Source organism: Chelonia mydas, chromosome 6, assembly GCF_015237465.2.
Source record: "Chelonia mydas isolate rCheMyd1 chromosome 6, rCheMyd1.pri.v2, whole genome shotgun sequence".
NCBI classification, from domain to species: domain Eukaryota; kingdom Metazoa; phylum Chordata; order Testudines; family Cheloniidae; genus Chelonia; species Chelonia mydas.
In genome coordinates this window covers 20,001,474-20,070,514 of record NC_051246.2, presented here as the reverse complement: position 1 = coordinate 20,070,514, position 69,041 = coordinate 20,001,474, and the positions used below count along the sequence as shown (strand labels likewise).

Genomic DNA, 69,041 nt, shown 5'->3' with positions numbered 1-69,041 from the left:
ATAGCAGTGATATCAGCAGGGGGTGGGGCTTCAGTCCCTCTCACTCTGTTTTTTCTCTGAGGGGGGTGGAGTCGCTGTTTTAAATTAAAAGTAATGAAAACAGGCTTTTTTAAAAAAAACATTAAGGAAGCAGAAGTGGATCTTCATGGACCAGGAATTTCATAAGGTTGCAAAGTGACCACGAAACAGCTTTACAAGTCTCTTTTACAGTTACTCAGGAGGAAGTTGCTGCTTGATAAGTCACGGAAGGGAGGAGGCGTTTCTGACACACTCCTGTGAGATTCTTTATTGCCATTGTCTTTCTGGGGCAAGCTCCTTTATTCCTCGAAGATTTGCTCCTCTTTGGGTGCAAGGCCCCCAGTGCTGGCTCACACACCGGCACCATTTGGGGCTTTGTGTTCTCATTGTGGTTTCAGTTACAATAAAAATGTATCACGTTTGCTGTCTGCGTTTGCAGCTCCCAGAAACTCCTGTCCCCGCTGAGAAGTGGAAACAGGACGTTCACCATTCATTTCAGCTGAGAAATAAGAAGAATGGTGACAAGGAATCCACGGGTCCCACTCCGCTTAGGATGGCCAGAGAATGGGGGGCTTCTGCCTGGTTGGACAGCAGGGCTCTGATCCTCAGCTGGGGTAAGTCAGCACAGCTCTGCTGACATCAATGGAGCCACCCACATTTACACCAGCTGAGGATCTGGCCAAGGGACTGTTTGTGTCCTGAAAGGGACAGAAGGGGTGGGAAGAACGCCAGGAGGTCGCCAGTACACGGGTCCCTACATGAGGGGCCTGGATTTGCTTGTATCAAACCTCCACATAGAGTGACTAAGGTAACAGATGATGTCTCTGCAGCAGTGGTTGAGATTGGTGATGTGGGTACGATGGCTCCTCTCTCTGCTTGGTCTCCTATTGCGTCCATGAGCCTGTGCTCGCACCTCCAGCCCAGACACACTCCCCAGGACACCTCCTTCAGGAACGGCTCTTATACACATGCCGTGTTCTCCCTTTTATCCAAAACCCTGTCGTCTGAACCGCTGCATGATCCCAATCCCTGCCTTGTCCCCCAGCCTGAGACACTCCCCCCTTGGCAGCATGTATCTCAGGCTAGGGGACAAGGAAGGGAGTCAGATAATGCAGAAGTAACAGAGCAGAGACCTTGCACCTGCAGGGATCAGGTGTCACCGGCCCTGTGGCATGCAGGGAATGGAGGGAACTATCACAAGAGTGAGTGAGCAGGGCCACGACGGCCTAGGCCTGCAGAGAGCTCCCTGCGCTGCCACAGGGCCATTGACACCTGATCCCTCCAGGTGCAGGGTGCAGAAGGGAGGCTACAGTCCATGGGGAGCAGCGCAGAGACGCTTGGCCAGGACTCTGCTCTGCCCTACCAGGACTGCAGCCTTCCCTGCACCTTGTGCCTGCAGGGATCAGATGTCACTGGGCCTGCCACAGAGCAGGGAGCCCTCTGCAGTCCCGCTGTCCTGGAATTGAGTGAGAGGGGCCATGCCCCTGCCTCTCAGTTATCCAAACTCCTGGGGATTCGAATAATATCTGTGTTATCGCCATTTGAGGCATGGAAATTAAGGCTGAAATTTTCAGGTGTCCACTCATTTTGGGAGCTCAACTTGGGTTACCTGGGGCCTGAATTTCCAGAGTATTTACCATTTTAAAGCACATTATATGTTCAAACCGTGGCTCCAATAGACGTCAGTTGCAGGTATAACACCAACAGACATCGGTGGGCAGGATCGAACCTGGGACCCTTGGTGTTTAGTGTATGAGCTTCTACTGCATGAGCTAAAAGCCACATGGCTGTTAGCTAAGACTGTAGCAGACTCATTAATCTCTAAGTGGTCTTGAGGGGACAAAGCATCACACCCATGAGGTGTGTGGGTTACACACTTCCCCTAGCTGAGGAAGCATGCACCGAGCTTCAGAGACTTCCCAGCTGAAATCCCGGACGAGCCCTGCCCCCCCCTTGTAACGCTGACAGACCCCAGTTGTTGGCAGACAGGATTGAACCTGGGACCTTATTGAGTGAGCCTCCACTGCATGAGCTAAAAGCCACATGGCCCTTAGGTAAGGCTGTAGCAGACTCATTAATTTCTAAGTGGTCTTGGTGCCACTTGAGGGGACAGAACACCACACCTAGAAGGTGTGTGGGTTACACAGTCATGAGCGCTCAGCGCTTCTGCAAATCTGGCCCCACATGTCTCACACGTTAGGCACCCAGAAAATGAGAAATACACAATTAGTGGCCAGTTGTGAACACTTTGGTTTAAGTGACTTGTCCAGCATCACATGGACATTCTGTGGCAGAGGCAGGGATAGAATCCAGTTCTCTGGGGCAACATTCACCTGCCTTTACTATGAAACCATCCTTTTCTCTTCCTGCAGTCCCCTGCCTCATCCACTATACACCTTTCAATTTCTGCAACAAATGAGGCAGGGGTCCTATAGGCAACAGCCTCCTTCACGACACAGCCCTGATTTGTTCCCAGAGCAGGTCCAAGCTATGCACTGAATGAGGTATGGTCTTGTGGAAAAACGCAGGATTTAATCATGTAATTAACTGCAGCATAATAATGCAGATACACAAGGAGCTTGATTCAAGATTGCACAGACAACCTTAATTTTGGCATTTAACTTTTGAGTGCTTGATTTTACAACTTTAATGTTCTTTTTAAATCATTTTTTTGGGATGAATTATATTTATAGGTGTGACAGTTCGGGACACCTGGGATGTCACCTGAGGTGTTTAAGATACAACTGAGCCTGGCTTCTCTGCCAGCCTGGGCCCCCTTTTACCTGGTCTTGCTGAGCCAGGCTCTCAAGCCTCCTCTGGAAAAGCTCACAGGCAGGGCCACAACCAGCTGCCGATACAGACACTAAGAACAGCTCTGGGAAGACTCAGCTTAAGGGATTTGCCACAACACACAGAAGATCACCCACCACCCCTTCGGGTACAAACCCAAAGTTATATGAAGTTTGCCTCCTTCCTCAATGTGAAGGAAGGTATGCACAGCCTCTTCCCCCGCTCCCCCGAGTTAGAAATTACGTAAATTGGGTTATATTATAAACCAGAAATAAGTTTATTAACTATGAAAAGTTGTATTTTAAGTGGTCAAAGAGGTAGCAAACAGAACAAAGCAGATTACTAAGAAAATAATACAAAGCACGCAATCTAAGTGAGATACACTAAAGAAACTTGTTACATGTAAGTTCTCATCCTAAATGTGGTTCTAATAATCTTCTTCACAGGCCAGACACCCTTCCAGCCCAGGCCCAGTTCCTTCCCCCAGTTTAGTTGTTTCCAGCAGTCATCTTGGGTGGGGTAGCTGGGGAGAACGGACAACCTGGATTACCTCACTCCCCACCCTTAAATAGGATTTTCATAAGGCAGGAGTTCTTTGTTTCCTAGTTTGACACACACACCCCCAGTTTCTCGTGGAAAAGTACACAATTCAAGATGGGTTCCAGGATCAGGTGACTTGGTCACATGTCTCTATAGGGCCCCTGTAGCCATTCTTCACAGGCTGACCCACACGTTCACAGGAAGACTAAGCTCTTTTACAGCCCATTGTCTCTTGCTGATGGGCCATCAGCACTGTCCGGCTTTTTCATTGTTGTACATGAAATGCCGGTAACAGGCTTCACCCAGCATAAACACATTGGTAATATAAATCTACAGTCCATGTTCCTAATTCCAGATACAGAAATGATACTTGCATACAAATAGGATAATCATATTCACTAAATCGTAACCTTTCCAATGACACCTTACATGAGCCATCTTGCATAAAGTATATCTCAGTTATGTCCGATTCATACATAAGCATATTTCCATAAAGCATATGGAATGCCACGTCACAATAGGTGCAGTTCAGATGGCAAGCAATTAACCCCCCAGAAAGGAGCGTAGCTACATTTCTGGAATGGCAGAGTAATAAGCAACTATCTAGGCAGCAACGTTAAATGTCTTAGATTTGGACGTCATGATGCACGAGAAGTAAGATTTTTGTCAGACTTTTGTGACTGCGACCAAATTATTGTACACATTTGGGGCCAATTCTGCCACCTCTTCTCATGTTGATTTCAGTGGGACTACGTGTGGGTAAGGTGACTCCAGGAGAGTAAAGGTGGGGGTGGGGGGGGTGGACTCCAGCCCTAACAAATTAAACAACGTTTTGGTGAACAACGATTTGTCCTCAAACCTCTAAAAACTTCCACTACATTGATAGACAAACGAAAGTAAATAAAGTCGGTCAGGTCCCTGAAAAGCCTCTCACAGAAAGTGACAAATGCTCAGCTAAATAAAAATGATCCCCCTGCACCTAATTACACCCATCTACCAGCTACAGACTTAGGGCACAGGGTCAGAAACAAAATCCATTTTTCTACCTGTAATCAGCTGCAGGTGCAATTTTGTGGGGGCAAATCATTGTAGGCACAACTGGTGTCAGGCCTGGAGCCATGTTGGACCCATGCTTACTCATGCAGAGAGATTCCTTTGCAGGATTGTGGACTTAGATGACTGATTAACTGATGGTGCCCCAAATCCGACAGACATCTAAATGCCATCACTGGAGCCCAGGATTATTTGCACACCCAAAACTCAGCCCCTGCTGCCTGACATGAAGGGATTTATAGTTGTGTCTCCCTCACAGCAGGAGAACGCCCTAGTCTATGGGATATTCTGATGTGGGCCTCAGGCTGTGTCCACACGGCCACTTTCAGCACTAAAACTAGTCATTCAGGGGTGTAAAAAACCAGCCCCGAGCAACAAAAGTTTTAACACTGAAAAGCACCAGTATAGACAGCGCTCCGGGCGATAAAACTATCACCGCTCATTCGGGGTGGGGTTTTATGTCGCCGGGAGAGCGCGACTACGCAGCCTACGTCACAGTACTGTGGCGGCCACGTTGTAATGTGGGCAGTGGAGACAGACCCTCTGTCTCTCCTGCTGAAGCTGTTCTGCTTTGTATAAATAGTCCCTGGGCCAGAGAGTGACAGTGAGAATGACTCGATAGCCTGGTATTTAGGGCACTCACCTGGCAGGACAGGGAAGGGAGAGGATTTATACACAGCACAGGGAGCAGGCTACGCCCCACATGGATGGAAACACATTTGGAGACACTGCACTGTAGTTACACACTGATCTACACTCTTTGCTTAAACAAAAAACAGCTAAACCTGATGTGCAGGGCCTGTATTTCCTGTAGGAGAGTAAGACAAGACTATTTAGGCAACACCATTAACTGAATCACAACAGACCTGAGTGTCAGGGATATAGATGAACCAGCAGTGAAAATTAGACCACAGCTAAATTGTTCTACTCATGAGGGGCCATGTACGGCCCACCCGTAATCATGTGGAGTTTAATCAGGGACTACTTGCAGAATAAGGAGAACTGACTGACTGTGAGTAAAGGTGGCAGAATGTAGCCCTGACAAGTTCTGGTGAACAGCGAAATCCCAAAAGACCTGCTGATACATGTACGGACAAAGGAAAGGAAAGCACGACCGAGCACCAAATGATGTCCAATGCCTTTCAGAATAAGAATTATCACCAGACAGCCAATGACATAAACCAGCTCGATACTCAGGGCCACACTTTTAAAACCAGACCCCCATTTGGTAACCGCAGCCAGTTGCAGATGTAAGTTTGTGGCTACACATCACTGCAGGCAAATCTGATGCCATTTGGAGCCCAAGCCTGCACAGGATCCTTGTGGGCAGAACTCTGAGGAATCTGCACCCACAGACAATGTGGGGATGACTCCTGCAAATGTGGGTGTAAATGAGGCATTTGCACAGCTGTCAGCTATTTGGCCCCCTGCTGGGATTCCCTCCTAGACCTTTCCCCATTCAGCTTATCCAGAACAGCTTGTCCAGTTCCAGGAGAATACCTCATCCAGTTCTCTGGGATCCAGAACATGCCGTTTGACTCTGGATTTTCATCAGTCAGGTTCCTTTATTTGGCATGCAGCAAAGCTACGCTGAGTTGATCAGACTCAAGCATAGGGGGTAGGGATAGGGCACTCCACACATTCAAACTTACACAGATATCCTCTTCCTTATTATACATTTACACATTGCATTGCATTTGCTACTCATTACACCACACATTTCTGGATTGGCTTGGTTACTTTGCAGGAACCAATCCCTATACAGCATGCTCTGTCCATGTGCTATTCACGTGGAACCTGATCTTTACATTCCAGGTTTATCTTGTCCATAGTCCCTAGCATCAAGGTGTTGCTACTTATCTTAGGTTATGTCCACACTTGCAGAGTTTTTGCACTGTCAGTTTCAATGGTGATAGCGAACCGGTGAAAGAAAAGCGCTGGTTTGTGTACTCACTTACTTCCACTGGCGTCAGAGAGTGGTTACATTTGCAGCACTTCCATGGCCGATGAGAACAGAACCCTGAGGGCAGCTATCCCACAATGCAGCTCTCTCCCTTTTGACAATAGGTCTTATGGGAAAGGGTGGGGTGATCGCGGGGCATCCTGGGTCCCTGCACAGTCTCCTCTCCCCAAACACTGATCAGCTCCAGTAGCTCAGCATTGCTCCAAGCTGGGGATCCTTTGCTTTGGAGCAGGCATTGTCACCTGGCCAGATAAGTGAGCACTTGCCAAGAAAACAGGAAGGGGGGTTTCAAAGTTCCCAGGGCTTTAGAGGGGGAGAGGTGGGTGTCTGTTTACCTGGCATCAGAGCAGCAGAGCTGCTAGCCAGAGTGGTCCCTAGGCACTGTGGGATATCCTTTGGGGGCTAAAAGCTCTGTAAACGGGAAGAACGTTTCACTTGCTAAGTGTAATCCCTGCCCATCTCTTGGCACTGAATTTACCTCATTTCCCCTCTCCTTGTCCAGTTAAAGAAAATACTGACACACACAAGAAACAGAGTTTTCTTAAACTTAAGAAAAGAAACGCCTAGGAAATGGCCAGGAATACACAGTTTCAGAAGCAAGATTGATTAACTCACTTTACAGAGAACAACAAGTTCTGTATTGAGCTAAAAAATACTCTGGTCTGGTTTATTTACCATCCTCACATATTTTGACCAAAATGTTCAAACATGGATGCTAAAAAGTTAGGATTTGTCCTACACCCTCTTCTGTAACAAGCCATGAGCACCCAGAGAAAAACAAAACACCCTCTTTCAGCTGGCCAACCTGTCATTTTCCCTGCACAGGATTTTGGAAGGGTTGACTCTAATAGATAAGAAACTGGGAATATGAAAAAATGTTCAGGAAACATCCATCAGGACTCCCCTAGCCCTAGAGAAAAGGAAGATTCTTGTGCATTAGCACAAACCATGGCAAGAAAAACAATCTTTAAAGTGCAACATTATTTCTTGATTCTGATCTTTATTGGACTCCAGCAAAGATGACGGAAATGTACATCCAGGATAAACAAATCTTGGCAATAGTTACGCAAAATGCAAACTTAACAGCTGTGGATTTGTACAAAACCCTTGTAAATATACAAATTATAGTGACAGCTACTGGAACAGAATGAAAATTCTCTTCTGGATCCAAGGATGGCCTCTTGAGTCTCCCCCCTGCACTGACAGTGAGGTGACAAGGCCCCTCCCTCCAACCCACATCTCTCCCTCCATTAGGCCCCAGCCCTCTCCCCCGCCCACAAACTAATGACACCCTCCAAAGTCAGAACAAGAGTGGAGCAAATCCACCTCCTGCTCCTGAGTCTCTCACTCTCAAGGTTCATGTCAGGTTATTGAATCGAATGAGGCCCTCTGTCAGTTCAGGCTCACACTTGTACATGGTTTTAGGGCTTTTGTTTCCCAGGCGTCCTGAAACAGGTAAAACCAGCCACTGACCCTTTCCCCAGCAAGCGAAGCTTCAAAGTCTGGGCATCTGCATAACCAGCCTTGGAATTTTGCTTTATTCATCCCCTAGTGACTCCAGATTCCCCAGGAAATCCAGTCAGCGAGCCAGGAACCCACAAATACATATAGCACGTATTGATACGACAGCCTATGAATAGGCCCATCTCACCTGGCCCATCTCAGTAGAAGTCTTTGAAGTTTTCGTGCTTCCAAGGTCTGGCTCATAAACATGTAGATAATATAAAGTCTCAAAGACATGCCTGTGTTCATCTGTCACAAGGCTCACCAGTCTAACTCCCAGGATTACCTCAACACTTAGAGATAGATTCAGTGTTTGCTATGCCCCAGGTCTCCGCTACAGGAGCTGATTTCAATGGTTAGCAGCTTTACTTCATTATTAAATTCCTCCAGCACTCTTTGGTGTAACCATCCAGGCCCGGTGACTGATTGCTATTTTTTTTAACTGTTTTATTCCAGCAATTCTACTTTTGACACATCAGTCTTCGACAGTGACTCATCTCCACTACCTGAAAAAGCATAGATATTGCCCCACTATCCTCTGTGGTGGTGATTGATACAAATAAATTACTTGTGTCCCAGTCCCGCAAACATTTAGGCTTTAGAAAAGCTTAGACTCTGTAGAATCTGAGCATATGAGGCAGCAACAAACATACATCTCATGGGCCAGGTGTTTGACATGCCAGCTTTAAAGGGAAAGCAATTCCCCCTTCAAATCTCTGGCACCACTGCAATTCCTTTCAGGGAGTCAAAACCTGTCTCAAGATTTGTAACTCCTTGGTACAGCCTTGCATTTCAGATACTTAAATATACATCAGCCAGAAAAGCCAATATGTAGCAATGCTTAACAGCAGATCGAGTCCAACCTCCCGAGAGTGCATCACAAAAATATTCCACACCATGTCTGAACTCCGAGACCTTAGTCTGCAGATGATGTATGACACTGAGATAGAAGACATTCCATCCTCCTTGTCTTTGTACCCGGGTTCTGATGGCTGGACGCTGCATTATGCACAATCGACAAACCAGGTTTTATCTTCTGCAAAACTTCCAATACTTTCGTTGTTTTTCCATTTATGTTGCTTTCAGAAAAGCTGTGAAAATAAAAAAAAAACCCAAAAAACTATCAACGTAGTCTCAAGTTTGTAAATATTTATCTACAACTTAACGGAAATGAAGTTTAACGGAGCCTTACAATTTTAACCACCGATGTCAGTCAGGTCAGTGCTACAAAGTTACAATAAGAAAAGACAACTTTAGAAAGTATAGAAATGCAGAATTAAGGTCCCCCGACACCACTAACCCTGCCTTCCTAACCCCTGCCATCCTGTGCACCCTCCATGTCAGGTAGATGTGTGTCTAACAGCCTCACAGAGTAACGTGTTAAATCTCAGACAGCGTGGCAGTTCAGTCAGGAATATCTCAAACCCCACGTTACTGTGGAGTTTTGTCTGCAGGCATCTTAAACCCCGACAACACACGTCATGCAGCTGAATGTACCCAACCGAACGGCGAGTGAGGAGGAGATGTAAGACATTCACTGCAGCGGGGAGCTGGATCACTGTGGAGAGTGAATGGTTGAAACGGTTGTCAAATATCCAGGGGCTGACAGGAGGAATTTCAATCAGGGAGCGGAGGGACTTGGAGAGACCTTTAGCGTGTATAAGAAGAAACAAGTCACTGCTTCACTTTTCCATTTAAGGCTCTTGACTTACTCCACAAACATGAATGAATTTAGCCTCACAACTCACCTGTGAGGTAACTTAAAGGTAACCCCACTTAACAGATGAGGTAACTGAAGCACTAAGAGATGACATTTTCCAAAGCCTGTGCAGCTAAATCTGGCAGGCTGGGCAGTTACAAGGGTTTCCTTTTTTGCTCCTCTGGAAGCTCAGTGTTATTTAACGTTAAGGGGGGACGTTAGTCATACATCGGGGTCTGGTAGGAGTATGGAACAAAGGGAGAGTGTGGCGGTTCAATGACAAGACGGAACACAGCTTTTAGCAAGCAAGTGGCTGGTCTCTGCTAACGGGCTTCTGCCTGTCAGCTTTCCACCTTCCCCTTTATTCTCTCTCTCCCCCCGCGCATTACATTCTCCAACAGATAAAAGGAATACACTGGCTTTGTTTAACATTCTTATTTACCAATTTCTATCTACCGCATTCCTTGCTCTCGGGCCTTGAGCCCAGTCCTGGGAGGCTTCCCACGGTTCATGTCATTTGGGCGAGATTCCAAGGTTGATGCCCTTGAAAGGAGCTGTGTGTGCACAGGTCCAGCACAACACTCCGGGTGTGCCCTGAATGTTGCCAAGCGTATGAACCTTGTATGAATCCTACATCCCCTCCTTTTTTGTTTATTTGTGCTCGGCCATCTCATGGTAGCCATCAATTTGCTTTTGCAAGCCAATTAACTCCCGGACAGAGTTATAACTCGTGGAGCCTGCCAGGGCGGGTCTCGACAAAGCCTTAACAAAAAGGAAATACATTGCACACAGCATCAGCAAAAAATAAGCTTAAAAAGGTAAAGTGTAATTGGCTGGGCCCCAATTAGCCATGCTAAAGTACTGGGAAGAGAGGTTCGAGTAAGCGGCGAGCATCATCTCATTCCCAGTTTCCTCAGGGTGATGACATACTGGAATAAGGCACGTACCTAACAATTCTTCAGCTGCTACAAAATCAAATAAACAAAAGTGGGTAACATTTGCTATTGAAGCCAATCTTTCCCATAGGTTATATGTCATTCAGGCCCGTAACGGAGGAGGCGCTCCTGAGTCAACCCCTCCAGGAAATAGCAGGCACAAAAGGCATACAATCAGTACAGAATTAGCAGTAATTTGGGCGAGAATTGCCACAAACAAAGTCTCAGGAGTCTCTGGCTATTGGTTTGCTGCCAGTCTTCATTGAGCCGCGGCGACCAATGCTTTCACTGCTCCGCATGTCACGGGCTGGCTTGGGACGCTACGTCTCCTCCGTCTCCTTCCCGCCGTTGTCGATCCGGGAGGCACCGCGTTCTCCTCCAAGGTCAGCTGAAACTCCGGTATGGGGTTCGACAGCCCCTGGTGCCACGCCATGCTGTTTCAGTGCCGGTCGCACACACCGGGCCGGAACCCACAACGGTCCTGCAGGGAGAGACACAGCAGCATATCCCCGACCCCAGGTGATTAAAGGTACTGGGCCCAACCATTGCAGATCGGGCAGCTGATGGTAATAGACACGCGGTCTTTCCAGTACCTCGGATTTGTGAAAATGCCGATCCGCGGGGGTCTGCTGATCTGCATTCAGCATTAAATTATTTAAAGTAAACAAAAGGATATGCATTTGTTGCTGAATGTCTCCTAAGGTTCGGAGATGCAGCTCCCCTTGTTTTAATTGTTTGTCGAGCAAGGTTTTTAGCGTGCGAATTGCACGTTCAACAATAGCTTGGCCTGTGGAATTATAAGGGATCCCGTGTTTGAGACGGACGTCCCATTGGGCACAAAAGGTGGAGAGGGCTGTGGAGCAATAGGCTGGGGCATTATCCATTTTTATCTGGCTCGGGCGACCCATAACTGCAAAACAGGCTAGCAAATGGTGAATAACTTTGGGAGTGGCTTCCCCACGCTGTGGGGTCGCCCAGAGGAATCCCGAATAAGTATTAACGGAGACATGTAAAAACGAATAGGGGCGGAATTGTGGCACGTGAGTGACATCCATTTGCCACAGCTGATTCGCTGGCGGTACCTCTGGGGTTAACAGCATAAGAAAAGGTAGGGGCAGCAGCGGCGCAGTGGGGGCAGGAACAAACAATAGAACGTGCATGATCAGCAGGAATAGAAAACTGTCGGGCCAAAACAGAGGCAGACTGATGAAAAAAGGCATGGCTTTCAATGGGGTCAGAAAAAAGGGAATTTACCTGACCACGTAACGCGCGATCAGCGCGCGCATTGCCCTCAGTGAGTAGCCCAGGCAGAGGGGTATGACTGCGAATATGAGCAACAAAATAAGGGAAATTATGAGTGGTGAGAAAATACTGTAAGGACAAAAACAGGTGAAGAAGGTCCGCATCGACCTGAGGGGTAATGAGGGCAAGGGGTAAATGATCAATTACCTGATAAACATAATGCGTGTCCACGATCAAATTAAAGGGACAATCAGCAAAAAGTTGAAAGGCCAAAATAACAGCAGCTAATTCCAAGGACTAGTGAAGCTCTCCAAGCGCTGTGCGTGCAAATATTGTTGTACAAGTGAATGAAGCGCTTTCAGCTTTTCTAGGGGGAGGGGCCACTGGTCAATCCATACGGGCTCTAAGGATTGCCATACCAATGGTAATGCGGATGGCAAGGTGGGTGAGGGAGGATTTTGGGCCATTATATATTAATATCGAGGGTGGTGTCCAGCTTTGTAAGTAAATCACGGCCCCAAATATTGAGGTGGACAGGGAGTACAAAAGGGCGGATCATAGCAAGGGCACGGCCTCCTGGTTTAGAAACCGTGACCCAAGACAAACTTTGGCGCCCGGGTTTGCTACCCCCGATCCCCCACAACTCTTTAGAAGGAACTGTTGGCCAACTGACCGGCCACTCCGGATCACGAATCACCATAACATCAGCTCCAGTGTCCACCAACCCTGTAAAAGGAACATTATTTAAAAGAAGTGTTAACTGAGGTTTCGAGGGGTGGACCGACATTGTTAGAGCAACAAGTGGAGAGGACGTGTTGTGAGATGGCGACTGAGCCAGCGTTGATCCAAAGCCGCCTCCGCCCCGGGTTCGATCCTCTGCGGCTGGCACCTGATAGGGGATTAAAATCAATTGCGCAATTGACCGTCCACGCGGGAGCGACTGCGGAAGATGGGTCCACACCTGAACCTTAATAACGCCGGTGTAATCGGTGTCAATGACCCCCTGGGATGACAAAAAAACCCTGTTTCCCAGCGTGTGAGCGAGGGAGAACCAGACCCACAAATCCGTCAGGGAGAGGTCCCGTCACCTGCGTAGGTCTGGCGCAGACCTCCCCCGGCAACTGAAAATCAGCATCCTCCTGCATAATCAAATCAAGCCCTGCACTTCCGGCAGTCGCCGCCCTCATGGAGTCTATGGATTGTAAGGCAGAGGAACAGTTGTCTGAGTGGGAAACACCCCCGTTTGGCCCTGGGTTCGGGGGGGACCCGTCGTGTGGTTTCCCGACCCACTACGACACTGATTAGCCCAGTGATAGCCCTTCCGACACTTGGGGCACTTCTTTGAGGGGTGGGCGGGCGCCGTCGATGAGCGGCACTCCCGCTGAAAGTGACCCTCCTTACCACAGTGGTAACAACGCTTCCCCTCCTTCCCGCTTTTCCGCAGGGCGGCGGCCAGAACCCCAGCTTTATGTGCTTGGGTTCCGATGTTTTGGCACGCCCGCAGCATGTCCGACAGCTCTAGAATTCCAGAGGCTTGTGCAGCCTGGAGAGCACGGCGGCAATCCTCGTTCGCATTTTCAACCGCCATTTTTAACAGGATCTCCTGAGCTGCCGCAGCGTTATCCACCTGTCGGAGGATAGCCTCCTGCAATCTGTTGGTAAAATCCATAAAGGACTCTGATGCACCCTGACGGATACTGGCAAAGCTTTTGGTAGGCTTGCCTGAATCCAGGACCTTCCGGAAAGCATGCTGGGCGCAGGTGGAAATAATGGGGAAGACGGCCTGAGGGAGTTGAGACTGCATCTGAACAGTAGCAAACTGGCCCTCCCCTGCCAATTGCTCATAAATGATACCTTGCTCTCTATATACCTGGGCTTGGCGTTCCGCCATCTGCTGATATTCACTAAGCCAAATAACATACTGACTGGGCGTCAGAATCATGCGCAACAGCGCCTTCCAATCTTCAGGGATCAGGGAGTACCCACTACCTAGCCCTTCAATGAGACCACGCACATGTGTGCTAGTGAGGCGGAACTCGCGAATCGCTTTCTTTACCTCTCTGATCACCGAGTAAGGCAAACTGACCCAGTTTGCAACCTGGTTGCCCTGGCCATCATCCTGCCAGGTCACAGGACAAACTGAGACCAGATCAGCCAGCTCCTCTGCTGTAATATCTGAGTGAGTCTTCGCTGCGTGAACCATTTGTTGCACCAGCGAAAGCCCCTGGGCAGACGCGGACGACCCCCCGGGGGGCCCCGGAGCATGGGGCCCCACGGGTGGAGGGTGATCACACACCGGCTCCGGTGGGGAAGGCCAGGGAGGCGGTGGTAATAGAGGCACTGGGGGCGAAACAGGGGGAGGGATGGTTGCAGGAGCGGACGGGGGTGGCGGGATCGGCAGCCCCTCTGTTGACGTGGGAGAGGGCCTTTCCGAGGCGACACACTGTGTTGCATCGCTAGGAGGGGGGATGGCTGCAGGAGCAGACGGGCGTGGCGAGATCACCAGCCTCGCGAGGGAGGGCCTGTCCGAGGCGACACGCTGTATCGCGTCGCGGCAGAGGTGCCAGGCATGTAAAGCCTGCACGGGCGCCCGAGGCTCTTTGTGCAATGTCTGGCCCAACCGCTCCCAGTCCGTTAGCTTAAGGGTTCCGGCTTCAGGGTACCACGGGCATTGGGCACTCACCTCCTGTAGCAGGAGAGTGAGTTCTCGAGTGGGGCAGTCATGCTGAGCCTTACGCAGCAAATACTGTAGCTCATTGCGGTGTTGCACTTGCAAAGCAGAGAGGGAGCTTCCCATACTTACCACAATGAAAAATACTCACCGGGATCCGCGAGGCGGATGAGTGACGCATCTGAAACCCTTGCCGGGCGAGGTGAGTGCTGAGGGCCCCACATTTGGGCGCCAGCTGTGGCGGTTCAATGACAAGATGGAACACAACTTTTAGCAAGCAAGCAGGCTGGTCTCTGCTAACGGGCTTCTGCCTGTCAGCTTTCCACCTTCCCCTTTATTCTCTCTCTCCCCCCGCGCATTACATTCTCCAACAGATAAAAGGAATACACTGGCTTTGTTTAACATTCTTATTTACCAATTTCTATCTACCGCATTCCTTGCTCTCGGGCCTTGAGCCCAGTCCTGGGAGACTTCCCACGGTTCATGTCATTTGGGCGAGATTCCAAGGTTGATGCCCTTGAAAGGAGCTGTGTGTGCACAGGTCCTGCACAACACTCCGGGTGTGCCCTGAATGTTGTCAAGCGCATGAACCTTGTATGAATCCTACAGGAGAGAACAGGGTGTGGTTAAGTGCACAGTGGCTCATTCTGAATTTTCAAAGCCCTAGTAGGGGTCCCATGTTCCCAGACAGGCGCTGTTCTCATCACAAGAGACATGGAACTAACTCACAAGGTGCAAGTTCACACCCTCAGCTCCTGGCCAGGCATTAGTCCTGACAAGATGCTCCACACCCGGAGACCCCCACTGTGCACCGATGACCCAGGCCCAAAACACACTTCACAATCATAGCTGCACAAGGAGTCAGGGCACTATGGAGAGCAGCTGTGGATGCATGGGGGAGAACTGGGGAGAATAAGGGGGAGAGGGGCCAGAGAGGAGCGACACACATCCCTGGGGTTGCAGGGATGCAAGGGGAGATGGACAGAGAGCGAGGAGGGGCCCTTAAGGAAAGTCTCTTCCCCAGGGGGCTGCTGGAGGGACAAGCAACACTGCAGTGAAGTAACTCATATAGCAGCCCCCATGGCTTTAACAAGGCCAGGGAAATGGGGGCTGTACGGGGAGAAAGGGAAGTAGAACACAGGACCTGAGAAGATCAAACAGTGGTTCCAAGTCCAGGACCACAAGAGGTTGCTGGGGAATGCAGCTGGGAGCACCTGGGGTGCTGTCTCTGGTCCTGTGTCCAGACGTGGGCCCTGGAGAGTTACAGACACCAGGGGTGGGGCAGACAGGGAAGCAGAGGAGGCCCCTGAAGCAGCCCACCATGCTGCCAGAAGTGACAGGAGCAGGAACAGGGGGAATCCAGCAGCAGTAGTACCAGAGGTGGAGAGTTGCAGGGGAGAGGTGCAGTCGCAGACACAAGTCAAAGTTTGCCCACAGTAGCAGCAGCAAAGTGGTGCCACATGTTACCAGTGGCTGGGGCAAGCTCACAACGTGGCTCTTGAGGGATTTCTCTCCAACAGCAGAAGCACGATATGGTGCATGTCTATCAGGAGGTCCTGGAAGCCCATCAGCAATCAGTAGAGGCAGACTGGGAGGTGCTGACCAAGGGCTTCCACCAACGAGTTGAGGGCTAGCACCTATTTCAGGACCATTCCCCATAATCAGTATTAAATGTAGAAATCTAATTTTATGTACCACACAGACAGCCAGGGGCACAAGCCAAAGCCTTCAAATGGCAGCTGGGAACCACCATGCACTCATGTGTTTCTACACAAAATCATTAAGGTTATCTGGGAAGCTACCTCAGGACTTCAAAGATGCCATTGTTACATTATACAAAACTGAAGGGAACAAATCTGACTGTGGTAATTGTCAGGGTATCTCCCTGCTATCGGTAGGTGGCAAAATCCTGGTCCACATTTTGCACAATTGGCTTTTCAGAACAGTATCAGAGAAGTTTCTATCAGAGACGCAATGTGAATTTAGACCAGGTCGGAGCACCACAGACATGATTTACTTTTGTGAGACAGATTCCAGAAAAATGCATTCAACAAAACATGGAACTGTATGCTGTCGTCATTGATCTTAAAATAACTTTGAAACTCAACAGAAATGGCCTCTGGACAATTCAAGAAAAAAGTTTGGCTGCCCCACCAAATTCACTATCATCATACGTCAATTCCATGAAGACATGACTGGTCAAGTGCCCTCAGATGGTGGCTTCTCTAAATCACTCCCCATATCTAATGGGATGAAACAAGGCTGCAAATTGGCACCAGCCCTTTTTGGTCTCTTTTTTGCAGCCATTCTGAATTATGCAACCAACAGCCTTCAAAAGGGCATCTACATAAGGGATAATCTCCAAAGGCTTACTGCAAAGACAAAAGTTCTTGAGAAACTCACACATGAAGCCCTTTTTGCAGATGAATGTGCTCTGTTTAATCAGAGTTAAACATGACCTACAACTTATCCCTGGTAGGTTGTCAGAGACCACTGTAGTAAAGAAAGCGCGCCTGGTGCAAGATCTGAGGCCTGAACCAGAGACTGTGAACGAAAGTCAGGCTATGAATTAAAGCAGATGCTTTACAAGTTCACTGTCCAGTACATGAACTTGGCAAAGTTCCTGCGAGCATTGCTAAAAGTACCAGGCACTAGATATTTATGTAAATACATTCCAGAAGGCCAGTACAAATACATCCCAATCTAGCAGAAAATAAGATGCTTTGATAGAATAATGAATAGGGATGTTTTGTTCAAAATATCAGAAATAAGAACATAAGAACAGCCATACTGGGTCAGATCAAAGATCCATCTAGCCCAGTATCCTGTCTTATGACAGTGGCCAGTGCCAGGTGCCCCAGAGGAAATGAACACATCAGAAAAGGGCAGATGAATAAACAGTGACAAGTTTTTAAAGTGCTTGTACACAAATGCTAGAAGTCTAAATAATAAGATGGATGAACTAGAGAGCCTCATGTTAAAGGAGGATATTGATATAATAGGCATCACAGAAACTTGGTGGAGTGAGGACAATCAACGGGACACAATTATTCCGGGGTACAAAATATATCAGAAGGACAGAACAGGTCGTGCGGTGGGGGAGTGGCACTATATGTGAAAGAAAATGTAGAATCAAATGAAGTAAAAATCTTAAATGAATCCACATGTTCCATAGAATCTCTATGGATAGTAATTCCATGCTCTAATAAGAATATAACAGTAGGGATCTATTATCGACCACCTGACCAGGACAGTAATAGCGATGATGAAATGCTAAGGGAGAGAGACTATCAAAATAAAGAACTCAATCATAGTGGGGGATTTCAATTATACCCATATTGACTGGGTACATGTCACCTCAGGACGAAATGCAGAGACAACATTTCTCGATACTTTAAATGACTGCTTCTTGGAGCAGCTGGTACAGGAACCCATAAGCGGAGAGGCAACTCTTGATCTAGTCCTGAGTGGAGCGCAGGATCTGGTCCACGAGGTAACTATAACAGGACCGCTTGGATATAGTGACCATAATATAACAACATTTAACATTCCTGTGGTGGGAAGAACACCTCAACAGCCCAACACTGTGGCATTTAATTTCAGAAAGGGGAACTATGCAAAAATGAGGAGGTTAGTTAGACAGAAATTAAAAGGTACAGTGACTAGAGTGAAATCCCGGCAAGCTGCACGGACACTTTTCAAAGACACCATAATAGAGGCTCAACTTAAATGTATACCCCAAATTAAAAAACACAGTAAAAGAACTAACGAAAGAGCCACCGCGGCTTAACAACCATGTAAAAGATGCAGTGAGAGATAAAAAGGCATCTTTTAAAAAGTGGAAGTCAAATCCTAGTGAAGTAAATAGAAAGGAGCATAAACACTGCCAAATTAAGTGTAAAAATGTAATAAGAAAAGCAAAAAAGGAGTTTGAAGAACAGCTAGCCAAAAAATCAAAAGGTAATAACAAAATGTTTTTTAAGTACATCAGAAGCAGGAAGCCTGCTAAACAACCAGTGGGGCCCCTGGACGACGGAGATACAAAAGGAGCACTTAAAGACAATAAAGTCATTGCGGAGAAACTAAATGAATTCTTTGCTTCAGTCTTTACGGCTGAGGATATTAGGGAGATTCCCAAACCTGAGCCGTCTTTTGTAGGTGACAAATCTGATGAACTGTCACAGATTGCAGTGTCACTAGAAGAGGTTTTGGAATTTATTGAGAAACTTAACAGTAACAAGTCACTGGGACCAGATGGCATTCACCCAAGAGTTCTGAAAGAATTCAAATGTGAAATTGCGGAACTATGGTTTGTAACCTGTCCTTTAAATCAGCTTCTGTACCCAATGACTGGAAGATAGCTAATGTAACGCCCATATTTTAAAAGGGCTCTAGAGGTGATCCCGGCAATTACAGACCGGTAAGTCTAACGTCAGTACCGGGCAAATTAGTTGAAACAATAGTAAAGAATAAAATTGTCAGACACACAGAAGAACACAAATTGTTGGGCAAAAGTCAACATGGGTTCTGTAAAGGGAGATCATGTCTTACTAATCTGTTAGAGTTCTTTGAAGGGGTCAACAAACATGTGGACAAGGGGGATCCCGTGGACATAGTGTACTTAGATTTCAAGAAAACTTTTGACAAAGTCCCTCACCAAAGGCTCTTATGTAAATTAAGTTGTCATGGGATAAGAGGGAAGATCCTTTCATGGATTGAGAACTGGTTAAAAGACAGGGCACAAAGGGTAGGAATAAATGGTAAACTTTCAGAATGGAGAGGGGTAACTAGTGGTGTTCCCCAACGGTCAGTCCTAGGACCAGTCCTATTCAACTTATTCATAAATGATCTGGAGAAAGAGGTAAACGGTGAGGTGGCAAAGTTTGCAGATGATATTAAACTGCTCCAGATAGTTAAGACCAAAGCAGACTGTGAAGAACTTCAAAAAGACCTAAAAAAACTAAGTGATTGGACAACAAAATGGCAAATGAAATTTAATGTGGATAAATATAAAGTAATGCACATTGGAAAAAATAACCCCAACTATACATACAATATGATGGGGGCTAATTTAGCTACAACTAATCAGGAAAAAAATCTTGGAGTCATCGTGGATAGTTCTCTGAAGATGTCCACGCAGTGTGCAGTGGCAGTAAAAAAAAAAAAGCAAACAAGATGTTAGGAATCATTAAAAAAGGGATAGAGAGTAAGACGGAGAATATCTTATTGCCGTTATATAAATCCATGGTAGGCCCACATCTTGAATACTGTGTACAGATGTGGTCCCCTCATCTCAAAAAAAGGTGTACTGGCATTAGAAAAGGTTCAGAGAAGGGCAATTAAAATGGTTAGGGGTTTGGAATGGGTCCCAAATGAGGAAAGATTAAAGAGGCTAGGACTTTTCAGCTTGGAAAAGAGGAGATGAGGGGGGATATGTTAGAGGTCTATAAAATCATGAGTGGTGTGGAGAAAGTGCATAAGGAAAAGTTATTTACTTGTTCCCATAATATAAGAACTAGGGGCCACCAAATGAAATGAATAGGCAGCAGGTTTAAAACAAATAAAAGGAAGTTCTTCTTCACACAGCGTACAGTCAACCTGTGGAACTCCTTGTCTGAGGAGGTTGTGAAGGCTAGGACTATAACAGGGGTTAAAAGAGAACTGGATAAATTCATGGAGGTTAAGTCCATTAATGGCTATTAGCCAGGATGGGTAAGGAATGGTGTCCCTAGCCTCTGTTTGTCAGAAGGTGGAGATGGATGGCACCCAGAGATCACTGATCATTACCTGTTAGGTTCACTCCCTCTGGGGCACCTGGCATTGGCCACTGTTGGTAGACAGGATACTGGGCTGGATGGACCTTTGGTCTGACCCAGTATGGCCATTCTTATGTTCTTATGTTAACAGAACAGATAATCATCAAGTGATCCATCCCCTGTCACCCATTCCCAGCTTCTGGCAAACAGAGGCTAGGGACACCATCCCTGAATAAGGCACAAGAGGAGGTGACAAACCAATGTCATGAAACATGTAAGGTGGTAGGTAAGTTGGGTCTCCCAGTTGTTTGTCTCAGTCTATAAATGTTGGGGTACCTCACCGTAACCCTTTGTGTGGCTAAGGGGGCAGCAGAGACTCTGAGTAACATTGAGGTCTGCTGAATTAGCAAGCTGCACTCTCTGCTAGTGCTGATAACATCGGAGCTCAAAGGACAGAAGCACTGAGCAGCTGTAACAGCTTAGCAGCCTTGACAGCGTCGAAGCAACAACATTCCACCCTTCAGCAACTAAACAGTTTAGACTCACCTTCATCCTGGAAAAAACTGAAGTTCTCTTTCAATCAGCTCCATCAACCACAACTATTGAGCGAAACATCACCATGGATGGTACAGAACTAACAAGCATTGATCACTTTACATGCTTGAGTAGCACCATCTCAAATTATGGTTCCCTGGATGTAGAAACACCAGATAGAATACAAAAGGCAAGCCAGGCCCTCAGAAGACTTTGCCATTGGATACTCAACCAGCACACCATCAGTCAACGGAACTGATTATGGATAATGCAGCAGTGATAGTGTCAAGGTTCCTTCCCCACTCTGAACTCTAGGGTACAGATGTGGGGACCTGCATGAAAACCTCCTAAGCTTACTTTTACAGCTTAGGTTAAAACTTCCCCAAGGTACAAATTAATTTTACCCTTTGCCCTTGGATTTCCACTGCCACCACCAAACTTTATCTGGGTTTACTGGGAAATGTAGTTTGGACACGTCTTTCCCCCACAAATCCTCCCAACCCTTGCGCCCCACTTCCTGGGGAAGGTTTGGTAAAAATCCTCACCAATTTGCATAGGTGACCACAGACCCAAACCCTTGGATCTTAGAACAATGAAAAAGCATTCAGTTTCCTTACAAGAAGACTTTTAATAGAAGTAAAGGAATCACCTCTGTAAAATCAGGATGGTAAATACCTTACAGGGTAATTAGATTCAGAACATAGAGAATCCCTCTAGGCAAAACCTTAAGTTACAAAAAAGACACACAGACAGGGATAGTCATTCTATTCAGCACAGCTCTTTTCTCAGCCATTTAAAGAAATCATAATCTAACACATACCTAGCTAGATTACTTACTAAAAGTTCTAAGACTCTATTCCTGTTCTGTCCCTGGCAAAAGCATCATACAGACAGACACAGACCCTTTGTTTTTCTCCCTCCTCCCAGCTTTTGAAAGTATCTTGTCTCCTCATTGGTCATTTTGGTCAGATGCCAGCGAGGTTACCTTTAGCTTCTTAAGCCTTTACAGGTGAGAGGATTTTTCCTCTGGCCAGGAGGGATTTTAAAGGCATTTACCCTTCCCTTTATATTTATGACAGATAGTATCCCTTTCATATAGATGTGAAACATGGACAGCTTACCACAGATACATTAAGCAACTTAAAAATTCCACATATGCTGTCTCCACTCCATTCAGAAAGTCAACAGGCAAGACAAAGTCTCAAACACTAACATCCTTGAAAGAGCAAAAAACACCAGCACTGAGGCAATGATCATCCAAGCTCAGCTTAGATGGATAGGTTGTGTTATCAGAATGGGCAACAACAGACTCCCAAAGAAAGTTCCCTATGGTGAGCTGAAACTCAGAAAGCTCCAGAGGGAGAGTCAAAGAAAATGTTTCAAAGACACCCTTGAGCAGAATCTGACCTTATGGCTTAAATATTGATAACTTTGAAGACACAGCCAAGGACAGACATGAATGGAGAGCTACTGTCAATAACGGTTGTGAACAGTTTGAGGAAGACAGACAAGAAAAACTGATTGAAAAAAAGGGCCAAGCATCATGCAAAGTCTTCCATGGGAGCCTGCGTGTTTGTGTGTGACATGTTTGTGGTCTTGCTCCTCATAGGGTCAGGCTATACAGCCACATGAGTACACATGCAATGCTGTGACATCATCATCAGATATGATGGATAGCCGTGCATGTGTTCCTAACAGATTTACCAGCGATTGACTGGTTTGGTGTTAGGAGGGAAATAACATTGCTACTATGTGCAGTTCACAATGGGGGACCAGAGGAGGATAATCCAATTGCGCCCTTGTATTATTTGGTGAATAGTTCAGAAATCCAGATAAATGTATTTTTTAATTATTTTGTAAAGGCTTCACTAGCCAAAAATTGACAAATCTGACATATTGGCTGAGAACATTTCAACTAGAGCAGGTTAGAAAATGTTTCCCTCCCTCCATTCCCTCACCCCCAAAATATTCACCTTTTAATTGCGGGGCGGGGGAACCCAAAACAAAAAATGTTTTGGTTTTCAGATAAAAGGTTTTGAGTGATCTGTTTTCTAAAGAAAGACTGAGAATTTGTGAGGAAAGCAGATATTTCTAAACTCAATTTTCTGTCAAATGACCTTTTGACAAAAGAATTTCTACTAGTTGTGCTGCTGTCTACTTGTCAACCAGGGAATTGCCCGCTGGGTTTTCCACAGGTGCTCGACTAAATTTTTTTTTTAAAAACCTCTTACTCTGTGATCAAGTAATGCCAGCCCCTGCAGCTTATCAAAAAACAGCATTTCCATCTTTTGGGAAATTCCACTATTTTGACATTTTTTTAGATCCTAAATTGAAGAGGTTGAAATATTGAAACTTTTCCCAAACAAAATGTTCAGAAGAAAAACTTGATTTAGGAATGTTTAAAGGTTTTGGTCCTACTTTTTCCATGTAAATGAAACATACCAACATCACTGCATCAAAACATTCTGTGTCAGCTCAGGCTGATATGATTGAATGTGCCTGCCAGAGCTGCTGCTGCGTCTCTTGGGATCCTCCTGCCTCCCTTCGCCCCGCTGGGGTGGGTGCCATGGCCTGACTGTCTCCCATGATGCACCACAGTCTCTTCCTGTGACTTAGCTCTGCAGTCCAGGCCCATCATGGGAGACGTATACTGGAAGGAGAACCAAGCCAATAAGTGAGAATGGGGGGATGAGGGACCCAAACTACAATTCCCATGGGGCACTGCAGCAGTTCAGACAGACAGAATGATTTATGTCAACCTGCCCTGAAATGAAATGTTTTAATTTGATTTTCCTATTAAAAAAAAAAGTCAAAAGAGCTTCGCAAAAATCAACATTTTCCATAGAAAATTGTAATATTGAAGAAACTGTAATTTTCTACCTAAAAAAATGTATCAGTGGGAAATTCCAGACCAGCTCTACTAACCGCTGTACAAACGCTTGGGGAGACACTATCCCTGCCCTGAAAATCACACACACATGGAGGGAGAATTCTCCCCCCTTCTACAGTCCCTGCACACTGCTGCAGCAGCATACAGGGCAGTAACATCTTCTTAGCTGGCAGGGCGGAAATTCCCCCACTGCTAGCATTGTGCCGGACAGTCACAGGCTGCTCTGTGCAAGCCCCGGTGTAGGAGATGGGAGGAGGAGGTGGGTTGCCTAAGTTACACTGTCAGCTGTTTCAGGCCCTGACCAGCCTGGAGTCAGAAGGGCGCAAAGGCAGCTTAATGCTACTTTGGCGCCCTCCTGTGTGTGTGCAGCGCCTCCTGGAGACACAGAACACGCTCCCATCCTCAGCCCGTACAGATCAGCCCAATTCACCTCATTGATTCATGAAGTCCACACCCGTCTCTAGGTGACTGGAAGCCCAGCACACACGGTGACGGATTCTTTTGATACAGAAACTTATTTCGTCTGTAATCACTTTCTTACTGTATTAGGTTTAGACTTGCGTGTTTTATTTTATTTGTTTGGTAATTTACTTTGTTCTGTCTGTTATTACTTAAATCCTACTTTTTGTATTTAATAAAATCACTTTTTATTTATCAATTAACCCAGAGTATGTATTAATACCTGGGGGGGGGGGAACAGCTGTGCATATCTCTCTATCAGTGTTATAGAGGGCGAACAATTTATGAGTTTATCCTGTATAAGCTTTATACAGGGTAAAACAGATTTATTTGGGGGTTGGACCCCATTGGGAACTGGGTAGCTGGGTGTTGGAGACAGGAACACTTCTTAAGCCATTTTCAGTTAAGCCTGCAGCTTTTAGGGGACGTGGTTCAGACCTGGGTCTGTGTTTGCAGCAGGCAAGCATGTCTGGCTCAAACAAAGCAAGGTTCTGGAGTCCCAAGCTGGCAGGGAAAATGGGCTTGGGGGTAGTCTCAGCATGTCAATTGGCAGTCCCAAGGGGGTTTCTGTGATCCAACCCGTCACAGCGTGACAAAGCATCACTCTTAATATGAGACATACATGGACCAGATTATAAAAAACGATATTCTGTGGTTAATATTTTCAATTCTTCACCCACAAAATGTAAAAAGTACAATCTCTTCTTCAAATTTAAGATTAGAAGGGATGATTGAGGCTGGTTATCCTAGAGGGAAAGAATCAACATTGCCTGGGCCAGCCTGTGCTTTCCCATCATTTCTACTGGATGCTTTTTAAAGTGGAATTTTAACTTTGAATTTTCATGTTGTCAAAAATTTGTGGGGGGGGGTGGTGTCTTTTTTGAAAGAAGAAGTTGCTGGTACATTTGCAGACTCTTAAATATGTCTTACCAATGTCTCTTTCCTTGCAATAAGAAGGAATTTTACATGAGATGTACACCAAATATTTTTCTAAATGTTTATTACATGTTTGCCAGTATTACAGTACATTTCACCAAGTTGCAGGACAAAACATAAGATCTCATCAGACTTTTTGTCTCCAGGATCTCAGCTGGAAATATTTTCCAAGAGAGAGACTGATATTATAAAAACGAGGAATAAACACCCCAAGACACCTCCACCCCCTCTCCTTGCCCATCACATTCACCACACCTGAAGCAACAAGACAAAGGAAGCATTTGTTGGATTCTTGGGAGAAGGGGTCCTGACCTAAGCAGTTTGGTCAGTGAGACTGCTGAAGCATGTGGTGAGAAGACTACTTTGAATCTAATGTAGCTTCTTAAGTAAGGTATCAGTAAACATTTTATCTCGATTTTTCTTGTAACCATTTCTGACTTTTATGTCTCATTACTCGTACTCATTTAAAATCTTATTTTATTGTTCTATCTAATCCAGTGTGTTTAAATTGAAGTGTTTGGGAAATTCTACTTGGAGTGGCAAGTTATGAGCATATTATTAAGTATTAAGTATTTATTAATTATTATTCTGCATTAATATTTCTGTGGGAACTTTAGAATTAATTCAACAGCTAAAGTGAATTTTAAGCTACTCCATGAATAGGGAGATTTCCTAATATGGATGCAGCTGAAAGAAATCTGAGCTAGCTATATTACTGCCATAATACAATGAACTTGTACAGTGAGGGGACTGCTTTGAGATTCAGAAATGTGCAGATCTGCAGCCTGCCCAGGTGCCTGAAGGATTCATTTCTGTCTTTCAAAAGGAGCAGAGACCTGAAAAGAGAAACGTGTCACAATTGTCACTTTTAAGAATAAAGAGTTTCAAATTTGGTGTTCGATTGCCACTGGTCAACAATAACTTGCTAATTCTGCAAAACCTGGGTGAAAATCGTTGTGCTGTGCGGGTTACACTCCCGACGCCAGTATGGCACAGCACCAAGGGTGGGCATGGCCCCATGATATCAGCACTTGTGCAACAAACAGACCCAGGAATTGAAGAGGAATTAGGTAACTCTTTATTTCTGTGTATAAGGTATGTCACAGTTTCAGAGACAACTGATTCTTTGATCCCCCTTCTGGTCTTCCTTGAGGGCGCCCACTTAAGTTTCAGGCTCCCAGCCCTCACCTCCCTCAGTCTTATGGGGTCCTAGTAAGCCCAAGTCTTTCCAACCCTTCTGCAAGGGTTGGTGCCCCCTCCTGCAAGGGTTGGTGCCCCCTCGGGCAGAAAGCCCTGTTCATTTGCTGGATCAAAAGAAGGAAAAAGAAGGCTGGATCAGTTCAGACTCAGCCTTTTGATGCCAAAAGCCCTTTCCTTGTCTGTTGGTCTCTGAAAAACCCTGTTGGTGTCAGTAGATTCAGACCTCCCCAGGGGTTGGGACCTCTCTGGATGTTTTTACAGCCTGAGTGATTCACCTCAATGACCCCCCGTACGCCCCACTGATTGTAGTTCCTGGAGCAGCTGAGATGACCCCTCCCCTTGGAGTTGCATACAATCCTTGGCCCACAGTGATACATAAACCATTCACAACCTTAATACAATATGGTCCCCAAAGATGCTGCATCCGGTTGCAATCTCTGTCACAGTGACGACTGATACTACTAAATGATTTTTTCCCAATCCTACAAACATTTAGGATTAAGGCCTTAATCCCTCTGCAATGTCCTTGTACTCTTGAATCATTCCCGTTACTCCCTGAAAGTCCAGGGGCTCACTAATTCCAGCACAGGCTTCCTGCTTTCCATGTACTGAAGGAGCGTCTCTCTTTGGCTAACTGCTCTTTAAAGTCTCTCGAAACCCTCCAAATGCCCATTGTTACATTCACCTGCCATATTTTATGTTCCTGCCCATTGGCTTCACTGGAGTTGGAAGTTGGCTTGTTTAGTTTGAATAACCTCTTGAATCTTGCCATTTAACCCTTCCTGCTTCCTTTCTGGTTTAGGGCTGTGCATGCCTTCTGCAGCTCTGTGGTATAGGTGAGTAACCTCCATGCTGAAGCTAAGGATTGTAATTCCCTCACTTTTGGTTGTAGGGTCTTTACTGTGAGCTTCCCCATTTTTAACAACCTCACTCCCTCCAAATTTCAGTGCCATCCAGATAGTTCTGGCAGAATCTCTCCCCTAAAGATGTTACACGCAATGTTGTGGTCACTGTTACTAGCTGAACCAACTTCTTTCTGTCAGCTAGGACTAAACTGAGAACAGCCTCTCCGCTCGTGTCTCCTGGAACTGGCATTTAAGGTTACAGAAATGTCCGGTCCCCTTGTGTTGTTTTTATGATTATATTACAATAGCACCTCGAGGCCTGAACCAGGCTGGAGCCTCACCATTCTCTCTGGGACTCTAAGCAAGGGACCAAGGGACTTGCCACATAAGCTTTGTAGCTCTCTGGCCATTTTAAGTTTAGCTAGGCAAAGAAGAAGCTTTCAGCAAGAGTTGCTTGAACTGAAAAACTGAGTCCTCAATGTACAGAGTAGAGATTCTGTTTCAGCATAGACCCCTGATGGCTTGGGGGAATTAACCCTTCGCCTCTCATTAACACCTATGATTTGTTAATCCTCTGTATGGCCTTTTATCAACCAGTGAAGCCAATATGTAGCAATGCTTAATAGCAGAACAAGTCCAACCTCCCGACAGTGCATCACAAAAATATTCCACATCATTTCTGAACTCCAAGACATTAGTCTACAGATGAATGTATGACACTTAGATAGAAGACATTCCATCCTCCTTGTCCTTGTACCTGGGCTCTGATGGCTGGATGCTACATTATGCACAATCGACAAACCAGGTTTTATCTTCTGCAAAACTTCCAATTCTTTGGTTGTTTTTTCATCTATGTGGATTTCTGACAAACTGTGAAAACAAAAAGGAACCATGACAAACAACTATCAACCTAAGGTCAAGCTTGTAAATATTTATCAACTTCTTAATGGAAATGAAGCTTAATAGAGCATTGCAATTTTAACCACAGATTAAGTCAGTGTTAAAGTTACAATAAGACAAGACATCTTTAGAAAGTATAGAAATGCAGAATTAAGGTCCTCCAACAACACTAACTCTGCCCTCCTAACCCCTGCCATCCTGTGCACCCTCCATGTCAGGTAGATGTGTGTCTAACAGCATCAGAGAGTAACGTGTTAAATCTGAGACAGCGTGGCAGTTCAACCAGGAATATCTCAAACCCCACGTTACTGTGGAGTTTTGTCTGCCGGCATCTTAAACCCCGTCCAACGCACGTCATGCAGCTGAATGTACCTAACCGACCGGCAAGGGCAGAGGAGATGTAAGACGTTCACTGCAGTAGGGAGCTGGATCATTGTGGAGAGTGAATGGTCAAAATGGTTGTCAAATATCCAGGGGCCGACAGGAGGAATTTCTAACAGGGAGTGGAGGGACTTGGAGGGACCTTTGGTGCTTATAGGAAAAATCAAACCACTGCTTCGCTTTTCTATTTACCATCTAGACTTACTGTACAAACATGAAAGAATTTAGCCCCCAGCACACCTGTGAGATAACCCCATTTAACAGATGAGGTAACTGAAGCACTAAGAGATGACATTTTCCAAAGCCTGTGCAGCCAAATCTGGCAGGCTGGGCAGCTACAAGGGTTTCCTTTTTGCTCCTCTGGAAGCTCAGAGTGTTATTTAGAAGAAGGGAGGGCGTTAGTCATACATCAGGGGTCTGGTGGGAGTATGGAACAAAAGGAGAAAACAGGGTGTGGTTAAGGGCACAGCGGCTCATTTCGAATTGTCAAAACCGTAGCACGGCTCCCATGGTCCCAGACACATGCTGTTTTCATCACTCCAGACATGGAACTAACTCACAAGGTGCAAGTTCACACCCTCACCTCCTGGCCAGGCGTTAGTCCTGACAAGATGCTCCACACCCGGAGACCCCCACTGCGCACTGATTATCAAGGCCCAAAACATACTAGACAATCACAGATGCACAAGGAGTCAAGACACTATGGAGAACGACACAGATAGAGCAACTGTGGATTCATGGAAGAGAATTGGGGAGAATGAGAGGGAGGGGAGCCAGAAAGGAGCCCATCAGCAAGTAGAGGAATATTGGGAGGTGCTGATTAAGGCCTTCCAGGAATGGTCTGTGGGCCAGCACCAATTTCAGGACCATTCCCCATAATCAGTATTAAATGTAGAAATGTAATTTTATGTACCACACAGACAGCCAGGGGAACAAGCCAAAGCCTTCAAATGGCAGCTGGGAACCACCATTCACTCATGTGTTTCTACACAAAATCATTAAGGTTATCTGGGAAGCTGAGGAAATTCCTCAGGACTTCAAAGGTGTCATAGTTACATGATGCAAAACTGAAGGGAACAAATCTGACTGTGGTAATTGTCAGGGTATCTCCCTGCTACCGGTAGGTGGCAAAATCCTAGTCCACATTTTGCTCAATTGGCTTGTCAAGATAGCATCGGAGAAGTTTCTACCAGAGACCCAATGTGAATTTAGATCAGGTCGGAGCACCACAGACACGAGTTACTTTTGTGAGACAGATTACAGAAAAATGCATTCAGCAAAACATGGAACTGTATGCAGTCATCACTGATCTTTAAAAACCGTGATCAGAAATGGCCTCTGGAAAATTCTAGAAAAGTTTGGCTGCCCCACCAAATTCATTAATATATGTCAATTCCATGAAGACATGACTGGTCAAATACTCTCTGATGGTGGCTTCTCTAAACCATTTCCCATATCTAATGGTGTGAAACAAGGCTGAATGCTGGCACCAGCCCTTTTTGGTCTCTCATTTGCAACCATTCTGAATTACGCAACTGACAACCTTCAAAAGGGCATCTACCCCAGGTACAGATTGAATGGAAAACTCTTCAATCTCCAGAGGCTTACTGCAAAGACAAAAGTTCTTGAGAAACTCATACATGTAGCTCTTTTTCCAGATGAATGTGCTCTATTTAATCAGAGTTAACCGTGACCTATAGCTTATCCCTGATGGGTTCTCAGAGGCAACTGTAATAGTCAGAGCGAGCCTGTGCAAGATCTGAGGCCTGAGCCAGAGGCTGTGAACCAGCGTCAGGCCATGTAGTAAAGTGATGCTTACGAGTTCACTTTCCGGTACATGAACTTGGCAAAGTTGCTGCTAGCATTGCCAAAACATAGGCCCTACTAAGAAGTGCTAGGCCCTAGATATTTACAAAATACATTCCAGAAGGCCACTACAAATACACCTAGCATAAGATAAGATGTTTTGACAGAATAATGAATAGGGATGTTTTGTCTGAGATATCAGGAATAAGGTACAAGGAGAGGTAACAAAAATGTGGTACGTAAGTTGTGTATCCCAGTTGTCTGTCTCAGTCTATAAATGTCCGGGTACCTCACTTTAATCCTTTATGTGGCCAAGGGGACAGCAGAGATTCCCACTGCTGACTCAGCTGCTCCTTGCCACAGGGCACTCATGTCTTAATGTACTTGTGCAAGTTGTTAGGACTGTGCCTTGAAGGCAATAAACCTGGCCAAGTGCCTTTGTCACCCAACCATGCCTGTGGTCCTTCTCTCTGAGTAACACTGAGGTCTGTTGAATTAGCAGGCTGCACTCTCTGCCAGTGCTGATAACATCGGGGCTCCAAGGACAGAAGCACTGAGCAGCTGAAACAGCTTGGCAGCCTTGACAGTGTCACAGCAACAACATTCCACCCTTCAGCACTTAACTACAAGAAACATCAGATAGAATACAAAAGGCAACCCAGGCCTTCAGAAGACTTCGCCATTGGATACTCAACCAGCACATCATCAAACAGTCAACAGAACTGATTATATACAATTAAGGGTATGATTCTGTTACAGGGGCCATGGATCCTGTGACTTTCCCAGACCCCTGTGACTTCTGCAGTGGCACAGCTGAAGCAGCTGTCATCCCCGGGGCCTGCTGGAGCAGCAGACTCAGGACTGAAGTGGTGGTGGGGGGGGATTGGGTCAGCAGGGCTGGAGCAGCTGTCACAGCCAGTCCCCAGGGCCACCGGAGCAGTGACCGGTCCCAGGTCCCCCATAGCAGCGGGCTGACGTGCAGTCCCCTGGAACAGCTGGCCATCGGCCAGCCCTGGGGCCCCCAGAAAAGCTGGCCGGTGGCTGGCCCTGGAGCCGCCAGAGCAGCAGCCCCCAATCGCTCCCCCGCAGCACTCCCACTGTTAGTCCCCCCCACCCCAGGGTATTTTTAGTAAAATTTGAGGGACAGGTTGCAGGCTTCTGTGAATTTTTGTTTATTGCCCATGACCTCTCCCTCACTTTTACTAAAAATACCCAAAACAGAATCTAAACCTTATATATAATGCAGCAGCGATAGTGTCTTTCATATGGATGTGAAACATGGACAGCTTACCTCAGACTTATTAAGCAACTTTAAAAATTCCACATGTGCTCTCTCCACTCCATTCAGAAGGTCAATGGCAAGACAAAGTCTCAATCATTAACATCCTTGAAAAAGCAAAAACCACCACTGGGGCAATGATCATCCAAGCTCAGCTTAGATGCACAGGTCATGTTATCATAACCGGCAATGACAGACTTCCAAAGAAAGTTCCCTATGGTGAGATGAAACTCAGAAAGCTCCGGAGGGAGAGTCAAAGAAAATGTTTCAAAGACACCCTTGAGCAGAATCTGACCTTATGGCTTAAATATTGATAACTTTGAAGACACAGCCAAGGACAGACATGAATGGAGAGCTTCTGTCAATAACGGTTGTGAACAGTTTGAGGAAGACAGACAAGAAAAACTGACGGAAAAAAAGGGCCAAGCATCATGCAAAGTCTTCCATGGGAGCCTGCGTGTTTGTGTGTGACTTGTTTGCAGTCTTGTTCCTCATAGGTCAGGCTATACAGCCACAAGAGAACACATGTAATGCTGTGACATCATCATCAGATATGACAGCCAGCCATACATGAGTTCCTCATAGATTTAGCAACGATTGACTGGTTCGGTGTTAGGACAGAAATAGCATTGCTACTGTGCGCAGTACTCATTGGAGGGGTTGGGGGAAGGGTAACCCAATTGCGGCCTTGTATTATTTGGTGAATAGTTTAGAACTCCAGAGAAAAAGGGTTTTTTTTAATTGTTTTGTGAAGGGTTCACTAGTCAAATATTGACCAAAATTATACAAATTGGCAGAGAGCATTTCAACTAGAGCTGGTTAGAAAAGGTTTCCATCCCCTCATCCTCCAAATGTTCACCTGTTAAGTTGGGGGGTGGAGAAACCCTGAAAAAAACAAAAATATTTTGGTTTTCAGCTGAAAGTTTTTGAGTTTTCAGTGTTGTGTTTCCTGAAGAAAGACTGAGAATTTGAATGGAAAGCAGATATTGTATGTGAAAATTTCCATTTAGTTCTAAACTAAATTTTCTGTCAAATGAATTTTTGACAAAAAAAATTTCAACCAGCCTGTGGCAAATTGCCGGCACTACTATGATGGGTCTCATGCTTTCTCTTCTAGAGGAGGGGAGCGGAGAGGGAGGGACTCAGGCCCACCCTCTACTCCGGGTCCCAGCCCAGGGGCCTAGGGATAGTGGCAAACCACTTGAACTAGCGGTTCCTTCCCCTGGGCTACTTCCCTCTTCTGCCCTTCAGCTTGTGGGGCTTCCTGCCCTCCCTCTGCAAAAACAGGTGTCCCTTTACCTAGGGTCTTGGTCTTCTTAGCCCACCGCAGCACCTCTCCAAACTCTCCTCTCCTTCCCTCCAAACTGCTTTCTGCTCCAACACCAATCCACTCTGCTTCAATTCCTCCCCTTGTCTGATTGAAGCAGGGGGTTTTTATCAGGTGACTGGCTTCAGGTCCTTTAATTAATTTATAGCAAACTTTCTTCCCTCTACAAGGAAGAAGGCTCCCTTCTAACACTCTCCTGCTGCCCTCTGGCCATGCTGTATCACAAGCCCTAATTTCAACCAGTTCTGCTGCTGACTTCTACTTGTTAAGCAGGGAACTTGCCCACTGGAGCTGCTGCTGTGTCTCTTGGAATACCTCCTGCCCCCCTTTGCCCCACTGGCATGAGCACCATGGCCTGACTGTCTCCCATGAGTCACAGTCTCTTCCTGTGACTGAGCTCTTCAGTGCAGGCCCATCATGGGGGACATATGCTGGAAGGGGAATGCAGCCTCTCAAGGTTCCCTCCCCGCTCTGAACTCTAGGGTACAGATGTGGGGACCCGCATGAAAGACCCCCTACGTTTATTTCTACCAGCTTAGGTTAAAAACTTCCCCAAGGCACAAATCCTTCCTTGTCCTTGGATGGGTACTGCTGCCACCACCAAGTGAGTTAGACAAAGATTCAGGAAAAGGACCACTTGGAGTTCCTGTTCCCTAAAATATCCCCCCAAGAACCTTCACCCCCTTTCCTGGGGAGGCTTGAGAATAACCTACCAACCAAATAGGTAAACCAGATTCTTTAAAAAAAGAACTTTATTATAAAGGAAAAAAAAGTAAAAGAAGCATCTCTGTAAAATCAGGATAGAAGGTAACTTTACAGGGTAATCAGATTCAAAACACAGAGGATTCCCCTCTAGGCAAAACTTTAAAGCTACAAAAAACAGGGATAAACCTCCCTCTAAGCATAGGGAAAATTCATAAGCTAAAAGAAAAGATAATCTAATGCACCTTGCCTTATTTACTTACTCTTTTTGCAATATTGTGACTCATTTTAGGAGAAGGAGTTTTCTGACCTGATGCTTCTCTGCTTCCCAAGAGAACACACACCAAAGAGCACACACAAAGCCTTCCCCCACCCCAGATTTGAAAGTATCTTCTTTCCCCATTGGTCCTTTTGGTCAGGTGCCAACCAGGTTATTTGAGCTTCTTAACCCCTTACAGGTAAGGAGGAATTCTAGGCTACCCTTAGCTGTATGTTTATGACACTGCCAATAAGTGAGAATGAGGGGGATGAGAGACCCAAACTACAATTCCCATGGCACACTGCGGCAGTTCAGGCAGACTCAATGATTAACGTCGACCTGACCTAAAATGAAATGTTTTCGTTTGATTTTCCTAACACACACACAAAAAGTTTTCACTTGGAAAATTTCAATTCTGAAGAAACCAACATTTTCTATCTAAAAAATGTATCAGTGGGAACTTCCAGACCAGCTCTACTAACTGCCATACAAACAGTTGGGGAGACACTGTCCCTGCCCTGAAAATCACACACACACGGGGGAGAATTCTCCCTCCTTCTACAGCCCCTGCACACTGTTGCAGCAGCATACAGGGCAGCAACTGCCCCTTAGCAGGTGGGGGGGGGGAAATTCCCCCACTACTAGCATTGTGCCCGACAGTCACAGGCTGCTTTGTGCAAGCCCCGGTGTTGGAGGCTGGAGGAGGCAGGTTACTTAAGTTACACTGTCGGCTGTTTCAAGCCCTGACCAGCCTGGAGTCAGAGTGGCATAAAGGAGGCTTAAAGCCACTTTGGCCGCCTCCCCTAGGTTGCCCTTATGTGCGCAGTGCCTTCTGGAGGCACAGAACACACTCCCGTCCTCGGCCCGTACAGATCATCCCAATTCACCTGATTGGTCCGTGTAGTCGATACACAGCTGGGTGACTGGAAGACCAGCGCACACTGCAATGGATTCTTTTGATACAGAAACCTGAAGTCACTTACTCGAGCTTCTCTAACTTGCAGTTTGGATGTTTCAGTCCTTCACACAGAAGCTTCAGTCCTGAATAACTCAGGTTATTGCCACTCAGGTTCAACTCTCTCAGGGACCGGTTTGTGCTGAGCAGAGAGGAGAGATCTCCACAGCAAGCATCAGTCAGATGGCAATCCCAAACCCTGCAGAGATGGAGATGTGCACAGTGAACAGACAGTAGGGTGACCAGATTTCCTGATTTTATAGGGACAGTCCCAATATTTGAGGCTTGGACCAGTAGAAAATGGATTTTCATGTGGCTGTTACGACTGTTTGTTAACAACCATAAGATGTAATGTACAAAATATATCCAGTTTCTCCTGCAAATGCAGGTGATTTCATAAGTGAAAATAGGACCTCAAAATATTATCAGTGCAAAATTAGACAGGACTTTTGCAAAGGCTGGTCTAACAAGAAAACTATCAATGACTTACACTAATTTCTGCAGTTTACAGCTGGGATGTTTCAGCCCTTCACACAGAAGTTTAATTCCTGAATCTCCCAGTTCATTCCCACTCAGCTCCAGCTCAGTCAGGGACTGGTTTGTACTGAGGGCAGCAGAGAGATCCTCACAGCAAGCAGCTGAGAGACGGCACTGCCACAACCTGCAATGGGAACAGAGAGAGAAATAACCATCTCCTTCCAAAAAGGGGTCAGTATTCACTTCACTTAGTGCAGTGACACGTCCTTCTTTCTGGTAACTTGGTAGTTTCAGTGTCTGTAAAGCCTGTATACATGTCACCCATTGCATTTAAATTGGTAAAATTAATTACATGATGAATTCCTGACTCAGATTTTATTTGTGCACAGTGCAAGAAGATTTTCAGAATATTCCAGACAGAGTCTGGGTCATCATCCGAGATTGCTATAACACAAAATATACGGCAGAATGTGGGTAAAACACAGAGCAGGGGACATACAATTCTCCCTCAAGGAGTTCAGTCACAAATTTAATTAACACATTTTTAACAAGCGTCATCAGCATGGAAGCATGACCTCTACAATGGTGGCCAAAACATGAAGGCGCATACGAATGTTTAGCATATCTGGCATGTAAATACCTTGCAATGCCAGCTACAAAAATGCTATGCAAACATCTGTTCTCACTTTCAGGTGACATTGTAAATAAAAAGTGAGCAGCATTATCTCCCGTAAATGTAAACAAACTTGTTTCTCTGAGAGATTGGCTGAACAAGAAGTAGGACTGAGGAGACCTGTAGGCTCTAAAGTTTTACATTGTTACGATCTACATTTGTAAGTTGCGCTTTCACAATAAAGAGATTGCACTATGGTACTTGTATGAGGTGAATTGAAAACGAATATTTTTTGGTTTATCATTTTTACAGTGCAAATATTTGTAATAGTAATAATATAAAATGAGTACTGTACACTTTGTATTCTGTATTGTAATTGAAATCAACATACTTGAAAATGTAGGAAAGCATCCAAAATATTTAATAAATGTCAATTGGTATTCTATTGTTTAACAGTTTGATTAAAACGGCGATTAATTTTTTTAAGCATGATTAATTTTTTTGAGTTACTCATGTGTGTTAACTGGGATTAGTCGACAGCCCTAGTATCAAGCACATTTACACCTGTATGACTGCGTCTACCCTTGCAGGACGCATCAGTCCTGGTAAAGTGGAGAGTGAGCTGGGGACTAGCAGGGAGAGGGAGGAGGCAGGTCACACTGGATTTTAAGGAAGTGTTACAAGGCGCCTGAGTTTGTGGTTACGGAATTCAGTAAGAATGGAGAAGTCGAGCTGCATGGCTAAGATGGTGGCAGAACTGAAGGAAGTCAGCACAGTGGCTGGACTCCCACCACTGATGCTCAGTGAAGGATCCATCAACACCACTTCCTGTCCTACATGTGTTGACACATCCTTCTCCTGCTGAGTTTGCAAGACTGGGTGCCTCAACACATGGTATTTATTACTGATTAATAAATATTCGCATTGCAGTAACATGTAGAGGCTTCAACCAGGTCTAGGCCGCAGTGTCCCAGGTGCTGTACAAAAATATGACAATCTCTGCCTCAAACAGCTATTAGGCTAAAAGGTAGGACAAAGCAGGTGGGTGAAACAACACAGAGATGAGTGAAAAAGTCATGTACTAACAAAATATAGCAGTGGGTTACTTACAGCAGTATCTGCAGTTTACAGAGTGGATGTTTCAGTCCCTCACACAGATGTTTCAATCCTAAGTCTCCCAGTGTATTGGCACTCAGATCCAGCTTTTCCAGGGACCAGTTTGTAAAGAGGGTCTTAGGAGAGAGGTCCTCAGGGAAAGCAGATGAGAGTTTGCAGCTGGACAAGCTGAAGGGAAGAAATGAACAGATCAAAGTTACCTCTGCACTGTATGAAACAGTTACTAACCATGCGTGGTGGGTGAACTCTCCATTCGGAGAGGCTAGCCCCCTGCCCCACATGAGGCCGGCCGCTCCCCCACCCCGCCAGAGTAGCCCCGAGCCCTCCATTGTGGCTTGAGCCCCCCCAAATCCCACACTGCAGCCTGAGCCCCGCCTGCCGGGGTTCCAAGCCGCTGGCCAGCCTGGGCATTAAGCTCCGGGCCACTGGCCCAAGCCAAGCCCACACCAGCTTCAGGGGAGAGGCGGAGCGAGGGCGGGGCCTCAGGGCACAGGGTGGGTGGGGCCATGGCCTGGGTTTGGGGAGGCTTAACCTCCCCCGGTCTATTATATCTGTGGTCCATGTTACTAACAGTTCTGTAACTGTTGTTCTTCAAGATGTATTGCACACGTCCTTTCCACTTTAGAAACATCTGCAGGTCCAGTGCACTGTTGTCAGAGATTTTTCCATCAGCAGGGGTGGCGTAGGGGTCCTCCGCTGGCACGCGCTGCCGTGTGATGGTATAAAGGCTGGAGCTGCCCCTGACCCTCCTCAGTTCCTTCTAACCAAAAAGACTAGCTATAGAGGGATAGGAGGGTGGGATGTGGAATGGACACATGTAACACATCTTGCAGAACAACAGTTATGGAACAGGTTAGTAATTGTTTCTTCTTCTTCTTCTTCTTCTTCGAAACAAAGTGGAAACCTAAAGTGGAACACACATGTGCTGTCACTCAAAGAACCACCGCTTAGTGATAGATTCCATCTGGGGACTTCCATAGTTTCATAGAGTTTAAGGCCAGAGGGGACCACCAGATCATCTAGTCTGACCTCCTGTAGATCACAGGCCACGACACAGCACCAGGTCACCCCTATATTAATCCCAAAGACTTTAGTTAGCCCCAAACATTTCAGTCCTCGGGAAACTAAACTGTTGTGCATCAGTGGCAGCGAACAAGAGAGACTGAGGTGCCACCGTGGCTGAGGCCCTTGCAAAGGCAGGGATGTGATTTTGCGAGATATATCCAGACGCTATCAGCAGGTGATCCACGCCCCACACTGCAGGCGATGACAACCCCTTTCCCCCCACCCCCGCCAAAGTCCCTGCCAATCTGACCTGGGGGAAATTCCTTCCTGACCCCAAGTCTGGAGATCACTATATGACTGACATGTGAGCAAGACACCCCAGCCAGGCATCTTAGACAGATGGGTTATCTGTACCATCTCAGAGCACTGGTCCACTCTATCGAGTGTCCCATCTCCAGCTGTGCCTAATTTCTGATGCTACAGAAGAAGGCAGAAAAAACCCAGACTACACCAAGCCAATTGTACATTGAAAAAAAAATTCCTCCCTGACCTCTGCAGCATGAGATTTGATTTGATTATTGTCATTAGCTGAATGCAGAGCTGCAAGCAGCTTCATGAGCATGTCGAGGCAATGCAGACACATGCAGGAATGAGGATGCAGGAATGCAGGAATGAGGCATGTGGTCTGGTCTGGAGGAGCTCTGACCATCTGGTCAATCCAGAGGTTTACAGCTGGGGCAGCCTGACCCCCAGAGATTTTTTTCAATGCACCCACCCCAAGCCTATCAGGGAGCAGGAGCCTGCTTCCATCTCTAGGGAGCCTAAAATTTAATTCTGGGGGAACTGAAAACTATGGATAAAACTTCCCAGTACAGTTACACTAGGGAGACAGGACAGCTTAATGACACTTCAGGAAACATGGGCCCGATAACTAGGGGCCTGATCCTGCAATCCTGCCTCACACAAACAGTCCTTACTACTAAATAATTAATTACTAAGTGAAGCAGTGTCCCCTGGACTTCCCGAAGACTAATCACATGGAGACGGTATTACAGGATCAGATTCTAGCAGCATTCTCACACCAGAATACATAAATGAATAATCTTGATGATTTACAGTTTTTTGCCTAGAAAACAATATACCCTTCTGACAAAATACTCGTCTACCTTACCTTCAGAAACATGAAAAACATGGACATGATTGATTAATAATTGTGACTGTAATTTATCCTTGTCCTCTCTCTCCCGCCCCCTCCCCTTTCTGCTCCCCTACCCGCAATCTGTTTGTTATGCCCACTTGTAATGCCTGGTCTTCACCTAGGTCGCTGTTCCCTTGAACCATGGTAGCATGTTCAGGGGAGTGGGGTGGGTGGGGGTCAGATGGCTGAGAAGTACGCACAAGTGGGCAGGTGCTGAGAGTGGGACAGAACAGACAGAGGTGGGGATGAAATGAAAAGCAAAAACAGAGCAAGTGTGATTAACTTTTGGTCAGTAAAGGACAAAACACGTATCACATTAGAAAGACGGATTAAAATAAATAATATGACGATCTCGAGTGGGGGGGGGGTCAAAGTGCGCTAAGGAACTTTAGTGCGCGGCAGCAGGCCCCACACAGCCAGTCGGTGCACGGCTCCCCGCTTGATGCACATTAAGCCCTAAATAAGAACCGTAGCATTTGTAGTACCTGCACAGAGCCATAGTTTAGCCAGGCCACGAGGGGGCCATACGTGAGAAGCGTACAAGTTCTCAGCTAGCAGGAAATGAAGGTCACTTGGTCACTTACCCTAGTGTTTCAAGTCTCTGTGCATTCAACAATCACCTCACTGTCCCCAGGAGACAATTTAAGGAAGAGAACAGAGGACATTTGTTCTCTTAGGAGCAAATCCAGTACCTTTCCCAGTGGCCAATCCAGTACCTTTCCTAGTGGCCACAGAGCAACCCTGTATTCCTCTGTGCAGGGGTACACTGGGTGTGTGAGATGCAGTGCAGAGGATGGGTCTCTCTCTCACCATTAGCATTAGGCTGGATTAGTTTCTGTGAAGAAACTCCACAGCCGCTCTGTGCCCTGGGTGAGGAGGATTCCTCCACCTTGTGCATCAGCCCAGCAGCTGGCCTACTTACTGGGCGGGGGCAGAGACAAGGGTTTGCCACACAGTTAGTTTAGTGGTTTCATGGAGTTTGATTCTTTAGATGTTTACTGTGATTTGCAGCTCAGAGTTACATTTCAAATGGAATACAGAGTAAGACCAGACACTGGGCAGAAATGCATTGCTGCCCAACTCCTGGCATAGCAGCAGTCACAAAAGGGCTGTAAGAGAGGAGTTTGCTTACGATATTGTCTTTAGTTTACAGTTTGGATCCTTGAGTCCTTCCAACAATGCGTATGCAGTTGAAGTTCTCGGATCCTTCATCAGTGGGTTCCTAGAAGATAGAACGCGAGTTTTAAATATCATTTCCTAAAGGCAGATTTCCCATCTCTTTTCCTGAAGATGATGGGGTTGGTTTTATTCCACAGCAGACATTTATTAGCCTCTTTATAAGAAAACAAAGAGAGGTATATGAAGACCCCACAGTCCATTGTTCTGATATCATGTTAGCTATTCATTCCTAAGAGCGGCGTAACCCCCACTAATCCTGTGTAGCATCTGCCCCATCTAGTAGCTTGGCCATATAAAACAGGGTTATGGGTGAGCTGCTTCTTTCAGTGAAAATCCTGCTATCCCTTTTCAGTTGGGCATGGGAGAAGGAATATATCTCAGAAGAATGGAAAAAACGGTTCTTAATCAAACTCCCTTACAAAGAAGATTTGAGTGACTGTGACAAATGGCACAAGAATACACTGCTTTCAGGCCCAGGGAAAGTTTTCTGTGCAATCATCCTAAATCAGAATTAACTTAGGGCATGGCTACACTTGCGAATTAGAGCGCATTAAAGCAGCCCCGTGCGCTCTAACTCATGACGCATCCACACTGGCAAGGCACGTAGAGCGCCCGGACTCCGCGACTGGAGCGCTCCTGGTAATCGAAGGCTGAGTATGAGAACAGGACATACGCAAATCTGTGATTGAACCGTTCCCCACCCTACCCCCTTGCCCTTTCTGTTTCCCAAGCAGTTGTGTTTCTTTTCAATAAATGCATTTTATTTTAAATAAATGGCTTTTTTGGCTTTGAAAACATTCTTTATTATTGCATTAAGTAAAAGATACCTTAGCCCAGGAAAGCAACAGGCACTGCAAGTCAGTGTAGCAAGCACAGATTCCTACTAATATTGGAATCACTGAATTTCACTCCCGTGCAGGGCACCAAACATTACTGGTGGCTTTCAGCCTCAAATTGCACCCTCAAGGCATCCCTAATCCTTGCAGCCCCACGCTGGGCCCCTCTAATAGCCCTGCTCTCTGGCTGTTCAAATTCAGCCTCCAGGTGTTGAACCTCCGCGTTATGGAGGGTACAACATGCGGATATAACCGTGGGGATGTTGTCATCGGCCAGGTCCAGCTTCCCATACAGAGAGCACCAGCGGCTCTTTAAACAGCCAAAAGCACACTCCACAGTCATTCTGCACTGGCTCAGCCTGCTGTTGAACCGCTCCTTGCTGCTGTCAAGGCTCCCTGTGTAGGGTTTCATGAGCCACGGCATTAAAGGGTAAGCAGGGTCTCCAAGGATCACAATGGGCATTTCGACTTTCCCTATGGTGATCTTCTGGTCTGGGGAAAAAGTCCCGGCTTGCAGCTTCCTGAACAGGCCAGTGTTCAGAACGATGCGTGCTTCATGCACCTTTCTGGACCAGCCTGTGTTAATGTCAATGAAACACCCACGGTGATCCACAAGCACCTGGAGAACCACAGAGAAATAACCCTTCCGATTAACGTACTTGGAGGCTAGGTGGGCTTGTGCCAGAGTTGGAATACGAGTCCCATCTATCGCCCCTACGCAGTTAGGGAAACCCATTTGTGCAAAGCCGGCCACAATGTCATGCACGTTACCCAGAGTCACGGTTCTTCTGAGCAGGATGCGATTAGTGGCCCTGCAAACTTGCATCAACGTGATTCCGACGATCAACTCTCCCACTCCAAATTGGTTAGAGACCAATCGGTAGCTGTCTGGAGTTGCCAGCTTCCCGATTGCAATAGCCACCCGCTTCTCCACCATCAGGGCAGCTCTCAATCTCGTGTCCTTGCTCCCCAGGTTGGGGGTGAGCTCAGCAGACAATCCCATGAAAGTGGCTTTTCTCATCCGAAAGTTCTGCAGCCACAGCTCGTCATCCCAGACTTGCATGACGATGTGATCCCACCACTCAGGGCTTGTTTCCCGAGCCCAAAAGTGGCGTTTCCACGGTGGTGAGCATGTCCGTGAATGCCACAAGCAATCTCGTGTCATATGTGTTACGAGAGTCGATATCATAGTCAGACTCCTCACTGTCACTTTGTAGCTTAAGGAATAACTCGACTGCCAAACGTGATGTGCTGGCGAGACTCGTCAGCATACTCCTCAGCACTTCGGGATCCACTCCCGCAGACCGAAAGGGAAGACAGAGCGCGCAGTACAAAAACCGCTGAAAGATGGCGCCAAATGCGGACGGAAGCATAGGGATTGCTGGGATGCATCACGGGGCATTGGGACAGGACCCAGAATGCCCCGCAACCCCCGCTCCTTCCCACAAGCCACAGCGCCAGAATGGGAAGAGGTGCTCTGTGGGATAGCTGCCCATAATGCACCGCTCCCAATGCCGCTGCAAGAGCCGCAAACGTGGCCACGCCAGTGCACTTGCAGCTGTCAGTGTGGACAGACTGCAGCGCTTTCCCTACGGCGCTCTCTGAGGGCTGGTTTAACTCACAGCGCTCTACATCTGCACGTGCAGCCATGCCCTAAAAGTGTGAATTTGAAGCGGCTAAGTTAAACCACATTAAATCCCTGTGTGGACACTGTTATTCAGAATTTAAATGGCCTTTGGAAGTGAATTAAACTAAACCTAATTAAGGCCACTTTAATTCCGTAAAACAGCATCCACGCAGGGATTTAACATAGTTTAATTAATCCACTTCAAATGTATGACTTTAGTTCATTCAAATTAACTTTCACGGATGTCTTCATGTAGACAAGCCTTTAAAAGCCATAGATAGCAGATTTAGAGAATGGTAAGCTGTTTTTTGGCCAGGTAGAAATTGTGTAGACCGTAAAACAGGGGTGGCAAACCAGTGGCTCCAGAGCTACATGCGGCTCTTCAGAAGTCAATGTGCGGCTCCTTGTCTAGGCACTGATCCCGGGGCTGGAGCTACAGGCGCCAGCTTTCCAATGTGCCGGGGGGTGCTCACTGCTCAACCCCTGGCTCTGCCACAGGCCCTGCCCCCACTCCACCCCTTTCTGCCCCCTCCCCTGAGCCTGCCTTACCCTCGCTCCTCCCCCTCTGAGCCTCCTGCATGCCATGAAACAGCTGATTGGGAGTGGGGGAGGAGGGAGGGGAAGGCGCTGATCAGCAGGGCTGCCGGTGGGTGGGAGGCGCTGGGAGTGGGGGAGGAGGAGCTGATGGGGGGCTGCTGACGTATTACTGTGGCTCTTTGGCAGGCTCAGGTTGGCCACCCCTGCCGTAGAACCAAGTAATAAATGGCAGTTGCCAGTAGTCTTGAATATTGCGGGTTTCCAAAAGGCATTTGATAGTGTAAATAGGGAATCCTGGTGGCAGAGAAAATCATTCAAATTATTATGACTTTGTGTCAGAATGCTCTGTGCACAATAAAGGCAAACCAAGAGTTAGCAGACTGGTTTAATGCTAATGTTGGGGTCAGGCAAGGTTGTGTGTTGTGCCTCTTTTTTTGGGAGTTGCTATTGACTTTGACTGCCTGTCAGTATGGAGATGGGCATTGTGGGGATACATGGGGAGCCTGGAGACCTAGACTTTGCAGGTGACATTTTTCTTACAAATAAATGAGTTGAAGGTACGCAGTGAAAGACAGGTGATCTTGCAAATTCTGCCAAGCAAGTAGGTCTTATTATTAATCAATTAAAAACAGAAGTTATCAAAATAAATTTATGGATCAATAATTTTATCTATTTGAGAGATGAAGCCTTGAAAAACTGAATAAATTAACTTATCTTGGCAGCCTCATTCATGATAGTGGTGACCGTGTTTCGTGTAAAGCCCAGAATCTCCTTCCTTAGAGGTTTTTAAGGTCAGGCTTGACAAAGCCCTGGCTGGGATGATTTAGTTGGGGATTGGTCTGCTTTGAGCAGGGGGTTGGACTAGATGACCTCCTGAGGTCCCTTCCAACCCTGAGATTCTATGAATAGGTAAAACAAGTGCTGTATTTCCATCACTACCAACAACATGGAAGTCCAACGTGATTAACAAAATTATCAAAACTGGAATCCATCAATATGGAAGTCCATTCAATGCAAATTAAACAGAGTTCATTGCTGGTGGCTGCACAGACTATTCAGCGTAAAAGAGATGGACAGAGTAAGCAGTGAACAGGTCCTCGCAATGGCACAACTACCTCCTGTACAACAATACAAGTACTATGGAAGAAGCGGTGGTCAGACTTGGGGCATCTTTTAAGAAGGTTCATAAGCGGCTTCCCAAACAAGCCTCTCTTTGTTGACTCCAGGGCAAGTGACAGAGAGACTGACCTAGAGGCACATTCTGTAGCTCAATAAAGGCTGAAGTGGAATTATTACAGCTGAATATAAAAGACATGGAAAACAAGCCCAGCACAGGGAGGATTGGCATTGTTCGATATCTGCCTTCTGCCCTGACGGCGTGGGAAGAATCATGAAGATGATACTGATGCTTTCAGGCTAATGGACCTGATCCTTTAATTTGGAGTCAAGCGGACTGATCTCTAGGGGCACAAAGATTTTACAATCCCCTTCCACACACACAGCTGTTACCAGTAGCACGGGATGAAAAAAGGGTAGACCATCTGAAAAAGTGAAATTTTTCATGGAAAGATGTTTTGCCCCAGATCAGGATTAAAACATCAAAACAACAGACACTGCACCTGTCCATCCCCTAGAGCTAGGTAAGAGGTGAGGATGCATTGCGCGTCCTCTGCCTTTCTCTGCCCCAGGGCTAGGGGATGGCAGAACAACCCTGCATGCTTCCAAGGCGGCCCTCTGGGAAAGCTTTTGTCAATTTCACTAACAGAAAATGAAACTCACAAGAGCCTTTCAGGCAGGCAGCTACATTCTATTTCCTCATAATAAAATCTCATTTTTTTGGCAAAACGACAAATCTGTGGGACACAGATTCCCATATGCTACACTGATCCCTGTCTGCAGGTTTGGCCTCTTGGGTCCATTAGCAGCTGGAGTGAGTTAGTGCACTACATGGTGGATCTTTGGATCCTCAGATCTCACTGGACCCTAAAGCTTTCCAGTAGTGACAGCAGCCTGTGAATTGCTCATTGCTGCCAGCACCTGCCCCTGACTCAGGAGCAGGATCTATGCAGGAGGAGACTATCCCAAATACTGCCCCTTTCACATTGTCCCATAACTGAGCTGAGGGAAGGGGGTGGGCAGGAGACACTTCGCAGTTGGGCGCTGCACACATTACAGAGAAGGAATTAAGGATACTGCCCAGCAGAACCAAAACAGATCAACCTCTCACCGGGTGAGAGAATGCAGTAGCACGACTGCCACCAGCAGCCAGGTGGAGCTGTAGTGTAAGATGTTGACTAATGGCTGGGGATCACCTGTGACATGGCCAGGGACTGGGCAGTGCAGGAAACAGCAAGGCTTGGATTGTAGCCTTCGGGAAGATGCTAAGGCTAGTGGAGAGGGAACAAGAGGTGATTGCTTGATGGCTTCAGGCAGCTGGGTGGGTGCCAACAGAGTCCAGGAGTAGCAGGAGCTGAGCTACAGTCAGCTGCCATTTGAGAGTCTTCTGAATTGTTTGTGGCTAATCCTGCTGTGAAGGACTGGGGCGTAGGTGGTCTGGCCTAGTGGTCACAGGTGGGCTGAGCTCTGCTCTCTAGGGACAGTAGTTGCTAGGCTGGAGTTGGAGGAATCACAAGAGCCAGGTTCTGTAGGCAAGGGTCAGGGTCAGAATCAGGCTAGAGTCAGAGGCTGGAGATCAGGAGGCCAAGCAAAGTCTGGCACTGCAGCAGGCCAAAGTCTGTATGGCAGCCCAGACAACTTCCTGGGGAAACCCCTGGGGTTAAATAGGGCACTTGGACAATCAGAGGGCCACAGGGTACCTCACTCTGGATCTCTTGGGCAGTAAGTACATCCTGCAGCACCTATTCTCCATAGAGCTCCCTGGCTTAACTACTACAGGGCTGCCTGATGGCACTTTGGGAATATCAGCTGTCCCAGGCTCTGCAGACCCAGGTTCTAGTCCTTATACCTTTTTCTTTTGCTATTCAGGTCCTCAAGGACCTGGGCAGGTCTAACTCATTTGCTACTGTGACTAGGCTGTAGGACAGGGCAGGTCACTTATACAGAGCTTGCTGGATCTCTAGCTAAACTGATCCACACAAACAACATGCCTTTTGACAGGTCAGATGGAAGGAGCAATGAATATGGGCATGCTTATAATATGGAACAGTAGTTTGGAAAGCAGTGACTCTGAAAAGGACTTGGAGTTATGATGGAGAACCAATCGACCATGATCTCCCAGTGCAATGCTGTGGCTGAAAGGGCTAATGGGATCGTTGGATGTATAAACAGGAGTATATATATATAGTAGGAACAAGGAGGTTACATTTCTCCTCTATACAGCACTGGTGAAACTGGCAAAGCTAAAATGTTTACTCCAGTTCTGGTATCCAACTTCTTCAATGCAGACAGGTACCTAGCTAACCACTCCAGCCCATAGCATCTTAACTTCCTCTCCTTCTATCTGATCCAATCTAGTTTCCCAGGAAGCTAACTGGTCCCAGCTGTTTCCAGGTCCTTCTGCTTAACCCTCACTTCCTTATTCCTGCCTATCCTGCAATCATAAGGTTTTCTGACCCAGCTACCTCGACCCAACCAGACCCAGAGGGACAGTGTAACCTCATTTTACAGGGAAAGACCAAGACAAATCTGCAAATATCTTATAATCTGCTGGAAAAGAGGGGCATTATAATGGTGATATGATGAGATGTCACTCTAAGGATTTACTGATTAGTATTAAATAAACTGTGATACTTACAGAGGAAATAACCATTTCCGTAGCTTTGCTATCCATCCTTCTTCTCGTTCCCCAATCCCAAGAGTACAATTACATAAGTAAAGTGACTGCTTACTACAACAGTTCTTTACACAGAATGAAAGAGCAATTTCATCCATTGCTGTAAGCCTGATGTGTTCCAATCTAATTTCTTGGAAATTATCCATTGCACTTTTCACAAACTCTTCTTCCTGATACTCATACAAACAGTGAAACAACTCAAGCTGGTCACGCAGTTCCTCATAGGTCTTATAGGGCAGAGGGGAGATTTTTTTAGCTTCTACTTCAAACCACTTCAATAAATCCAGTTTTATTTCAGATGATGTTTTACAATGTAATTTTTTCTCCATGTCATTTAGTCTCTCTTTATTTAAGAGACCAAACAAGAAACGTACTGTTACCATCAAATAATTATTTTTAGATGGTCCATAAATTTTTAGCAAATTGTTCACATCTTTCTTAGAAGACAATGATTTTTTCATTGTCTCTTCATCTTCCTCTAGCACATAGAAGAGAGCTGCAAAAAATTCTTGGAAAGTCAAGTGAATGAAGCTGTAGACACTTTCACATTCTATATCTTTTTGAAAAATACTTTTATTCAGAAAGAGAGACTGAGCGTTAGACAAAGATAAATTGTGTTTCTTCAGGTCACCTTCTTCAAACAGTATTTTCTGTTCTAAAATTCCATCTGCAGCCAGTGAGCAAAGATTCCACAGGGTAGTTTTAGGCTGTTGCATTGAGTCAGTGAAATGATCAGTTAGCAGAGTGGACAGAAAGAGCAAATATACCGATGTGGTTGTTTTTGCAGTTTGTGCAAGATCTTCCCCTCTTTCCATCTGTTGCTTCATAACCGTGCAGATGATCCAACACACAATGGGGACAAAGCACATGGTGAAGAGGATTTCATTTTCTTTGACAAAATTAAAGGCTTGTGTTGCTTTCTTTATATCACAAAAGAATTTATGAAAATATTCTTTCCTCTCTTCTCCAGAAAATCCCATTATCTCTGCATAACGTGGAATCCTCAAATTCTGCTGTAGTTTCTCCAGAGCAGTTGGTCTTGTAGTGATCAGTAGGAAGGATTTTTGAAGAACTTTCTTTCTCAGTAAACTGCACAGTACGGTTTTCACTGGCTTCTCCTGAAATGGGTCAGTGCACAGATTGACTTCATCAATATCTAGCAAAGAACTCAATTCATCAAAACCATCTATTATGAACAGGAGTTTTTCTGGCTTCTCAAAGATTTCTTTAATTGGTCCTTTTCTGTTAGGACAATTGTCTAAAAGCAAATCAGCAACACTTTTCAGTTCAGTAACAGGATTTATTTTTCTGCAATTTATATAGAAAACATAATCAAACTTTTTTTGATAGAGTTTTCCAGCTGCCCAGTCCCACATGATCTTTCTTGCTGTCATTGTTTTCCCAATTCCAGCAGCTCCCTGCAGCACCACAGTTCTTGGGCTTTGTCGACTTCTATCAGGATCAAATAAACGACGAATCTTAGTGTGACTGGTTCGTTGAGCCATCAACTCTGCGTGTCTCCTTCCTCTGGTGATTATTTCATGTTCTTTCTCCTCCCGCCTCCGATGTTCCTTTACAATAAGCAGTTTTGTGTATCTGTTGACTAGTCTCACATTTTCACCCGTGCGAGCATTCCTGTCCTCTATTAGTTGATATTCTTCTTGTATATGTTCTCTATACTTCTTCTGGTAATCTAATTCAATGACAATGGCATGAAGCATTAGACATACTGAGTACAGTTGATCAAACAAAGGTCATGTGACCTGCCATTCATTGGTTATATCCAGAAGTTGGACAGGACAAAATATTGCCGACATTCTAGCTTTCCCTTCTCCCCCACCCCCCTTCGGCCAGCATTCCCACCATCATGTGACTCAACATTTTGCTAGAATTTTACATGTTAAAAATAGTCTCATCTTTTATAGTTTAATTATTTTGTCCTTGATCCTCTATCATCTTTGTTCTGATTCATCAATGCAATTAAGCACAGATTTAAGTCCCATTACAATAAATGAGATTTGAACATGTGCTTAAAGTTAAGCATTTGCGTAAGTGTTTTTCTGAATAAAGATAATTTAGCTTATTCGGTTTTTTTGTTCATTCTGATCTTTTCTTTTAGCTTCTGTTTTAATTCTTTATTCTCCTCCCCCTCCCCCTTTTGTCTTCTTTTGTCATTTTAAACTACTTCTCTTCTTGCCCCTTGGTTATGTTTTCTCTCCTCTCCTGTTTGCTAGCTCTTTCAATCCCTTTCTGTTTTTCTCACCTCTACATACTCTTCTCTGCCTCATCCTGCACGCCCATTCCTTGCTACTGCCACTCCAAACACTGGAGGACAGGACTGGGCTGGGCCCTTCTTTAATCCTAAATAGTGCAGGGTGGAAGGTAGAGTGCCACTGTTTCAGTGGACAGCTGACTTGCTTATGAAGGTCCTGTCTTCTCTATGGGCCAAGATCCCTAGCTTCACTACATCTTCCATGATGCACCATGGTTTTCTCCCTTGCTGAGCCACATGATGCATCATGGGAGATGTAGTCTAGAGAGGGAGCCTGGCCCATAAAGAAGAAAGAGGTCATGTGGCACATGAACTATGACTCCCATACAGCACTCCAGAAGCAGTTCAGTTGCATTAGAAGGACGTGCTTCAAAATGTTTTAAACCACGGGCACCATTAAAACCAGTCTACAGGCTGTGTGCGTTGGGCCAAACCATATGACCACACTTTAAGGAAATAAAAATGTGTTCTAGCCTGAGTAGGAGCACACAGACCAACCACAATGCATTAATTGATTTAACAGTATTCACATGTGAACCATTTCTATAAATGGTCATCACAAAATTCCTAATACAGTGTAAATTGAACCAAGAAGTGCACAGCAAATGGCTTCTTCCTAGGAAACACCCCTGCATATGTCAGTGTGGGATTTGTCCCTCTATAATATTTTGGCCATAACAGTTTAGTTTCTTTGTTCTATTTTCGTAGATCAATTGTGCAGTCCTTTAATTACATTTATTGTTCTTCTCTGAGTTCCCCCTGTTTGGGATGCATCTACCTGGCATAAGTGGACTAAGAAGTGGATGTGGTATTCTAAGCACAGTCTTACCAGAGCCTTTCAAAGAGCGATAATCTTCCTGCTCCTTGGTGGGGTGTATCTCTGCACGTGGTCCCAGATCCCTTCGTCTGTTGTTCCCTCTTCCTTCTTCTTCAACTTTTGCTGTTTTCTCCTTTTCCTTTGAAAAATCTAATTGCAATAATACCATAGCTTTTAAGGCCAGAAGGTCATGTAGTCTGATGTACATCACAGGCAGCCAACAACTCCTAGCCCCATCACGTGAAACCCAACAACCAAAATGAGATCAAAGTATTACAGCCTCAGGACACTAGACTAGTATGTGCCACAGGCAAAGGATAGGAGGGACCGAGGTGCACCAGCGTCTGAGGCACCCCCAATGGCAGGGAAACGATTAAGTGATATTTACCCCGATAATCCTGCCTAGCGTCCTGGACACACACACTGCAGAGCAGAGCCGTCCCATCCATAAGATGGACCGGGCCAACTGCCCCAGGCCCCACGCTTTGGGGGGATGCAGAGTCCAGGGAGGCCCAGGGGATTAGCGGAGGGCCTGGCGCCAGCAGCAGGTGTCAGGCCCATCCCCACACTCACCGGTGGGAAGCGGACAGAGCAATCTGGCTACAGCCCACCCCGCTCTGCTATGCTCTGCCCCACCCTGCCAGCTCCAGACATCACTTGGGGGAGGGGAAGGGGGCAAAGCTGGGGCGGAGGCTTGGGGGAAGGGCTGGCATGGGGGCAGGGCCGGCGGCAAAGGGGGGTGTTGTCCCAGGCCCTGTGCTCCCCTGTGGACAGCTCTGCTACAGAGGAAAGGAGGAAAAAACCTAAAGTCATGGCCAATCTGCCCTGCTGTTTTACATGCACAAGTTAAAAAATCCTACCCAGGGTTTTATCATGGCATTGCTATGTCACCATAACCAGTGTCACTGATGCTATTGTTACAATAGAGCTAGATTGGACCTGGCATTTACACAGATGTGGAGGGAGAAGGCAGGGTCCTAATCACACACCCTTGTAATTCCCACACAAGAACCAGAGATAATTGCAGTACCTGCTCTCAGGGGAGCACGGGAACTGTATCCTTGGGGGAAACCCAGCATCCTGAAGGGTCAGTGAGAAGCAGAGAGGAGGTACAGCCCTGACCCTGTTCCCCACCACAGCAGACTGCTGAGCAGGAACAGCACATGGGAGAATATTGGAGCTGGTTAGAATTTTTTTTTTTCCCCCACCATGGAAAATTGAGGTTTTGGTAGGAAAACCCCTGAAAACAAACAGAAAACCTTGAAAACCAACACGTTTTGGCTGAAAACCAAAATTTCAATTAAAAAAATGCTGCTGCAATGTGTTATGGGAATTGTAGTTTGTTTGCCTCATGCTCCCATTCTCCTCCATGGGCCAAGATCCCTAGCCTGACTACATCTTCCATGATGCACCACAGTTTTCTCTCTTGCTGAGCCACCATGGAGCATTATGGGAGATGTAGTCCAGAGAGGGAGCCTGTCCCATAGAGAAGAAAGGGGTCATGAGGCCCCTGAACTATGACTCCCATACAGCACTTCAGCAGCATTTCAGAACCAAATTTTTTTCTGTTTTCATAAGAAAAGTTTGTTTTCCCCATGGAAAGCTGACAGTTTTCACACAAAAGAATTGTTTTGACAAAAACCCAATTTTCTGTTGACAATTTACTGTACCCTGTTAGTCACACTTTCCATGCATGCCAGGCAGCTCAAGAAGATTGTGGTTGCTGGGAATAAGGGACTGAATGTCTCTTTGATCATTGCTGGCCAGGAGCAAGGCTTACAAAAGTTTCCTGAGCCTAGAAACATTTGCACCAGTCTTTTCAAAGCATTTCTTTGAGCCAAGAATTCACAAAACATTGGCTATTGAAACATGGGTGTCACCTAATTTATTTATTATGTTTTTCAATATTTTTGTTTGTTAAAGTGATGTAAAATGTCAAAGTTCCAAAAATGTTAACAATAGTTAATATTTGTCCCTTAGCAGTTTCCCTTTTCCAGCAAAATCAGAGTTCCCTGCTACTGCTGTCACCACAAGAGGCACCACGCTGGCCCAAGGACGCTCAATGATGATGATGATGATGCAAAAATCTCTGAGACGTGCAGACGTGCTTTGTGCCCTCCGACCCTGTCCTGTTCCCCCCATTCCCTGGCAGCGCAGCTCCAATGGAGCCACAGTGTCCTAGGGATCCGCCTGCATGGACAGAGCTCTGTTAAACAGCCCATACAGCCCCAGGCCACTTAGTGACGTGTCCAGTGGGACTTGGGAGAGAATGTGTTTCCCCCGCACCTCCCTCCCTGGCCTTGTTCTGGCCTTAGTCCTTCTCCTCAGCTTTCTGCCCTAGCTCACCTCCCCCTCTGTAGGAATTCCATGCCCACCACAATTGCAGCAGCATGCATGGAGCTGACCTCCGGGCTCTGGGAAGGGCTAGCCCGTAGGTACATCTCAAACAGATCTTCATGCATCCGATGAAGTGAGCTGTAGCTCACGAAAGCTCATGCTCAAATAAATTGGTTAGTCGCTAAGGTGCCACAAGTCCTCCTCTTCCTTTTGCGAATACAGACTAACACGGCTGCCACTCTGAAACAGATCTATGTAACTCTGTTGTTAAAGCGCACTGGGTGTATTTAGGTCCCTTCAGCCTCCTGCTACAGAAATGCAGACAGCTGCTTCATCCTTTCACCCCTCGTGATGGGTTTTAGGTTTAAAGGCTGTCCTCACAGGAGAAAGGTTTAGAAATTACAACTAACAAGAACAAAAAGAACCAAGATCTCCCTTCGGGGGGAGATGCTCTGCTCTGCGCTATATGTGCTGCCACAGCAGTGTTTGGCCGTTCTCCCGCCCCCGCCCCCAATTGCAGCTCCCTGATCCTGAGGCTGGGGCTAGTTCTCAGATGGTCTGAGCTTGAGGGTTGTTCTAAATTACACCAGCCGGCTGTGATCCCGAGGGGCCAGCAGAGCTGCAGGGATCGTTCCACGCCTGCTGTGCTAGGGACTGCCCGAGATGGTGGCACAGGAGCAGCCTAGGCCAGTTCTCGGCTAGCTGGGGATTCGCCTTGTGCTTTCTGCTACACTTCTTGGGCCCTCAGACCAGGCATTGTTTATATGTCTCTTACATTTTGTGGTAAACTGTATATGAACTTTCAGAGTAGCAGCCGTGTTAGTCTGTATTCGCAAAAAGAAAAGGAGGACTTGTGGCACCTTAGAGACTAACCAATTTATTTGAGCATAATGCATCCGATGAAGTGAGCTGTAGCTCACGAAAGCTTATGCTCAAATAAATTGGTTAGTCTCTAAGATGCCACAAGTCCTCCTTTTCTTTTTGTATATGAACTGTTTAATGGACAAATTACCTTGTGTTAATCTGCATAGTTAATTGCCAGTGCTGTTTGGGAAACAAGGAGTCACATCAAAAGAATATGGTCAAGAGGCTTCTGGAAATGTATAAAAGCCCTGGGACCTGATCCTTTTTTATCTCAGATCTGCTTCCGGTTTCATGCAGGAGAAACCTAAGCCATAAGGATTTGGATCCCAGTCATTGACTGAAAGAAAAGGAGTACTTGTGGCACCTTAGGGACTAATCAGTTTATTTGAGCATAAGCTTTCGTGAGCTACAGCTCAGGTTCAGTGGATGCATTCAGTGGAAAATACAGTGAGCAGATTTATATACACACACAACATGAAAAAATGGGTGTTTATCATGCATACTGTAAGGAGAGTGATCACTTAAGATGAGCTATTACCAGCAGGAGAGTGGAGTGGGGGGAGAGAAAACCTTTTGAAGTGATAATCAAGGTGGGCCATTTCCAGCACAAGAGACAGCTCGGCAGCTCTCCAACACCACTTTCTACAAACCATTACCCTCTGATCCCACTGAGGGTTACCAAAAGAAACTACAGCATTTGCTCAAGAAACTCCCTGAAAAAGCACAAGAACAAATCTGCACAGACACACCCCTGGAACCCCAACCTGGGGTATTCTATCTGCTACCCAAGATCCATAAACCAGGAAATCCTGGGCGCCCCATCATCTCAGGCATTGGCACCCTGACAGCAGGATTGTCTGGCTGTGCAGACTGCCTCCTCAGGCCCTACGCTACCAGCACTCCCAGCTACCTTCGAGACACCACTGACTTCCTGAGGAAACTACAATCCATCGGTGATCTTCCTGAAAACACCATCCTGGCCACTATGGATGTAGAAGCCCTCTACACCGACATTCCAGATGTAAGCAGAGTCAGGATGAGCTCTACCCTGACATCTGGTGGCGAGTCATGGTGGGTTGGGGAAAAGAACTTCAGGGGCTGATCTCATTTGCATAGGCACACCCACCCTGCCTAGATGGTCACTTTGGCTGCTGTAGGAGCCCCAGTTTCTCTGTTATTGGGGCAGGAATAAACTGTTGTTATCCTGATTATGTGAATCAAGGACAGTGGAACTGTACTCGGCCTTTTGTTATGATGGAGGGACTCACAATCAACTAAGCTGCACTTGCTAGGCAAGGGTCATGGGTTCCAAAACCTAGGGAAGGGAGAGAGGCTGGAGACAGGTATTAATACCTGGTGGCCTGGTGAGGGCCTTACATGCTAATTGCACTTTCTTCTCTCTCCACTGTGGAATATCAGAGCTACTTTTGATTCCATTAGGAGCTTAGTTATGGGCTGCTGAGCTGAATTCACTTTGGGTTAATAGTGCACCAGCACTGAGGCTCCCCTACTACAAGCTGAAATCACAAAAGAGATAAACTTACTAAGAGCTGAAATCACCGAGTGTTGTGTTAAGTAGTGGGGGAGCCTGAAGATATACGGTGGAGCAGTTTGCGAGATGGTGAGCAGAGCAGTTTGTGGGACAGCTGGTAGAGCAGAGCATTGCAGTTTGCGGGATGGCAAGCAGAGCAGAGCGGCTGGTGGAGCAGAGCAGTTTGTCGGATGCCTGGAGCAGCTCATGGGGGTGGCTGGTGGAGCGGAGCCCCATGGAGAGGTGGGGTAATCAGCTTTGGACCATGTAAGGTGCCCCTTAACGCCCCCCCCCCCATCTCCACCCAGGTTGGGAGGTAAAACTCTGCAGATAAACTTTCGAACTCTGGGGCTGCCCTGACCAGGGACAGAGACTTTTGGGTCTTTGGGCTTTTGGGACTTTGGGTGATTCTGGGTTGCTGGACTCAAGAACCAAAGGGAAAGGACACACCCCAATTTCCTTGGGGTGGGGTTTTTTTGCTCATGGGTGGTGTTATGAATCCTGTTGGTGGTGTTTCCCCAACATAATGCCACATTGTTTTTCTCTGTTATTAAAAGGCTTTTTGCTACACTCAGACTATGTCCTTACAAGAGGGGAAGTATTGCCTCTTGGAGATGCGCAGCGGGGGTGGTATATATTTGTCCCAGGTCACTGGGTGGGGGCTCGAGATGGTTTGCATTGTGTTATTGGAATGGAACCCCTAGATACTGAACCCGGCCCTTGTTGCTGCCAACTCTGACAGGCAGAAGGGTTACACACACAAAGATGGACTACAAGCCGTCAGGAGCACTATCCCCGATAATGTCTTGGCAAACCTGGTGGCTGAACTTTGTGACTTTGTCCTCACCCATAACTATTTCACATCTGGGGACAATGTATACCTTCAAACCAGTGGCACTGCTATGGGTACCCGCATGGCCCCACAGTATGCCAACATTTTTATGGCTGACTTAGAACAACGCTTCCTCAGCTCTCGTCCCCTAATGCCCCTACTCTACTTGCGCTATATTGATGACATCTTCATCATCTGGACCCATGGAATAGAAGCCCTTGAGGAATTCCACCATGATTTCAACAATTTCCATCCCACCATCAACCTCAGCCTGGACCAGTCCACACAAGAGATCCGCTTCCTGGACACTACAGTGCTAATAAGCGATGGTCACATAAACACCACCCTATACCGGAAACCTACTGACTGCTATTCCTACCTACATGCCTCCAGCTTTCACCCTGACCACACCACACGATCCATTGTCTACAGCCAAGCTCTGCGATACAACCGCATTTGCTCCAACCCCTCAGACAGAGACAAACACCTACAAGATCTCTATCAAGCAGTCTTACAACTACAATACCCACCTGCTGAAGTGAAGAAACAGATTGACAGAGCCAGAAGAGTACCCAGAAGTCACCTACTACAGGACAGGCCCAACAAAGAAAATAACAGAACGCCACTAGCCGTCACCTTCAGCCCCCAACTAAAATCTCTCCAACGCATTATCAAGGATCTACAACCTATCCTGAAGGACGACCCATCACTCTCACAAATCTTGGGAGACAGGCCAGTCCTTGCCTACAGCCAGCCCCCCAACCTGAAGCAAATACTCACCAGCAACCACACACCACACAACAAAAACACTAACCCAGGAATCTATCCTTGCAACAAAGCCCGTTGCCAACTGTGTCCACATATCTATTCAGGGGACATCATCATAGGGCCTAATCACATCAGCCACACTATCAGAGGCTCGTTCACCTGCACATCTACCAATGTGATATATGTCATCATGTGCCAGCAATGCCCCTCTGCCATGTACATTGGGCAAACTGGACAGTCTCTACGTAAAAGAATAAATGGACACAAATCAGATGTCAAGAATTATAACATTCATAAACCAGTCGGAGAACACTTCAATCTCTCTGGTCACTCGATTTCTGACATCAAAGTGGCTATCCTTCAACAAAAAAACTTCAAAAACAGACTCCAACGAGAGACTGCTGAATTGGAATTAATTTGCAAATTGGATACAATTAACTTAGGCTTGAATAGAGACTGGGAGTGGTTGAGTCATTATACAAAGTAAAACTATTTCCCCTTGTTTATTCCTCTCCCCCCCCCAACCCCCACTGTTCCTCAGACGTTCTTGTTAACTCCTGGAAATGTGCTAGAAATGGCCCACCTTGATTATCACTTCAAAAGGTTTTCTCTCCTCCCACCCCACTCTCCTGCTGGTAATAGCTCATCTTAAGTGATCACTTTCCTTACAGTATGCATGATAAACACCCATTTTTTCATGTTCTGTGTGTATATAAATCTGCTCACTGTATTTTCCACTAAATGCATCCGCTGAAGTGAGCTGTAGCTCACGAAAGCTTATGCTCAAATAAATTGGTTAGTCTCTAAGGTGCCACAAGTACTCCTTTTCTTTTTGCGAATACAGACTAACACGGCTGCTACTCTGAAACCAGTCATTGACTGGAATCACACTGAACATGGACGTTGGACTATAACCTGTGGACTATTTCTAAAAGAACTCTTTGCAACGACAAGCTCACCATCTCTGCTATGTATCTGAATCTCAAGAATTGAACTCATGTCTGTATGTATACTGCTTTTTTAACCAGCACTCTCTCCCTTTTCTTTTTAAAAATTTTTTTTTAGTCTAGTTAATGAGAATTGGCTATAAGCGTGTATTTTGGGTAAGATCTAAGTTATCATTTGACCTGAGTGTGTGGCTGGTCCTTTGGGATCAAGAGAACCTTTTCTTTTATATGATGGAGAAAGATTTTCAGAAATCTTCATCATATTTTGATGTGGGTATCTGGATGGAGGCCTGAGGCTGGATACTTTAAGGGAACTGCATTGTTTGGATTTCTGAGTAACTGGTGAGGTAATACAGAAGCTGTTTTGGGCTAGCTTGGTAAATCGGAATATTGGAATATCTGCCAGCTTTTGGGGTTTGTCCGCCCCGTTCTGTTTGCTGTTCATCCCAATTGAATGACCTCAGCTGGCTCCCACTGTCACAGGGCCAGTCAGTTGTTTGGTGAGAATCTACTGGGTCAGACTCTGTGCTGTGATCAGTTTCCAGTTACAGATCCTCAATTCTATGTCCCAGCTGCAGTACAGGTTACAGCAGCTTGGGGGCTGTTCTAACTTGCACCAGCTACCAAGGTCCCCAAGGAACAGTCCCCCGGCTGGGGATGCACTCTAGCTACTCCCCCTCCCCACCTCTCTGTCCAGGACACTCTCTCTGCACCGCTTTGTTGGCTGTACACCCACTGGGGACACCCCTACACTGGGGATTTCCTCAGATGGAGAGTTACAGGCTGCCTCTGCTCCCCTTGTGCCGGCTGACTGGTAAAAAGGCAGTGGAGCAGGTCAGAGAATCTGCTGTAGGCATCTCTGCTCTGAGTCCCCCTCATTTCCAGCTGGGGTTCAGAATTTGTCATTCCTGCCATCAGCCTGTTTCTCCTTCTGCTGCTGCTGCTGCCCTGGGGGAGACTCCTAGGTTTAACAGTAACTTTAGGTTTCTTACCTTTCTCTCTTTCTTTTCTGAGTTTAGCAGCAGAATCTTGGAGATTGATCTGAGTGAAAACGTCTATGGTTACATCTACTGCAGCCTCTCCACCATAGAATTCCATGAGGAGGTTCTTCGTATCTATCCTGTCGGCATTCTCCAGCCGACCTCGGGGGATGGTACCTTTCCCCTCAAAGTCAGAGTGTGATAGTTTGTCTTTAAATCTTTTGACCTCTTCCTGAAGAAGGTCGTCAAGGGCACTTTGAAGCAGGTCACTGATTCTGCTTCGGTTTTCCATCACCAGTATCAGGAAAAAGAAACTAAAATACAATGTAAGGTCCCATTATTAATCGTTAATATGGAATAACAACTGTAATTCCCATGTAGAGGAAATAAGTGTAGCCTAGTGGTGAGAGCAGGTCACTGAGGCTTATAACTCCTCAGTGCTTTTCCTCATAAGTGACTCACTGGATAGCTCGTTTTGTCTTCCTGTGCTTCAGTTTCCCTATCTGTAAAATGGGGACTATTGTACTCATCTAACTCACAGGGCTGTCATGCAGCTTAGTTACTGTTTGTAAAGCCAGCTAAAGTTTTAGGATGAAAGGTGCTAGAATAGTATTTATCATCTGAATGGATTTCCAAACCCTGGGGTGGGGATACCTAATTCAGAAAATATCCTAGCACAATCTTGAATCTGTGCATCAGAGTCCTGGAGTATCAGGACCTGTTTACTGAGAACCAGTCCTAGCTTGGAAAGCCTCAGGGGTATTTTGAATGTCAGTGCAGCAAGAGAAGGGTAATTTCTGAAATTAGCCGAACCCAAGGCAAAATGCGGAGAGTGATGAACTTACCATTAGCCAGAAAGCTACAAACGAGATCTGGTGGCCTCGTTTGATTTGTTTCTCTCCGTTTTCTCGGTGCTCAAACACAGATGAGCACCCAAAAAATCTAGGAGGAAGAACAGACAAGCTTTGAACAAATGGCTATCTCCAATTAAAGCTGATCTTCAATGCTTTCTTGATTTTTATAACAGCCCTCCTACAACAGCATATTGCCCAGTCGCTGCACAAGGACATCAGTCAGCGACTTCCCTCCACTCATCATGGGATATTAGGAAGGATCTCAAATGGCAAATTAGAGGATTTAAACTAAGATGTGCATCACTTATTTTATTTTTTCTTTGCTGAAAAATTAATGGCATGCGTAGCCCTGTAGGGCACAGAGAGGAATACACAGCCACAGCCCCATGCACCTACTGTGTCAGGCTTCCCTCCCCACTCTGAACTCTGGGGTACAGATGTGGGGACCCACATGAAAGCCCCCCTAAGCTTATTTCTACCAGCTTAGGTTAAAAACTTCCCCAAGGCACAAATCCTTTGTCCTTGGACGGTATGCTGCCACCACCAAGTGATTTAGACAAAGAATCAGGGAAGGACCACTTGGAGTTCCTGTTCCCCCAAAATATCCCCCCAAGCCATTACACCCCCTTTCCTGGGGAGGCTTGAGAATAATATCCTAACCAATTGGTTACAAAGTGAGCACAGATCAACCCCCCTGGGTCTTAGGACACTGAAAATCAATTAGGTTCTTAAAAGAAGAATTTTATTTTTTAAAAAAAGGTAAAAGAATCACCTGCGTAAAATCAGGATGGAAGATAACTTTACAGGGTAACAAAAGATTCAAAAACACAGCAGAACTCCCTCTAGGCTTCGTTTCAAAGTTACAAAATACAGGAATTAACCTCCCTCTAGCAAAGGGAAAATTCACAAGCTAAAACAAAAGATAATCTAACGCGCCTCGCCTTACTTACTCTTTTTGCAATACTGAGACTCATTTTAGGATGGTTTATAGGAGAAGGAGTTTTCTGACCTGATGCTTCTCTGCTTCCCAAGAGAACACACAAACAAAGCCTCCGCTCCCCACCCAGATTTGAAAGTATCTTCTTTCCCCATTGGTCCTTTTGGTCAGGTGCCAACCAGGTTATCTGAGCTTCTTAACCCCTTACAGGTAAGGGGAAATTCTAGACTACCCTGAGCTGTATGGTTATGACATACTGGTATCATAAAGTTGCAGGAACAGCTATAAAGACGCAATTATAAAAACAAAAATTTTTTCATGTAACCAGTTAAATGGGTTCTATTCAGAAGGTTTCATGATCTCAGGCCTGTAGGCAGCAAAGAGGAAGGAGCTGTGGGAAGGCTACAAACATGTGACTGGAGGTGAGGTTTTCAGGGGCCCTCTCTCTGAAAAATCTGAAATACCACATGCAAGAGCCTGCATTTTAGGTGATTTTAAGGCAACGCCGATTCTCACTTCACCTCCGGACATGTCTGCCCCACTCATGCTCTCTCTCTCTCCATCTCTCAGGTGCATTGTGGAGAGATTCTGACCCCTCTGGCAATCTCGACATGCTGCTCAGACTCTCACCCCCACAAAAAAAGAAAGAAAGAAACAGAGTGCTGACAGGTTACAGGGAAAGTGGACCAGTCAGTGGAGGTGGAGCAATAGACAAGGGATAGGGGGCACAGGGGAAATGGGGAGGGGGCGGTGCCTGCCTAGGACTTAAAACAGGGGAAAGGGACTGGCTGAGTGTCCTGAGAGCAGAGCTGGCAGAGAGCAGAGCTAAGGAAACCCCGGGGCTGCTGAAAATCGTCTCAGTGCTGTGTAAATCTTTACACTCTTGGGGGAGAAAGTGTTAACTGATGCCCCAGCTTTCTTAGTTGACACTCAAAGCTTTCAGAGGAAGGTGGAGGCTGTGTCCTTTGCACTTTACCCAGCAGTGATAACATGAAGCAGCCACATGGGCACCATCAAGTTCCAAATAATGGTGCTGACCCAGCAGCTAACTTGAAAATAAAATGTTATTTTTGGAGAAGTGTGTGAATGAGAGCAGTTTGGTTGCTGGCAGGTAGCCCTGTCAAAAATCAGGGAAGCCCCGTCATTACTGCTTCTGAGGCACCCCGGGAACGTGCTCACCGTCGCCATTATGAGCGCTGGTGCAGTAGAGTTCCTAGGCTGAGTTGGAACAAACCCTTGTGTCCCAGAAGGGCTGCTGCAGCTTTTGTTGGAACATAAATTTTCAGTTATCAAAAATGGGAAATCACTTTAAAATTCCTTTTTTTTAAATTTGAAAGTGGCCCATGTCTGAGAGGTTCCTGTCAATGTGTGTGAAAAAGTTGGGAGTTTGTGGCACCTGCAATTCTTTAGCCAGACAGGTAAAACAAAAGTGAGGCCATGGGTCAAAACTTCAAAAAGGAGCTTTTTACAATGTTTCCCCTGAACACATTGCTAAATAGTTGTTTTGTTTTTTTTGGGGGGGGGGAGGGGGGAATTATAGAAAATTCCAATTGCTTAGGGAGAGGCATTGAGTTTTGAAGAGAGAATTCAGACAATAGAGTGCACAGCAAAGGGACTGAAATGCTGTTTTAAGTGTTGTTCTGAATCCCAACTTCCTCCACACGTTTCCATGAAGACTACAATGTTCTCTTTCCCATACGTGGATCTGCAAATGTGTTTGCAAAATAGAACAAAATTTAGAACACTTTTCTTCCTTAAGGTTTAAATACAAGACATGTACCTGGAGATTGAATAAAGATACAATTATGAGATTACAGCCACTGTATTTCTAGAAGGAAACAAATAATTCAGATCTCCACTTCTCTCCTAATAAGAGATTTAGAATCTCTTCGTAAAGCTGTATCTAGTATGATTTAGTTCAACTGCAATATAATGCAGTCTGTACTTAACCTGCATCACTGAAGAAAGCTGGTTTGGGGTGAATTAGGCTTTTAAAATTCACCCCCAAAAGGAAGCTCACAATTGTTGCAACAGAAAACATGTTCACATTTACAAGCAGCCCCTGTTTTCTGTCTGCTCACTCAGCTTGAAATAAACTCTCCTCATTTTTATTGATAAGCTGTGAAAGAAGAAACTATCTTACAGTGTTCTGTTCTTCTTCTCTGCACATGGAGGGAACATAAGGGAGGACGGGAGTAAGTAGTTTGTGATACAGGACTGTCAAGGCTCCTTCCCCACTCTGAACCCTAGGGTACAGATGTGGGGACCTGCATGAAAACCCCCTAAGCTTATTTTTACCAGCTTAGGTTAAAACTTCCCCAAGGTAAAAACTATTTTCCTTTTTCCCTTGGACTTTATTGCCCACCACCAAGTGTCTAACAGATATATAACCGGGAAAGAACCCGCTTGGAAACGTCTTTCCACCCAAAAGCCTCCCCAAACCCTACACCCCCTGTCCTGGGGAAGGTTTGATAAAAATCCTAACCAATTTACACAGGTGAACACAGACCCAAACCCTTGGATCTTAAGGGCAATGAAAAAAGCAATCAGGCTCTTAAAAGAAGAATTTTAATAGAATAAAAAGTAAAAGAATCACCTCTGTAAAATCAGGATGGTAAATACCTTACAGGGTAATCAGATTCAAAACATAGAGAATCCCTCTAGGTAAAACCTTAAGTTACAAAAAGACACAAAAACAGGAATATACATTCCATTCAGCACAGCTTATTTTTCTCAGCCATTTAAACAAACAGAATCTAAATCATATCTAGCTAGATTACTTACTAAGTTCTAAGACTCCATTCCTTTCTGTTCCCGGCAAATGCATCACACACACAGACAGAGAGAGACTTTGTTTCTCCCTCCCTCCAGCTTTTGAAAGTATCTTGTCTCCTCATTGGTCATTGTGGTCAGGTGCCAGCAAGGTTATCCTAGCTTCTTAACCCTTTACAGGTGAAAGGGTTTTTCGTCTGGCCAGGAGGGATTTTAAAGGTGTTTACCCTTCCCTTTATATTTATGACAAGGACATGTCTACACTGCAGCTGGGAACATGATTTCCAGTGCAGGTAGACAGACAGGTACAAGCTCTGCTCATGCTAGTGTGCTAAAAATAGTAGCATGGCCGTGATGACCCTGGGCAGTAGCTTGGGCTAGCCACCTGAATATGTACCCAGGGTGTTGGGCAGGATTGTACTGGGGTACTAGCTCAAGCAGAGCTAGTGCATGTCTGAATACCTTTATTGGGAATTACACCTCCCAGCTGCTGTGTAGACATGCCCACAGTGAGTTTCGTTTGGGCTAGTTGTACACGTTTCGTCACTAACGTAAGCTTTTGTGCTTTCAGTTCAGTGACGCGGCACACTCAGACTGCGTCAGCTGTTGTGCACATGACCTGAGAGGGTGAAAAAAGAAAGGAGCAAAACTGCCACGGTTGACTCTGACTTGGCCAGGCTATGGTCTTAAATGAGCCAAATGCCTTCAACCACAAACAGGAAGTCTGCCAAGCCCCTGCCTGAATCATCTTTAAGGCCAGAAAGGTCCATCATGATCATCCAGTCTGACCTCCTGCACATCACAGGCCACAGAAGCTCATCCACCCACTCCTGTCAAAGACCCCTAACCTCTGCCTGAGTTACTGACAGCCTCAGATCATGATTTCAAGTGACAGAGAACCCACCATTTTCACCAGTTTAAACCTGCAAGTGCCTGGAAGCTGGGATGAGTGTTACAAAGCAGCCATCAGTGCGAGGTGCACACAATGTTTGTGAGGGGGAGTAGAAATGGGTTTGAAAAATTATAGAACACAACAGCTTGTCATCGTTTGCCAGAGACACACAGCAGTGACAAACAGCACTAGAGAGCCAGCATTCCCAATGGAGACACACTATGGCCCTTGATCTGCAAAGTCTTATTTATATTTTAAATATAAGCATCAGGTGGAAGCTGAAAGTAGAACTCATTTAGACCCCAATCCTGCAAAGGCTTTTATGTACCTGCTTAACTTTATGCACTGTAAGTAGTGCCATCAATGGGGCTACTGCTGGAATAATTATTATTTATGCAGGGTATGACCATGTCAAGGTTCCTTCCCCACTCTGAACGCTAGGGTACAGATGTGGGGACCTGCATGAAAAACCTCTTAAGCTTATCTTTACCAGCTTAGGTCAAAACTTCCCCAAGGTACAAAATATTCCACCCTTTGTCCTTGGATTGGCCGCTACCACCACCAAACAAATACTGGTTACTGGGGAAGAGCTGTTTGGAAACGTCTTTCCCCCCAAAATACTTCCCAAAACCTTGCACCCCACTTCCTGGACAAGGTTTGGTAAAAAAGCCTCACCAATTTGCCTAGGTGACTACAGACCCAGACCCTTGGATCTTAAGAACAACGAACAATCCTCCCAACACTTGCACCCCCCCCTTTCCTGGGAAATGTTGGATAAAAAGCCTCACCAATTTGCATAGGTGACCACAGACCCAAACCCTTGGATCTGAGAACAATGAAAAAGCATTCAGTTTTCTTACAAGAAGACTTTTAATAGAAATAGAAGTAAATAGAAGTAAAGAAATCACCTCTATAAAATCAGGATGGTAGATACCTTACAGGGTAATTAGATTCAAAACATAGAGAACCCCTCTAGGCAAAACCTTAAGTTACAAAAAAGATACACAGACAAATAGTTATTCTATTCAGCACAATTCTTTTCTCAGCCATTTAAAGAAATCATAATCTAACACATACCTAGCTAGATTACTTACTAAAAGTTCTAAGACTCCATTCCTGGTCTATCCCCGGCAGAAACAGCATATAGACAGACACACAGACCCTTTGTTTCTCTCCCTCCTCCCAGCTTTTGAAAGTATCTTGTCTCCTCATTGGTCATTTTGGTCAGGTGCCAACGAGGTTACCTTTAGCTTCTTAACCCTTTACAGGTGAGAGGAGCTTTCCCCTGGCCAGGAGGGATTTCAAAGGGGTTTACCCTTCCCTTCATATTTATGACAGACCACAACACTAATTTAACCATAAATGCCTTTACTAAATCCAAAGGCTGAATAGTATTTACACAATTACTCTCATCATGTCTCAAAAGCATAAAAAATAAGCAATTTGCTACATCCAAACAGTAAGCAAAACATTTATAAGCATTTGATCAAGATACTTACAAACAGGCTAAACCCAGAGTGCTTAACCCATATTGGTCGGCTTCAACTTGGTTAGGCAAGTATTAATAATGAACCCTTTAAGAGTTTACTTTTTTATACCCTTTAACCAGTGATGTCATTGCTAATTATCAGACCTTAGCTAAGCCCAGATGAAGGAGTTTCTTATCTAGACAATTATTTACTACACCTGGTTCCCAGTTGAACCATGTTTTATTTCTATTACTTCAGCCGAAACCATAAATAAAGATAACACTGGTATTTCAAAAGGTCACTGCAAGTTTAACACAACAGCCCTGCTCTCTCATGATCTTATTCTTTTTGGTCGCATGCTTTGGGCCTATGGCCCATGCTAATATCCCAGCTCAATTTAAATCCATAGTTCACCCAAATGTAATGTGGGCCTATATTTCTACAGCTATTTACAGTGCCTAAAGTTAAAGCCTGCATGGAAGTCTTTGTAGTACTGGGCCTAAGAGCTGTTTTCAGCTTCCACCAGATAATTGTATTATAAATTATTTTTCATTCTAATGGAAATATCACTCCACGGCTCTAGGTGCTTTTCCAAATGTAAAATATACCATGTGAAATAATTTACCCTATACACACCTTGTATAATGTAATAAATATTGTATAATGTCATAATATATTGTATTCTTTAAAAGTTCCTTGGTTATAGAAATGGAACCTGGCTACCATTCCGGCAGACATGGCTGCTCAGTAGAGAACTCTGCTGACCCCTTGTGCTGCATGAAGGTTCTAGGTGAAAACCAGTCTCTGGAAGACAGGACTCGAAAAAGCTTGATGTTGGCAGCAAGAAAACACTTCAGAGTCTCTAAGGTGCCACAAGCCCTCCTTTTCTTTTTGCAAATACAGACTAACACGGCTGCTACTCTGAAACTTCAGAGTCTGTTACTGGAACATAAGTGATAAACATAAAAGATAAACATAAAAGATCTCGCAGCTGATGAGGGAGATGGACAGGTATGGACTAGAAATCCTGGGCATCAGTGAGAGCAGACTGACTGGTGCAGAATTGCAGATAAGGACAGGTCTGCTGATGGGGGGAGGAGGGGCAAAGGAGGCAATTGCCCAGGGGCCTGGGAGATTTCAAAGGGACCAGGGCCTCTGGCCACCACTCTTGCCATGGTAGTGGTGGTGGCGGCTGGGAGCCCTGGGCCCTTTGAAATCGCCCAAGCAGGCTGCAGGGCTCCTAGGTGCACACCCTGGATGTATGCAGTCGCGGATTAGGGGAAGGAGAAACCCCGAATGCCAACAGGAGCTGCACCGGGTGGGGTCAGGAGGAAGGAAAAGCTCTGGACCCTGACAGGAGCTGTACTGGGCTGTGGGGGAGCCTCGGACCTTGGTAGGAGCTGCACTGGGAGGGGTGAGGAGAAAAAGCCCTGGACCCCAACAGAAGCTGTGCTGGGCACAGCAGGGGGGTGAAGGAGAAGTCCCAGACCCTAGAAGAAGCCACCCTGGGTGTGTGTGTTGGGGGGGGGGGGGCAAGAAGAAGTCCCGGACCCCAGCAGGAGCGATACTGGGCAGGAGGAGCCCCGGACCTCGGCAGAAGATGTGGGGCTGAAGCCCCCAGCTCGGGACCCCCAGCTGCCCTCGTGGCAGAAGCTGCAGGGCTGAAGCCAGGACCCCCCTCTGTGCAGAGCTGGCCTGAGCCCTTCTGTCTCCCGTGCCCTCTGCGTGGAGCTGGCTCTCACTCTCAGGCTGTGGAGAAATTCAGTCCAAATCTACCCACCTTGGTAGCTCCATTTCCCCCATCATCACACAGCCATGAATGGATTTAGCCTAGGAGGCAGGGTCAGACAGCCCCATTTGGTAGGTGGGATCTAGGGCACCCAGGAGAGAAGTGACTTTCCCAAGGCTAAGCAGGGAGTCTGTGGCAGAGCAGAGACTCAAACCCAGCACACCTGAGCCCCAGACCTGTTCCTTAACCACTAGGCCACCCTTCCTACCTGAGGAGGGGGAACCTCCTGTGCTGCTTTGAGTGTGGGGTGGTAGCAGGCACTAGACAGAGCCACCAGGAAGTGGGGAGCAGAGAGAGATGGGAAAAGGGACATGGGTGGGAAACAACAGGAGGGAAACATCAGGAAGGGGAGCAAGGACTTAGAGAAGAAACAAGAGAGAGGGAAAGGGGCAGGGAGAGCAATAAGAAGGGAGAGGAGAAAAGCAGAAGGGAGAGGGGAAAGACTCCCCACTGCTTGTCCCTCCCATCCGCCTTCTTCCCACAGCCATCAGCTCCCAAACAGCCCCTAAGCAGGGGTGAAGCCAGGGCCGTCCCTAGAGGGGCGTGTGGCCTGGGACATAGGTGCAGAGTTTCTAATCTGCCGGTGGGTGCTCCCCCCGATTCCACCCAGGCCTTGCCCCCCTCCACCCCTTCCCCCAAAGACCCACCCTTGCCCCACATCTTCCCGCCCCCCCCATCCCGCCCCTACCCCATCTCTTCCCAGCCCAGTTCTGCCCCTCTCCCGAGCACGTTGCAGCCTCGCTCCTCTCCTCTCCCCCCACAGTGCCTCCTGACACTGCAAAACAGCTGATCCATGGCTGGTGCTGGGAGGGAGGGGGAGGAACTGATTGGCAGGCCCACCGGCAGGCAGGAGGCACTGGGGGGAGGGGGCAGTTCTGGGAGGGAGGTTGCTGGTGGGTGCTCGAGTCCGGGAGCAAAGGGCCCAGGACGGTCACCCTTATTTGCCATACCCAATGACAGCTCTGGGTGAAGCACAGGGTGAGCACAATGTCTTTAAATTGGGATGTTGTAAAGACAGCTTGTAGCTGAGTGTTATGATTTTAATATACTGTAATTCATGCTAATGTAATGATGTAGTTCATTACTATTTTAATAATGATTACATTGTTATGATACCAATGATAGACACAAATTCAATAACTAGAATATGAACAAAGTGTATAAATATGCTGAACATTGTCAGTTTTGGGGGGAGGCTGAGCCTCAAGGCAGGAGGGTGCGGAAAGGAGTGAGCAGCGGGAAGGAGGCACTCAGGGGAGGGGTCTTAGGGGGAGGAAGAAGAGCAGGGGCAGGAAGTGGTGGAGTGGGGGCAAAGTGGGGGCTTGGCCTTGGGGAAGGGGGCAGAGCTGGGATGGGGCACCCACCGGCAAAACCAAAAAAGTCAACACCTATGGCGGGTGGGGTGGTACTAGCGGCGGCAAAGGCAGCCGGGCGGCATGTGGAAGCCCTGGCCATGCTGAAAGAGTGTACCCAGCAGCATAGCAAGCAGTTCACTGGGCACCAACCAGCACAGGTGCAGCACCGCTCAAATGTCAGGTGGACCACGTCCGCATGGGTGCGGCTTGTGCATGCATGCACCAGCGGGGGCCCATTGACTGTTCTGCCCTGGGGCCCGGAATTGCTCTTGGTGGGCCTGGATAAGAAGCAATTCCAGCAAGAGAAGAAACATCTAATCTATTCACGTCATAGTGACAATGTACACTCAGAGGGAGTGCTGCCCATTATGATAAATTCCGCAGAAAAAGCACTCATCCGCTGGGAACCTGTCGACCAATGTATCATATATGTTAGATTCCAAACCAAATTCCTAAAGATGTCAATCATACAGTGCAATGCTCTGACAGCGGAACATAGTGACAAGGATAAAGATAAGTTCTACAATTGCCTCCAAAGTTTTTCTTCCAAATCAGGAAGAACAGATGGATGAAGCATTTCAAAACAAATAACAGAATTATC

At 46.3% G+C, this 69,041-nt stretch overlaps 1 protein-coding gene across 2 annotated transcripts; it reads right to left on the bottom strand.

The window, feature by feature from the left end:
• Nucleotides 1-8,708: 8,708 nt before the first annotated feature.
• Nucleotides 8,709-62,231, bottom strand: LOC102936329 (NACHT, LRR and PYD domains-containing protein 3). Of its 2 annotated transcripts, none has more exons than XM_043549325.1 (12): nucleotides 62,115-62,231; nucleotides 60,685-60,795; nucleotides 59,218-59,314; nucleotides 58,385-58,694; nucleotides 50,126-50,263; nucleotides 46,986-48,717; nucleotides 40,185-40,274; nucleotides 36,844-37,017; nucleotides 35,134-35,304; nucleotides 34,672-34,842; nucleotides 27,792-27,904; nucleotides 8,709-8,958 (listed from the first exon to the last, which is right to left on the bottom strand). In XM_043549325.1, the coding sequence occupies exons 1-12, from the start codon at nucleotides 62,117-62,119 to the stop codon at nucleotides 8,939-8,941; spliced, it is 3,132 nt and encodes a 1,043-aa protein (XP_043405260.1). In that variant the 5' UTR covers nucleotides 62,120-62,231; the 3' UTR covers nucleotides 8,709-8,938. The 2 variants fall into 2 exon arrangements, with proteins under 2 accessions (XP_043405260.1, XP_043405261.1); XM_043549326.1 differs by lacking the exon at nucleotides 8,709-8,958 and adding an exon at nucleotides 25,037-25,825.
• Nucleotides 62,232-69,041: the final 6,810 nt, after the last annotated feature.

Bases quoted from the DNA above. Each gene is read 5' to 3' on its own strand.
- LOC102936329 (XM_043549325.1), bottom strand. The intron at 27,905-34,671 runs GTAAGTGACTTC...TTGTTTTCACAG, and splicing joins TGCAAGTTAGAGAAGCTCGA to TTTGTCAGAAATCCACATAG. The intron at 8,959-27,791 runs GTACAAGGACAA...TTATTTTCACAG, and splicing joins ATCCAGCCATCAGAGCCCAG to CTTTTCTGAAAGCAACATAA.